This window comes from Camellia sinensis, chromosome 8 (genome assembly GCF_055761805.1).
Source record: "Camellia sinensis isolate YWXY chromosome 8, ASM5576180v1, whole genome shotgun sequence".
Taxonomy (NCBI): domain Eukaryota; kingdom Viridiplantae; phylum Streptophyta; class Magnoliopsida; order Ericales; family Theaceae; genus Camellia; species Camellia sinensis.
The window spans coordinates 35922110-35994198 of record NC_138968.1 but is presented as its reverse complement, the minus strand read 5'-3'; the positions used below and the strand labels follow the sequence as shown (position 1 = coordinate 35994198).

The window sequence follows — 72089 nt, the reverse complement described above, 5'->3', positions numbered from 1 at the left end:
TTTGACCCTTTTGAACCCCTCTTGAAAATGGCTTGTTCTCTCTCCTGTTTCAGAGTTTCCAAATTCGAACCACAGGATTGTGAAGAGGAGACCTGAGAGGCCACCTTTTTGTGGTGGCCGGCCACTAATTGAACTTGACCCTTTTGACCCCTAGCTGGCTGGCTAGGGGGGGTGGCCGGCCGGCCACCTGCAGAAAAAGCAAGGGGCCGGCCATGATCCTCTCAATGCACACTTTACAGCTGTGTAGCCCTTTCCCCCAGAAAATATCCCAATCCGGGGGATATTTTGTGGGGGAAAGCTTACCTCCTTTTTGCCCCACCTTTACACCCTCTTTTTGTCCATATAACCAGCTGGTGGCATCACATTTGGGGGTTGAAAATTTTGTTCTTCAAGCCTCAAGATCCATATCTCCCTTCATCCTTCTCATTTTCCTAAAAAACCTTAAGTCCTACATCTTATTTTCTTCATCACCACCAAGCTCTACCACCACCACTTCATTTCCAGCAACAAGGAGGGCTTCTCAAAGGCTAAAGGAGCTGCAAATTGGTCCAAGAAGCAACAAAAGACTTGTCTCCAAGGGTGAGTTACCATTTTCTCTTTTTTGAGCTTTTCTTTGCAATATTTCTTAGCCTCTCCTTCTTATACATTCAAGCTCCGGCCCTAACTGAAAGTGGCCCTCTTTTGAGTTCATTTTCACTTTTCGTTAAGGGCTCAACCCTGTTTGAGCCCTCCATGATGCACTTGCTTCATTGATCCTCTTATATGTCATAATCTTGCATGCTATTTTTGGCCCATGAGTAATCTGTTTTTGAGCATGATGTAATCTGTGAATATGCTTATTTTGGGCCCTTCTTCAACATTGTTGAAGGGCCCCTCACCATTTGATGCCTCCATGTTATACTTCCCTTTATATCCCTTATTTGGCCCCATTTTTGCATAAATTGGTAGCCCCCTTTGCTTTTGTTTTTGGCCATTTTACAGTTCTGGAAATAGTCTTATTTTGCCCTATACTCCATGTTTCATTAACATTTTTTTTCTGTTTGGTGATTATTTTGTATATTTCATGTTATAGCACCTTTTGAGCCTCAATCTTGTGCCTTTTTTTTAGCATGTTTGTATATTGATTCGAGGCTTGCCACATACTGTAAACATTCATAGTTTTGGTCCCTCTTCAATGTTGTAGAAGGAAATTTTTCAGTTTGAATTTTTCTTATATCACTTGCTTCATTACCCCTCTCTTGGCCCCTATTCTTGCATGCCATTTTTGCCATACCTATGCTTGCTGTTTAGCCATGTTTATAACTGTGAAAGTGCCTTTTTTGGGACTGCCTAGCTTCTGTCTTTGCATTACATGTCCATATTGTGCATGTTTGGCATAGCTATAGGCCATTTCGGGTGCCTAAATTCGCATTTCGGTACAATTCCATGCTTTTGGTGTCATTTCGCCTCATTTCGGGACTGTTTTCCCTCATATTTTAGTGCTGAAAATCCATTAGCATGTTTGCATATCATTTTCCATGCCATTGCATTGCGTATGCCATTGTCTCGGTTTGCGTGCCCGTGTGCACGCATTTCGAGGCACTTCATTTTTCATCCATCGGCATCCTATGTGAGTGTGGCTGAGGCTCACTCATGTTGGTATAAGCCCATATCATGTTTTCATGTCATTCGCATTGTGTACGCCATCGCCTCGGTTTGCGTGCCCGTGTGCACGCATTTCGAGGCACTTCATTTTTCATCCATCGGCATCCTATGTGAGTGTGGCTGAGGCTCTCTCATGTTGGTATAAGCCCATATCATGTTTTTATGTCATTATATCACATTCTGCCATTGCATCAGTTTGCGTGCCGGTGTGCACGCATTTCGAGGCACTTCATTTTCAACCATCGGCATCCTATGTGAGTGTGGCTGAGGCTCACTCATGTTGGTATAAGCCCATATCGCGTTTTCATGTCATTTGCATTGCATTCTGCCATTTCCTCGGTTTGCGTGCCCGTGTGCACGCATTTCGAGGCATCTCTTTTTTATAGCATTGTGTATGTTAGGATTGCATCTTAGTTGCATGTCATGCATATTGCATCGTGTTCGGGATAGGAGTTAGCCCGGGCACGGGAAACGAGGTGCATTTCGTACTCCGAGTGACGGAATGTGTCTCAATTTCCCAGTCATCGACACTCCGGATCATCCATGATGGAGTTAGGTTCTTGTTGTGTTTTCATGTGCATTCATCCTACATTGAATTATGCAATTCGACTCCTCGGCCATTATGCCTCGGTATGCGTGATTGGTGGCACGAGGATCGAGACATGCATATATCTGTGCAAATACATTGCTATGCCCCTTTCCTGCTCTCTGTTGCAGCAAAACGAAGAATCAACAACTTTTTGGGGCTTGGCACGCATTTCAAGAACAGGTGTAAACAGAGGCTAATTGGGGCATTCCGGTGGATTTCCGCGCAAGACAACCCGGACATGCATCATCCATCAGAAGCAAGGCAGTCCCTGGCTTGCACGCCAGTTTTATTTGCTTTCTTAGTTAATTCATTAATTAATTAGGAATTTGTATATTTTTTGGACTGTAATATTCGGACTGTAATATTCTTTTATTTGGGACTGTATTATTTATTCGGACCCTCTACGCGAGGGCACAACTGTAATAAGTGTGCGTGTGTGTGTTGTATGTCTTCCAACCCCACGTCTTTCTTCCCTTTTATTTACCTGCTTATGATGGTTAGATTAGGGCATGTTTAAATTAGCATACAGTATGACAGCATGTTTGCATCATTCATCTGTATTGCATGCACCGGGCTCGGCGCATCATACTAACTGCATCGTACTTTCAATTCCAAATTGAATACATGTTAGTTGTAGCATTTCATATGCCATGTTTAGAATAGCCGAGCCTGCTATAGTTGCATTTTGCATGTGTCGCATTAGGCATTTTTGTATATTTAGGATCATGCATGATTTCTAATGTAGTCTTTTTTTTTTGCTTGGAGTACCCGGTGAGCTTTATGCTTTAGCATCCTTGTATGCGTGTGAGTGAATGCCATGATAGCATGCTTACCATGAGGCAATATGCTTATGTGATATAACTGCCTGAATGCCTGTGGGTGAAGATTGGGTTGTTTAAATTGGAACAAATCATTGACTGTGAGTTTTAAGCCCACTAGATAGTGGCAAAACCATCTTTTCTAAGCCCACCTGAGGGTGGCAAAATCTGCATTTTAAGCCTACTTGCGAGTAGCAAACCATCTTTCAAAAATAAACATGAAATGTTTTGTTCCAATTCAGGCGACCCAGTCTATATTTGTATGCTGTGCGCATCACATAGTAACCTAGGCTAATAAACCGGAATAAGAACTCACAATATTTTCAAAAATTGATATCATGGTTAGTAGAGGCCGGTCTATGACCGGGCGAGCGGGGGTGCTCACGAAGTGACCTTCCCCAATCGTACCCAAGTTCCCGAGCCGAGGCAACTTTGGTGATGACGGACACGTGGCCTTTTGGCACCGAGTCAGGGTTTTCTAAATTTCCCAAAATAAAATATTTAGGTGGCGACTCTGTATCTGGCAAAGCAGTCCATGTTTGGCACTTCTTTCAAAAATCTGTTTTTTCTTAAAACGATTTGCCGGATTTGGACTCTTTGGTTCAGACTTAGAACCGTGACTAACGAAAGTCGAGTCCGAGCTGTAGCGAGGTCCCCCGCGGGCTTGTTACAGTATCTGGCGACTCCGCTGGGGATTTAGAGAACTTGACTCGAACTCTTGATATCTGTTTTTGACTACGCTTGTGTGTTTCTTTGCATTGCATTTGCATTGGTGCGCCTAGGACACCGTGTTTGCCATCTGCTATTCCTGAACGGTTTGCCGGAGGCTTGTCTTGTCAAGGCATGACCATAAGGCTGACCGGTTGTGGGCTCTGCCAGTATGGGAACACAAACCCCGATTTTACCGGGGCACCCTTTTTGACCATTCGACCTAGTGCATATTCGGATCTATAGTGACCATTCCGAACTAGGACAGGTTGCTTACCCGTTTATAGGTTGTTTGAAATCGCTGTATGCGTAGTGAAACCCTAGCTCCTGACAAAATAGGACAGGGAAACCCTACCCCTTCATAGGGGTGTTTTGGCTCTCACTTGTCTGCTATGTGCTTTAGAGTGCGTCTCTACAGGAATGCATGTATCAGTTTGCAAGTCTGGGCATCAGGCCTGCGGGCATTACTATCAGTATTTGGGAGTCAGCTTTACCTGTGGGTATCAGACTCAGATTTGGGGCAGAATTTTGGGGCAGAATTCAGTAGAGGGCACACTCATTCAACTATGCGCGTATCTGTTCAGATGGAATCAGGCTAAGATGCTGTCTGTTTTCTCTTTTGCAAGGTAGTCTGGGAACCATAGCTTCAGAAGGCTCCGATATCCCCGAGGTTCATCGAACTTGTGCTGATAGACTTTGTCAGGTCAGAGATTCAGTTCAAGGGCAATCAGTGTTCCTCCGCCAGAGGCAGGGTAAGAAGGTCTAGTTGGGCACAAATCACCGGTTCAGCAGTTACCAGATCAGTGGCCCTTATCCACCCCACCAATGAACAGTCAGGCTGAGGTCTCAGTTTCTCCTGCAAGGACAGATAACAGTCAGTCAGATGGAACAGCAGAACACGTCCGGGATGGAAGCCAGGATGCGCCAGATGCAAGAAAGTATGAAACTCATGCAGCAGGATGCTGCCCGTCAGGAGGAATTTTCCAAACAGCAGGCTGCGATCATGGCTCAACAGGCCGAGCTCATCATCAAGCTGCAACAGCAAAGCGACGCGTCCACTTCACAACAAGTTCCTCCCCCAACAGGAGTTCCAGCACCTGGGGAGACGCCAAATGTCCAGGAAGGTACGGACATTCCGGTAGGGCCGGCTCCGCCCCCAATTTTACCCCAACTATCCAAAACACCTACCAATCTACCGGACTCTCCCTCCGAGTTCGAGGTTGACCCCACAGCGTTGAAGTTGAGCAAGCTTGAAAAGTTGTTCAAGAAATCCCAGGGGGTAAAGTCCATCCCGGCCATTGAGGACGGGTACACCGACGCAGCTGTAACTCTGCCGGACAGGTTCAAGATGCCTCACATCGACCGTTTTGACGGGTCAGGAGATCCCATGGTCCACTTGAGCTTGTTTTCAGATGTTTTGCGCCCGATGGGTTTGACAAGATTACAGAAGCTCTCCTTTTTTGGTAGGACCCTGTCGGGTATTGCAGTCACCTGGTATGCCAAATTGGAGGATTCAGTGAAACAAAGCTGGGAGGAGATGGCCGAGGCCTTCGTCGCACAATATTCATATAATACCCAAATCGAGATTACGACCCGTGATCTTGAGACGATGAGGCAGGAGCCGAAGGAGAGCTTCTCAGAATTCGTGACCCGGTGGAGGGCGAAGGCCTCGATGATGACTCTAAGGCCTACTGATAAGGATCAAATTCGGATGATTGTGCGCAATCTCCAGCCCAAGCTGATGCAGAAAATGATTGTGATCCCCTTCCCTACCTTTTCAGATTTGTATGAGATGGGAGCACAGATCGAGGACGCTATGAAGCAGGGCCTTTTTGACCAGGAGAAGGAGTAGCCCAGGAGGGCGTTTTCCCGCAGTTCGAATGCGACCACCAGTGGTGATGCAGCTGCAAGATCTTCTGATGTGGGCATGGTGGCTACCACCGTATCAAAAACAGCTACCCCATTCACCGGTGCGTCCGGAAGTAGCTCACAAGGAACCAAATATCCACCCCGAGTCAAGAGGGTTTTCACCCCGCTTTATATGCCTTTGTCAAAAGCTCTAGAGGCCTTAATCCGAAAAGGACATCTGAAGCCATTGGAACAACGGCCTTTACCTGATCCTATCCCTGCAAAGCATGATCAGACTAAATACTGCGCCTACCATCAACAAACCGGTCATGACACCGACAGTTGCTTTCGTCTGCGCCATGATGTACAAGATCTGTTTGACAATAGGGTCATCCCCGCACCAGATCCTGCAAAGTCTATCGGCACTTGATCAGTGAACTTGGGGGATAATGTGATGTGATTGGAGGGATGAACCACCTGCGGGCGGCGCTCAGTTTACTCCAGATATGGTGGATGGCATGCACTGTTTTGAGCATTTGCGAATGCTAGCTTTTGTGCTTTCTGACCTGGGTATTGGGTCAGTCTTGTTGTTTTGTACTGAGTCAGTCTTTTCTTACTGAGTCAGTAGGGTCTGTCTTGTTGTATCGAGTCAGTCCTGTTGAACAGAAGTCGGATGATTCCGGGGGTGTTACCTCGGATATCATTATTTTGTTTTGCGTCTGTCTTTTCGCTTCCTTGTGAGTCTGTTTCTGCCTTGGAGCCAGTTGTACTAACAGATTTGAATGAAACAGCAGCGGTTTTTCATCCTTTGTGCTTACTTCTGCCGTGTGCCAATTGTGCCAGAAAGTTTGAATGAAACGACAGTACTTTTTGCCTACTCTTCTGCACCCCAAAATCATTGCATTGACCTAAGTTTTTCAAAACTTTTTGAACACTGCGGTGAAAACGAAGAGGAAGTAATTCCTCGGGATTTGTAAAACTTTGATCATTTGAGAGAAAGCCCTTAATGAATGAAATCATGCTTGTTAGCGTGAGTACTGAGAAGGACCCTGGCTTGATCCAGGCTGGTTTCACACTATCTTCAGCACGAGTGATTTGTCGCTTTCTTAAAAACTTTCAAAAACAAAATGTTTTGCGCGGTCCTGCGAAGACCTGTGTGGAATCACTCTTGAGATTGTGCAGCCTAGGATCGCTCTCAGCCTCGAGACTCAACCCCTTTGCTTCCAAACCTTGAACTTGAATTCAGAAGGTTCAACGGTCAACTATGATGTGAGGCCTGTGTGGCCGGATTTGAAGCAGCCCTCGAACAAGAGGCCAGGAAAGTCAGGTCAAGAAGATCAGATCTCATCAGAAGAAGCTTACAAAGCAAAACAGCAGCCATTCTCCTGGATTCAGATGACTTCAGGATCTCAAAACCATTTGACATGGACAAAGCTACACTTTTACCCTTGAGAGGCTCGCTGGGCCGAAAACTCGGAAGGGCAACCCAGGCAAAAGTTAGAGCAAGAGAAAATGTCACGACCCAAACCCGGCCCTATGGGTTTAGCACCGTAACCGGCCAGTAATCCGAGATTACCGAAGGCCTGCTTAACAGTAATACAGTAAAACAGAGTACAGGGCCTGGCGGAAGCCAATACAGTAATTAAACAATGTCCAATGAGCTGTGACAGTCTGTATGCCAAAAAGATTTTTCATGCAATCATACATATACAAACAGTGCAGTCTATACAAAATTTACAGTCACACAGTACAGGGACCTAATCCCTTGATAACAGTACAGTTAGCAACTGACAGTCTATACAGTGATCCAAACAGTATGGAGACAGACGGGGGAAACAAACAAAACACCCCAAAGCCATAGCATGGCAACTCGGAACCTCGCAGTGAGGCACAAAGGCTGGCTTGACAAAACTGGAGTCTAACCCACGCTCCTAGCTCCGATCTGGTGGCTGAGCACCTACATATATATATAAACAGTGAGCTAAAGCCCAGTGAATAACATAATGCGTAAAGGGGTTTAGAATGAATGTCCTTACGGTAATGAAAACAGTTCAATTCAATCAGTATTTCAGTTGTTCAGTACAGTAAACAGTCATATGTGGTACATCCATTAGCATAACAGTAACAGTAGGTCTTAAAAGACCGAACAGTAATGATGGCCATCAGTCAGTAAACAGTAGTGGCTCCACGAGGGAACCGACAGAGATCTCTGTAACAGTAACAGTAACAGTAAACAGTAGGTACTAAGGATGCCACAGTACAGTTCAGAAATAAAGGACATACATTCATTCAGTAATACCAGTTTAGTAAACAGTTCAGTTCAGTATTCAAAAGATATCAGTTGAACATATCTTTACACAATTGTTACTCACAGAGTTCGGGCTACAGTAAGCTAGAGCGTGTCTCCCCAGTCGCCAACCCTACACAGTTAACAGGTTGAACACACACTAAGCTACACAGTTGGGAAAGATAACAACTTAATCCCGAATGCCTTGGTGTGTTCTACATCTATATCCTCAACAAGATGCCTTAAACTAGGCCTAAGAATGCCTAGAACGGGATGAGGATGCAAAGATGCACATTTAAAAGCATTTTCAGAAAAACAGAGTCCCGCTCGAGCGCATGTTTCCCCGCTCGAGCGGACATGCAACAAAGGTACACGCTCGAGCGTAAACTTTTCCGCTCGAGCGTACTGTAAAAGTACTGGATGGGTGAAATCTCCGCTCGACGCCCGCTCGAGCTTGAGACATGACTCCGCTCGAGCGCCCAATCCTCCGCTCGAGCGGACTGCAAAACAGTGCAGAGAGATGCTGGTTGCTCGGATTCCACGCTCGAGCGTAACTTTCCCCGCTCGAGCGGAAGTGCGAAATCTGGAAAACCCAGATTGCACCTCCAAGCTCAAACTCAAGTTTAAATGCATCAAAGCCGATCCTCTTGGGCTCATTTTCTGGAAAACATTTATAAACACATAAAATAACGTGGCTCAAAGCTCAATTTGAGAAATCAAAGCCCAAGGGTGTTTAATTCAAACCCAATTTCAAACCAATTTCAAATCATTTTCAAGAACAATCTTCAAACATGACATGCATGATCTTAAATCATTTTTCAAAGCTTTAATGCTGTTTCAAAAGAGCTCAAGCCTTCAAAAACAGGATGAACTCATGGAGTATGACCAAAAGATGGACATGCATGTGAGGTATGATGAACTACAACCTCAAAACTTCAATATATGTACATGCATGCAACACTTAAGCTTCAATTCACCATTAATGACCCAAATCATGACTTAGCTCTACAATCTAACATGGACCATGCAACAATCAACTCAAAACATGAACAAGAAGACAATGGAGCTACCTTTAGTCTTGTAGTTCAAGAAGGGAGCTCAAATATGCAATCTCCTTAACAATTTCTTCAATTTCCAAACAATTCTACAAGCAAAATTGAGATGAAATCAACTCCTCAAGTCTCTCTCTCTCTAAGGTCGGCTAGAACAAGAAGAAATGGCTGATGAAATGTTTTGATGAAGCATACACAAGGCTTCAAATATGAGTAAACAAAGGCCCCACTAGGTGGCAAAAGTGTAATTACGTCAAACTCTTTAATTAGCTTATTTTAATCTAATTTAATCATACCCAATCAGTTTTCAGGTAAATACACCATAAAATCACATTAATTACGAGGGTCATGGAACATCAATCGGTTTCTAATTCGGTCGCCGATAAGGCCTTCAATTAGCAGTTTAAACATATAAGCATGAACAGATAATCATACAGTCAAACAGATAGAATGAAATTTAACTAACATATACTCAATCATTTCGGTTTCCAATTTCAGTCAGTCAGTTCAGTACTTTAATCAGTTCAATTATCAGTCATAATCAATTCAGTTTAACGGTAATCGATGGTTATCGGTAATCAATCAGTCATAAGTCGGTAAACAGTATGAGGGTTGTTACAGAAAAATACAAAAAAAGAGAAGCAAAAAAATGCAAAGAAAAGAACAAAAAAAAAATCAAAAAAGAAATGAAATGAAAAGAATTGAAAAGAAAAGAAAAACAAAGCTCGCAAGGTCAAAAACCCGCAACAGGCGCCTTGGCAAAAGTTAGAGCATAAAAAGGAGAGGTTAATACCCGAGTGTACCTTAACCCCGAACTACGTAAGGCTTGATTCCTATCTTTGGGATACGTAGGCAGCTTCATTCTGAAGTCCAGCCGTAAAATAATTCGATTATGTCCATGCGATGGTTCTGGTCATCTTTGTCTTTTCTGTATCCGGGAGTTCGGTTGCAATCATCGCTCTGAGGGCTGATTACAATACACTACGGTGCCATTCAAACAAGGGGCAACTTTCCGTTGCCATTCAATGCACCGCGTTGTCATTCAAACAATGGGCAACTTTCCGTTGCCATTCGATACGCTGCGGTGCCATCCAAACAAGGGGCAACTTTCCGTTGCCATCCGATACGCTACGGTGCCGTTCAAACAAGGGGCAACTTTCCGTTGCCATGCAGTTCCCCTCAAACAAGGGGCAATTTTCCATTGCTACGGATCCGAGGTTGTGCATCTCAAGAGTAGGTTCCGTGCTCATTGAGCAGTGGTCGTTTGCAAAAATAGTTTTTGAAAATTTTTATTGAGGTTGACTAACCTTCTCGAAAAGTATTCCATTTTCAAAACTGGACCATTTCTTGGACCTAAAAGAGGAAAATTTTCAGTGCTCATGGCCTGACTTGCATGATTCTAAATCAGAAAATTGAACAAAGCATGTTAATCTAACTCTCGTTTTGGTCAAAATTTTTTAGGAGAAAACTAAAACAAAAAAAAATGGTCAAAATGATGAACTAGGGGCACAATTGAGTCAGGCTTCCTGTCTTTCCCATTGTCAACATACTTGCCAAGAAAGGCACTCTACTTGCCAGAAAGGCACCGTATTCGCTAGAAAAGGGCACAACAAAGGGCAGAAAGCTCTCTCATCCTCCAAGCAGCGAGGCATCAAGCCGAGTGCAAAGCACGAATTTGGAATGGATCGAGATGCCCCATTCCCTCATCTGGCGCATCGACAGATGTCACCGAAGGAAATAGCCGCGAGCTGATTATGTTGGGTGTGAGCCCGCAACTTCCTGTTCATCCATCAACCACCCAGGGGAGGGATTGGAAAAATGAGAGATTGAAGAATAGAGAGATGTGCGATGAGAGAAAAAGTGAGAAAAGGGCTTTTTTAGAAAAACAGAGCTTGAGGGCCGAGTGATGAGAGAACCACAAATGAGAAAGGGTGGGGAACACTACCCGGTGAAACAGGCTCCCGGTGTACGTCTGTGTGTCGTGTCTTTTGTTTTGTGTCTCGATTCTTGTTTTTGAGTCGTTTCGAGTGTTACTCGATGTGTCTAGGTTGTGTGCCTTTTATTTCCGTGTTGAGTTGTCTTGCTGTGTTCAGTCGTAGGCTCGATACCCGGTCAAGAGCTCATTTATCAATTTCAAAATAAAATCATTTTGCGCTCCGAGTGCCGTGCCGTTCTCCACATCTGTGCAAAACAAGATTCATTCTTTCATAAAACCGCAGGGTTCAACCCAGGTCATGCGAGAACAGTAGAACTAGGACCTATTTGAAGCTATACGGTTCCGGACTGCAAAGCAAAAGCAAAAGAGGAAATGTGGAGCATCTCAGTTTGTTTCAACTTCAGTAAGTTCCGAGACTTCATTCCGTGTGTACCTCTTCAAGTTTTGCCAATGCTCCGAAGTATGAGTGTGCCTCTACCTCAAGCTCAAGATCAAGTCTGCATCAAGCCAAAATGGTAATCAGAAGTGCTCTCCCTGAGTACCATTCCCTGCCAGAGGCATCTTGGCTGTGTTCGCAATGAGTTCCTAGGAGACCAACTGTGACGGTGGAAACTAGAGTTCGAATGGCTGATGCCTAGAACGTAAAGGTTCGGGATTTCTGAGACTAAAGTCTGGTTTAAATACCCAGAGGCGTGTCCCCGGCTTGAAATCTGTATGGAAGCCCCATAGGTTGAGATAGCGTGTATGCACCTCAATTCTGGATACTGAACCAACCTAGTCTGTCACCCCGTTGGAGAATAGGGAAAGTTGTGAATATGATCAGGAAGAAAGGCAACATCCAAAGTGTTCTACATGAAGAACCCTTGTCAGTATTTCAGAACCTATGTACTATGAGTTGAAGGTAAGTGTTCGAAGAGCACAGGGGAAGATCCCTATCGGAGCAGAGCGGTTCACCGCCACTCACCTCATGAGGTGCTTTCTAAAACGCTGTTTTGTCTATTTATTGCTTTTCTTAAGCATCATGCATTGTATTGCATTGTACCTATCAAGTTTCTTTCTCATTCATACACGATATTGTATGTACGGTTCATTCAAAAAAGTTCCGTTTTAAGATCATTTATTTAGTGTATCAATCACACTTCATTCATTTAGTATATCTATCATACTTTGTTCACTTAGTGCATCTATCACACTTTGTGCTCACCTTTTTGTGTATCAATCACATGTTCGCTCTGTGTATCTATCACACATGCACACTGTATTCGCGGTGAGAATTCCATAATTTTCATACATCCTTTCTGCACGAGGTGTAGTTTGGCTCGAGTTTACTTGCTTGCCTAGCATTCGCTTAAAATGTTGCATTTATTTCGCATAATTGCTTCATTACAGCTCTCTTTGCATAATCATGAGTGATGTTTGGCTTCGCGTAGCATATAAGTCCACTCTTCAAATCGGCTTCGCTTAGCGTATAAGTCCAACTTTCAATTTGGCTTCGCGTAGCGTATAAGTCCACTCTTCAAATCGGCTTCGCTTAGCGTATAAGTCCAACTTTCAACTTGGCTTCACGTAGCGTATAAGTCCACTCTTCAAATCGGCTTCTCTTAGCGTATAAGTCCAACTTTCAACTTGGCTTCACGTAGCGTATAAGTCCACTCTTCAAATCGGCTTCGCTTAGCGTATAAGTCCAACTTTCAATTTGGCTTCGCGTAGCGTATAAGTCCACTCTTCAAATCGGCTTCGCTTAGCGTATAAGTCCAACTTTCAACTTGGCTTCGCGTAGCGTATAAGTCCACTCTTCAAATCGGCTTCGCTTAGCGTATAAGTCCAACTTTCAACTTGGCTTCGCATAGCGTATAAGTCCACTCTTCAAACCGGCTTCGCTTAGCGTATAAGTCCAACTTTCAACTTGGCTTCGCGTAGCGTATAAGTCCACTCGTCAAATCGGCTTCGCGTAGCGTATAAGTCCAACTTTCAACTTGGCTTCGCGTAGCGTATAAGTCCACTCTTCAACTTGGCTTCGTGTAGCGTATAAGTCCACTCTTCAAATCGGCTTCGCATAGCGTATAAGTCCAACTTTCAACTTGGCTTCGCGTAGCGTATAAGTCCACTCTTCAAATCGGCTTCGCGTAGCGTATAAGTCCAACTTTCAACTTGGCTTCGCGTAGCGTATAAGTCCACTCTTCAAATCGGCTTCGCATAGCGTATAAGTCCAACTTTCAACTTGGCTTCGCGTAGCGTATAAGTCCACTCTTCAAATCGGCTTCGCGTAGCGTATAAGTCTAACTTTCAAAACCGGCTTCGCGTGGCGTATAAGTCCAACTTTCAAAACCGGCCTTGCGTGGCGTATGAGTCCAATCTTCAAAATATTTCTGCATATCATTTGCATTTTGCCCCTGCCTGCGGGCATGCCTGCGGGCACATCTCTGTTTATCTTGTATGTTTGTCTAAGTCTTCGGCCTTGTCAAAAATGGGTCGTCTCTGGGCTTTGACATTCACTCCCGTCACTTATGACTTCCGAGTTCTGTCAAAGAGGGGCAACTGTAGACACCCCATTTTTGACCGACCTTGAGACTCAGACGTCACCAGTTGAGCACTTGGTGATATTGCATGTTGTGCTTGTTTAGAAGTCTCAGAATCGCGGCTGCGAGCCCTGCCTCCGGACTTCCGAACCCTCTTCTGTGCCTTGCCTCGGTTTGCGAACCAGACTCGATTTTCTCTGTTTCTTTTCCTGAGGGGAGGGATAGGTCCCGTAGACCATCTCTCAGTGGCCGTGGGCTACATTTTGTGGCCGCAGGTCATTTTGCCCATTTTGGAGTCCGGTTTCCGGTTTTTCGAGACTGTTGGCCGTGTGCCTTGGTTCGGGACCGCCTAACCATCTCCGTTTGCTCTAATTTTTGGCACGCATCTTATTTTCTCCCTTTCAAGGGACACTAGGGTCTGAGAAACCCACTTCGTGGCCGAACGCCACTTTCGGTGCTTAGCAGCTCATTTTCGGGATCCCGAACTGCGTGTTTTGGCCCCCAAACATTCATTTTGCAACGGTTTTCGTTCATTTTTAGCAGGTACCTCTGTTTTATCACTAAGTAGGTCACTGGAGGGTGGGAGGCCAGCAATTATCTTGGCAACCAGTTATATTCCATTTTCGCCCTCCGACGCCCGTTTTTCGCACTTCCGGGCCAATGTTGAACACCTTGGAGCCATTTTCTTCAAACCCAAACCACATATTTGTGATGTACACACATGGGAGGACCCTAAAAGTTCATGGCCGGCCACTAATTCCATTTGACCCTTTTGAACCCCTCCTTCCGGGCCAATGTTGAACAACCTGGGCCATTTTTCTTGAACTTTGAACCACATATTTGTGATGTACACACATGGGAGGACCCTAAAAGTTGGTGGCCGGCCATTAATTCCATTTGACCCTTTTAAGCCCCTCTTGAAAATGGCTTGTTCTCTCTCCTGTTTCAGAGTTTCCAAATTCGAACCACAGGGTTGTGAAGAGCAGACCTGGGAGGCCACCTTTTTGTGGTGGCCGGCCACCAATTGAACTTGACCCTTTTGACCCCTAGCTGGCCGGCTAGGGGGGGTGGCCGGCCGGCCACTTGCAGAAAAATCAAGGGGCCGGCCATGATCCTCTCAATGCACACTTTACAGCTGTGTAGCCCTTACCCCCAGAAAATATCCCAATCCGGGGGATATTTTGTGGGGGAAAACTTACCTCCTTTTTGCCCCACCTTTACACCCCCTTTTTGTCCATATAACCAGCTGGTGGCATCACATTTGGGGGTTGAAAAATTTGTTCTTCAAGCCTCAAGATCCATATCTCCCTCCATCCTTCTCATTTTCCTAAAAAACCTTAAGTCCTACATCTTATTTTCTTCATCACCACCAAGCTCTACCACCACCACTTCATTTCCAGAAACAAGGAGGGCTTCTCAAAGGCTAAAGGAGCTGTAAATTGGTCCAAGAAGCAACAAAAGACTTGTCTCCAAGGGTGAGTTACCATTTTCTCTTTTTTGAGCTTTTCTTTGCAATATTTCTTAGCCTCTCCTTCTTATACATTCAAGCTCCGGCCCTAACTGAAAGTTGCCCTCTTTTGAGCTCATTTTCACTTTTCGTTAAGGGCTCAACCCTGTTTGAGCCCTCCATGATGCACTTGCTTCATTGATCCTCTTATATGTCATAATCTTGCATGCTATTTTTGGCCCATGAGTAATCTGTTTTTGAGCATGATGTAATCTGTGAATATGCTTATTTTGGGCCCTTCTTCAACATTGTTGAAGGGCCCCTCACCATTTGATGCCTCCATGTTATACTTCCCTTTATATCCCTTATTTGGCCCCATTTTTGCATAAATTGGTAGCCCCCTTTGCTTTTGTTTTTGGCCATTTTACAGTTCTGGAAATAGTCTTATTTTGCCCTATACTCCATGTTTCATTAACATTTTTTTTCTGTTTGGTGATTATTTTGTATATTTCATGTTATAGCACCTTTTGAGCCTCAATCTTGTGCCTTTTTTTTAGCATGTTTGTATATTGATTCGAGGCTTGCCACATACTGTAAACATTCATAGTTTTGGTCCCTCTTCAATGTTGTAGAAGGAAATTTTTCAGTTTGAATTTTTCTTATATCACTTGCTTCATTACCCCTCTCTTGGCCCCTATTCTTGCATGCCATTTTTGCCATACCTATGCTTGCTGTTTAGCCATGTTTATAACTGTGAAAGTGCCTTTTTTGGGACTGCCTAGCTTCTGTCTTTGCATTACATGTCCATATTGTGCATGTTTGGCATAGCTATAGGCCATTTCGGGTGCCTAAATTCACATTTCGGGACAATTCCATGCTTTTGGTGTCATTTCGCCTCATTTCGGGACTGTTTTCCCTCATATTTTAGTGCTGAAAATCCATTAGCATGTTTGCATATCATTTTCCATGCCATTGCATTGCGTATGCCATTGTCTCGGTTTGCGTGCCCGTGTGCACGCATTTCGAGGCACTTCATTTTTCATCCATCGGCATCCTATGTGAGTGTGGCTGAGGCTCACTCATGTTGGTATAAGCCCATATCATGTTTTCATGTCATTCGCATTGTGTACGCCATCGCCTCGGTTTGCGTGCCCGTGTGCACGCATTTCGAGGCACTTCATTTTTCATCCATCGATATCCTATGTGAGTGTGGCTGAGGCTCTCTCATGTTGGTATAAGCCCATATCATGTTTTCATGTCATTATATCACATTCTGCCATTGCCTCGGTTTGCGTGCCGGTGTGCACGCATTTCGAGGCACTTCATTTTCAACCATCGGCATCCTATGTGAGTATGGCTGAGGCTCACTCTTGTTGGTATAAGCCCATATCACGTTTTCATGTCATTTGCATTGCATTCTGCCATTTCCTCGGTTTGCGTGCCCGTGTGCACGCATTTCGAGGCATCTCTTTTTTATAGCATTGTGTATGTTAGGATTGCATCTTAGTTGCATGTCATGCATATTGCATCGTGTTCGGGATAGGAGTTAGCCCGGGCACGGGAAACGAGGTGCATTTCGTACTCCGAGTGACGGAATGTGTCTCAATTTCCCAGTCACCGACACTCCGGATCATCCATGATGGAGTTAGGTTCTTGTTGTGTTTTCATGTGCATTCATCTTACATTGAATTGTGCAATTCGACTCCTCGGCCATCATGCCTCGGTATGCGTGATTGGTGGCACGAGGATCGAGAAATGCATATATCTGTGCAAATACATTGCTATGCCCCTTTCCTGCTCTCTGTTGCAGCAAAACGAAGAATCAACAACTTTTTGGGGCTTGGCACGCATTTCAAGAACAGGTGTAAACAGAGGCTAATTGGGGCATTCCGGTGGATTTCCGCGCAAGACAATCCGGACATGCATCATCCATCAGAAGCAAGGCAGTCCCTGGCTTGCACGCCAGTTTTATTTGCTTTCTTAGTTAATTCATTAATTAATTAGGAATTTGTATATTTTTTGGACTGTAATATTCTTTTATTTGGGACTGTATTATTTATTCGGACCCTCTGCGCGAGGGCACAACTGTAATAAGTGTGCGTGTGTGTGTTGTATGTCTTCCAACCCCACGTCTTTCTTCCCTTTTATTTACCTGCTTATGATGGTTAGATTAGGGCATGTTTAAATTAGCATACAGTATGACAGCATGTTTGCATCATTCATCTGTATTGCATGCACCGGGCTCGGCGCATCATACTAACTGCATCGTACTTTCAATTCCAAATTGAATACGTGTTAGTTGTAGCATTTCATATGCCATGTTTAGAATAGCCGAGCCTGCTATAGTTGCATTTTGCATGTGTCGCATTAGGCATTTTTGTATATTTAGGATCATGCATGATTTCTAATGTAGTCTCTTTTTTTGGCTTGGAGTACCCGGTGAGCTTTATGCTTTAGCATCCTTGCATGCGTATGAGTGAATGCCATGATAGCATGCTTACCATGAGGCAATATGCTTATGTGATATAACTGCCTGAATGCCTGTGGGTGAAGATTGGGTTGTTTAAATTGGAACAAATCATTGACTGTGAGTTTTAAGCCCACTAGATAGTGGCAAAACCATCTTTTCTAAGCCCACCTGAGGGTGGCAAAATCTGCATTTTAAGCCTACTTGCGAGTAGCAAACCATCTTTCAAAAATAAACATGAAATGTTTTGTTCCAATTCAGGCGACCCGGTCTAGATTTGTATGTTGTGCGCATCACATAGTAACCTAGGCTAATAAACCGGAATAAGAACTCACAATGTTTTCAAAAATTGATATCATGGTTAGTAGAGGCCGGTCTATGACCGGGCGAGCGGGGGTGCTCACGAAGTGACCTTCCCCAATCGTACCCAAGTTCCCGAGCCGAGGCAACTTTGGTGATGACGGACACGTGGCCTTTTGGCACCGAGTCAGGGTTTCCTAAATTTCCCAAAATAAAATATTTAGGTGGCGACTCTGTATTTGGCAAAGCAGTCCATGTTTGGCACTTCTTTCAAAAATCTGTTTTTTCTTAAAACGATTTGCCGGATTTGGACTCTTTGGTTCAGACTTAGAACCGTGACTAACGAAAGTCGAGTCCGAGCTGTAGCGAGGTCCCCCGCGGGCTTGTTACAGTGTCAAATATTTGTACTCATACCAGTATACTTGTATACTGACCCGTTTTGTCTCTTACCATCTCGGGTGCGTTCTATTTAAGCGCAACCGAGCTTCTTTGCAGGATTAGTTGGAACTACGGTGATGAACAGAAATAAATATAGTTGTTGGACATATCATTTGGACTTCTTTTGTTTTCTTGAGCTTAGGGTTAATATTAGTTTATGTATTATTATTTTTTTATGACCTTAATATTTTGATAATTTGGCATGGTTTGTAACTTTACATTATTTAAGTTGTTTTGACTATTTATTGTTACTTTAATGTTGGAGGTATTGGATGGTTATGAAATTATGGTGGATAGTTTGGTTGGCATTTTGTTAGGTTTTTCTTTATCCCTTGTAATCTTTTGAGCATGGAATTTATTTAAACCTTATGGAGACGAGAACGTTTAGATTTTGTTTCACCCGTAGGATTTGGATGATGGAATATTGATTGGGGTTTAGTCCTAATTTAATATTTAATTATCCAAATTTTAAGGTGTGACAGTTTGGTATCAGAGCTCTAGGTTACCATAGACTTGTGAGAGTTTAGGTGATCCTCGGATTGTGGAAACATGGGTTAGCTGGTTTGGTTTGGTGGTTGAGTTTATTCTAAGTATTTATGAACGAATTCTTTTTGTGTGTTTAACTTGAAAGTGGTGGCTGGAGGTATCTTTAATCTTTTTCAAGAACCCATTAGAGTACTTTTTGATACTGGTGCCTCTTATTCTTTCATATGTAGACAGTTTGTAGAAACAAAACACCATGTAACTACCTCCTTGTCTAGACCTATTCGTGTTGAGACCCCTTTAAGAGGGGCAGTTACTCTTTATGAGATGTGTAAAGATTTTGAGATTGACTTTGCAGGCAGAGTCCTGCATGCGGACCTAATTGTTTTAGAGTTTGAGGGGTTTGTAATTATTTTGGGTATGGATTGGCTGTGAAAACACTTTGTGACTCTAGATTGTGCTAGAAGAACTGTAAATATAGATATTCTCGGTATGCCACGGATTACCCACACTTCTAGCGATGGAGAAGAGTTGGTGATAACGAGTTTTCTGTGCTCGGTAGAAATCCCTAAGCAGGATGTTAGTGAGGTAGATGTGGTGCGTGAGTTTGAGGATGTATTTCAGCAGATACCTAGACCTCCACCTTGACAGGTAGTAAAATTTCGCATTGACCTACCGGGACCTGCACCAATTTCTAAGGTGGCATATAGAATGGCGCCTAAAGAGCTTGTGGAGATGAAGAAGCAACTGGAAGAAATGCTTCAGAGAGTGTACATACGTTCAAGTAACTCCCCGTGGAGAGCACCCGCGATCTTTGTTTCCAGGAAAAATGGCACTCTCCGCATGTGCATAGATTATAGAGAGCTGAACAAGGTAACTATCAAGAACAAGTATCTGCTACCTAGAATTGATCTCAGAACAGGTTACCATCAGATGGGTGTGTCAGAGGAAAATATACCGCTTATTGCTTTTCGAACCCGGTATGGGTTGTACGAATTTCTTATAATGCCTTTTGGTTTGACCAATGCTCCTGCCTATTTCATGGACTTAATGAACAGAATTTTTCAACCGTATCTAGATAAGTTTGTGATTATCTTCATAGATGATATCCTGGTGTATTCTAAGAATGAGGAAGAGCACAGAGAACACTTGAAAGTTGTGTTGCAGACTTTAAGGGAGCAGCAGTTATACGCTAAGTTCAGTAAGTGTCACTTTTGGGAGAAAGAAGTTCGGTTTTGGGACATGTTATGTCCAAACAAGAGATAACGGTAGATCCTGAGAAAGTTGTTGCAGTCAAAGAATGAAAGCAGCCCACGAACCCTACAGAGGTAAGAAGTTTTTTAGGACTAACCGGTTATTACAGGAGATTTATAGAGAACTTTTCCACTATCGTAGCACCCATGACCAAGTTGACTCGTAAGAATGTGAAGTTCGTATGGACAGATGATTGTGAGAGAGCTTTCCAGGGGGTAAAGTAGCGTTTGATTACAGCACCGGTGTTAACTATACTAGTACAAGGGAAAAAGTTAGTAGTGTTTACTAATACGAGTGAAATTGGGTTGGGATGTATGTTGATGCAACATCAGAAGGTTGTATCTTATACTTCTCGACAGTTAAAACCTCATGAGAGACAATACCCTACTCATGACTTAGAGCTAGCAGCAGTTGTTTTTGCATTGAAAGTGTGGAGACACTACTTGTTTGAGGACCGCTACAGATCACAAGAGTCTCAAATATCTTTTTTCTCAAAAAGAGTTAAACATGAGGCAATAAAGGTGGGTTGAATTCATCAACAGTTATGATTTCAAGATCCCCTACCACCCGGGAAAAGGAAATGTGGTCGCAGATGCACTTAGTCGACAACATGAGATTATAGCTTCTTTGATGATTTAGGAATGGAAGTCCTTGGAGTTAATTTCGATGCACGATGTTCAGCCAATAGAGAATGTCGAGAGGGCATACATTGGTAGTTTGACCGTACAGCCGATGTTACTGGGTAAAATTCGTCAGATGTAGAATTTAAATGGGTTCCTTATCAGCAAGCTCAATGACCTTGTAATGGATTTGATCGATGATTGTCCTACTGATTGGTCTGTGGACTCAGATGGGAGATTGCGATTCAGGGGTAGGTTGTGTGTACCTAACATTGTTGAATTAAGAAAAAAGATTATAGATGATGCCCGTAGGTCCCAATATACCATTCACCCTGGCAGGACTAAGATGTATCAAGACCTGAAGAGGACGTTTTGGTGGGAAGGTATGAAGAAGGACGTAGGAGAGTATGTTTCTCGATGTTATGTGTGCCAACAGGTTAAGGCAGAACACCAAGGATCATTTGGACTTTTGCAGCATCTTGAGATCTCTACTTGGAAATGGGAGTACATCTCTATGGACTTCGTGGATGGATTGTCGCGATCTAAATGAGGCAATGAATCTATTTAGGTGATAGTGGATCGACTCACCAAGTCTGCTTATTTTATTCCTATTAGTGTTCACCGAATTACGGATAAACTGGCTAGGCTATATATTTGGGAAGTGGTGCAACTTCATGGTGCACCAATTTCTATAGTTTCAGATTGTGATCTACTATTTATGGTAGAGTTTTGGGAGAGCTTTCAGCATACTTTAGGTACTAGATTAGATCTGAGCATGGCTTATCATCCTCAAACGGATGGGTAAACTAAGCGGGTAAATCAGATCTTGGAGGATGTGTTGAGAGCTTGTGTCATCGATCTTGGTGGTAGTTGGAAAGAACACTTGCCATTGGTGGAGTTTGCTTATAATAATAGCTATCACTCCAATATTGGGATTGCACCTTTTGAGGCTTTGTATGGAAGGCTATGTCGATCACCTGTTTGTTGGATAAAGGTAGGAGATGCGCCATTGTTAGGGCCAGAGTTGGTGAGAGAGACCACAGAGAAGGTAAAAATTATTCGAAAACATATTAAGATTGCATAAAGTCGTTAGAAGAGTTACGCTAATAGAAAACGTAAGGGATTGAGTCAAATGTTAGAGATTTTGTGTTTTTGAAGGTCTCACCGATGAAAGGTATCATGCGGTTCAGAAAGAAGAGAAAGTTGGCACCAAGATTTGTGAGACCATACGAGATCACTGAGAGGATTGGTAATGTTACTTACAAATTAATTCTACCACCTGCTTTAGCTATGATTCACACGTGTTCCATGTATCTTTATTGCGGAAGTGTGTGCAAGACCCTTCCCAAATAGTATCACCAGAAGTGTTGGAGATTAATGATGATCTCATGTATGTGGTGCGACCAGTTCCTATTCTAGATCGGAATGTAAAGCAGATGGTGAAAGTGCAACGGAGCGAGGATGAGAACGATATCACTTGGGAATTAGAAGAGAAAGTTTGGTGTATGCACTCGGAGTTTTTTGTTTAGTGCTCTTTCCTATCGAATCTCGAGACGAGATTCTTTTGAGGTATATATATTGTAGCGACCCTGATTTTTCGTAAGCCTTTATTTATTTATTTATTATTATTATTATTATTATTATTAGCATCTTATTTTATTTTTGGCTTTATTAATTGTTTTTTATTCTGTTTTAAATGTTATTGGTTGGCATGCTTTTTTTTGGATTGCCTTAGGGGGGCGTTTGGCAAGAAAAATTTTGGCCTTTTTTAGGTTAAAATTTACAAAAGGACAAAATATGTTAAAATAATTAATAAGATAAAATATCATATTAAATCCATAATTATTATTTTTTTTTCACAAATATTACATCTAATTATAAAAAATGTAATCACAGTTTACTAAAATAACTACTTTTCTAGATCTTGTTCATTGTGGAAATTACAATAAAACTGAATGAACAATATTTAGATACATCTAAATAAGATGCATTTAAAAAATTTTAAGAAAAATTGTTTAAAAGTTCAAAAATGTTCACTAAAAATCAAAAAAAATACAAAAAATAAAAAACTCAATTTTCAAAATGCTGAATTCAAAAAATTGAAACTAACACACTAATAATAAATATTTAATCACCAAATGATGCTTGAATAGGTATATTTTTAGTAAAATTGTTAGGCCTCGTTTGGAAACATGTTACCAACCTGTTCTATAAAGAACCCAGTCACCCCAGGAATCAATCCATCAATATTCCGGACTAGAGTTTCAAGATGCTCAAGACCCATTTATCTAATCAACATTGGATTCCATATAGATACAAATTAGCTTTAATTAAAGCCAAGAATAGGGTTGTATCCATCTCCTTTATGGTATCAGAGCCAAGTTGTATGTTGTATCCTGTTTCTAACTGTTTAGCTACTTCCATTCAATCGTCTTCCTTGTTTGTTTAATTAATCCTGTTTTCAGTTCATCTTAATCACCCAAGAGATCAGTCTGTTCTATCCACCTAGTTTAAGTCACCCACTTCTTCCCAGTCTTCTGTAAGTCCTTAGCTTTAGGCAGAGTCAGACCTTGGGGTTTATAGATAGGGTATGTATGAACACTAGGTATGTGGTAAAATTGACAAGAATAGGGTATGTATTAAGATATCTGTAAAACTGGTTAATTAATACCGAACAATGAATCGATTATTTAGAAGTAACTCATCAGTCAGTTCTAGGTCAACTGCCCTGCCTTCCATACCTAATCCAGGCATCATAATTAATGAAGAAGATGTTGAAATACAAAATGATCAGATTAATTCTGGATGGAATATTCCAAAACTTCCTATTAAAGAGATTTATAAAACTTCTTTTATAAATAATGTTTTTAAAGTTACTCTCCATGTTAAAACTATTGAACAAGTTTATGCTTTAGAAAAACCCAGGGAAACCTGTCAGTTATTTGATAAAAAATTAATCAAACGACATTTGGATCATGGTTACAATTTTATGCATATTGGTTTAATCCAAATTGGTGTCAATCCATTAACAATGATCGGACAAAATACTTCTGTTTTACTCTGTTTAAGAGATGCTCGTTTTCTTAATTACAATGCTAGTTTAATGGGAATGATGGAAACTGGTCTTAATAAAGGTCCAGTGCATTTTAACTGTTTTCCTGATTTTACTTTAAGCTTAAGAGATCCACATATTCTTAAAGCATTAACACTAAACATACAATTACATGGTGAATATACTGAAATGTTAGATTCTTCTCATAATATTGCTTTAATTTATCGTGTTCATTATAAATGTATGCAAACTAATTTAAATGTTCATGCTCTACATAAAAGTCCCAAGGACAAAACTTTATTAATCCAAAGTAGTAGTACTAATGAATCAAATATTAATATTCCTCACATGATTGAATGGAAAGATATTAATTTACCTGATCAATGGGTTACTGTCAATGAAAATTACAAACATAATCAACAACAATCTTCAATCCAAGACATTCAACATATCCAACAAAACCATGATGGATCCGTTAATATTAAATTCAATCGAAGTCAATCTTCTAGACATAGTACATCTAGTGTCCCTTCTGAAATATCAACTGAAGATGAAATATTTAACACTCCTCTATTTAGAAAAAACAGTCAAATCCATCTTGGTCCAACTAATCCAACTTCAACAAATAAATTAAAAGGAATTGATAATTCTACCACTTCCCAAATTAGTAAACCTGTTTATACTACTACCTCACATTTCCCTGACGAAGAAATAGCCTCAAATAATTCCCCAACTCAAACTGATTTCGAAGGATTAATACCACCTGTCAATCCTCAGCTAATGACAATTAAAAAAGATTTTACTCCTAATTTAGACAAATTACTTATTGAATTCAAATCTAAAGAAAATAGATCTAAAAGACATGCTTATAGTGCTAAATATGATTCTGCTCAACAATCTCGAATAACTCGAAAATGGTATGATTTTATGGTTCAATATGGTTTTGAATTATCTTTCTTTGATTATATGGATCAATATTACAAAAAGATTAATACAATCACAAAACACAAATGGAAAACTTCTCCAAATACCTCGGTTAGTTCTAATCATCCTCCCTTAGAAAATATAATCATTGATCACCAAGGCTCTGAAGTTCCAGCCTCTCCTTTCAAATTACCTGGCACTGACCCTGAAATCAAAAAAGTTATTGAACAAAACAATTATACTAATCAATGTCTCAAAACAATTGGTAAACAATTAGATAAGTTGGAAACTAATTTAGATGACCAATCTGCCAAATCAACTAAAACTTTGGATCAACCATTACTAAATCTACCTAGTCATCGTTCTAAACGAAATAGTCTAGTTACTACTGACCAATCTACTGTCAAAGCTATTGAACAATTATTTACCAAATTAACTCCTAATGATACTTCTACATCTAAAGATAAAGGTCTTACTGTTTTAAATCAACAACCTATATCCGATCAATCTGAAACTGACATTACTGATAATGAACTAAATCAATTAACTCAACAATTTCAACCTACTACTCTTAATAAAATTCACTATCCCAAAGTTAATCCTCAAACTACCAAAAACTGGTATTCTAAACCTACTCCTGTCGACCTCCAATTTGAAGACACTAATATTAGTAATCAATTTTCTGTTTCTGCTAAAAGACTTTATGAATGGAATATTGATGGTCTCAGTGAAGATCAAATCCTTCAAAAGTTAAATCATTTATCTATGGTCGCCAATAGTTATCTCAGTAATTATCCCCAATACACTCAACCTGAAATTGTTTCCTTACTTACCTCTGGTTTTACTGGTATGCTTAAATCTTGGTGGGATAAATACCTCACTGAAACAGACCGTGACTCTGTTATTTATGCCAATCAAACTGATGAAAATGGACTCCCTCTTTTTGATGAATCTATTGGATGTTGTCAACCTGATGGAATTAATCAATTAATATATACAATAGTTCGACATTTTATTGGTACCCCAACAAATATTTATTCTCGAATCCATGATCAATTAAGTAATCTTAACTGTCCAACCTTAAGTGATTTTAGATGGTATAAAGATGTCTTTACCTCTCGTGTCATGTTAAGAGAAGATTGTACTAAATCATTTTGGAAAGAAAAATTTATTAATGGATTACCTAGCTTATTTGCCCATAAAATTAGAGATGTTCTTAGTCAACCCACTGGTGTTATTGAATATGATAATCTCACATATGGTGATATAATTAGTACTATTCAAAAAGAAGGTTTAAAAATGTGTATTGACCTCAAACTTACTCAAAAAGCTAATAAAGATAAACATAAAGCTAAGTATGAATTAGGAAATTTCTGTGAACAATATGGTTTACCTCCTGTTGCACCCTCTCGTAGGAAGTCACACAAATATTCCAAACATAAATCCTCCCACAAACATTCCAATAAATATAAGTATAAGAAGAATTATTCACCTTCCAAATCCAACGATAAGTTTTATACTAAACCTAAAAAGAACTATTACAAATCCAAATCCCATCCAAAATCCAACTCAACTAAAGATGTTACCTGTTATAATTGTGGTCAAAAAGGACATTATTCAAATAAGTGTAAAGACAAACACAAATTAAAGGATAAAGTAAATCAACTTCAAATTGATGATAACTCCAAAAATCAGTTATATGAAATTTTCCAATTAAATCATTCTGATAATAATTCTTCCTCTTCTGATCCATCTAATACTTCATCCGACTACCATTCACCTAGTGATAATTCCGATAATGATATTACAATGGGTTGTAATGACGTTTGTTGTAAACCCGTTAAACAAATTACTGTCCTTACCAAAACTACTCAAGAAGAATCTGCTTTAATTGACCTAATTAGTAAATTAGATGATCCCAAGTTAAAACAAAAATATACTGATAAATTAAAATCCCTCTTAATTCATTCAGATTCCAAACCTAAATTTGATAAACCTATCATTAGTCTATCCAAAACTTTAGAAAGATTTAAAAATAAACAAAAAGACGTCACATTACAGGATTTACAACAAGAAATTAATCAGATTAAACAAACAATCAAAGACTTACAACATAAAGATAAAAAATTAGAAGATGAAATTATTACTTTAAAACTTGATAAAAGTTTAGACAATTTCCAAACCAATGAACATGAATCCCCACATGAATCTGAACATGAATCTGATCCTACTAATCCTGATAATTTAATATTCGACAACCGATCACACCACTCTCAATCCAACCATCCTGACGAAAAACGGTTAAGCCTAATCAACAAACTTTACATTCAAAAATGGTATTCTAAAATCAAAATAATTGTAAATGATTTTGAATTAGAATTAATTGCCTTAATTGATACTGGTGCTGATTTAAATTGTATCCAAGAAGGATTACTTCCTACTACATATTATGAAAAATGTCAAGAAAAATTAACTTCTGCTAATGGTACTAAAATGCATATCAAATATAAATTACCAAAAGTACATGTTTGCCAAGATAATATATGTTTTAACACCTCTTTTGTTTTAGTCACTAATATGACAGATAAAATTATTTTGGGTTCCCCATTTATATATTTACTATATCCCTTTACTACCTCTAGAACCGGAATTACTACACATGTTCTAGGCCAACCAGTTACATTTAAGTTTTTATCTCCTCCTGAATTATTATACTTAAATCAATTAAAAGATTGTTCTATTTCTCATCAAATTAACCGCCTTACTCGACATTTAAAATTCCTAAAAGAAGAAATCAATCACAAAAGAATTGATCAACAATTAACTAATCCAGTTCTTGTCTCTCAAATCCAGGATTTTCAATTAAAACTCGAATCAACTGTTTGCTCCACTTTACCTACTGCATTTTGGCATAGAAAAAAACATGTAGTTACCTTACCCTATATTAAAGATTTTCATGAATCCCAAATTCCTACTAAATCTCGACCTATCCAAATGAATCATGAATTACTTGAAATGTGTAAAACAGAAATTAAGGAATTATTGAAAAATCGTATAATTCGTCCAAGTAAATCACCTTGGTCCTGCCCTGCTTTTTATGTTAATAAAAATGCTGAATTAGAACGAGGTGTTCCTCGACTTGTTATTAATTACAAACCATTAAATTCTGTTTTAGAATGGATTCGGTATCCTATTCCTAATAAAAAAGATTTAATTAAACGCCTTAGTCAAGCTGTTATTTTCAGTAAATTTGATTTAAAAAGTGGTTTTTGGCAAATTCAAATTCACCCTAAAGATAGGTATAAAACTGCATTCAATACACCTTTTGGTCAATATGAATGGAATGTCATGCCATTTGGTTTAAAAAATGCCCCTAGTGAATTTCAACATATAATGAATGACATATTTAACCCATTTAGTCATTTTTCCATTGTCTACATTGATGACATATTAATTTTCTCGAAATCAATTAGTGAACATTGGAAACACTTAACTGCATTCTTTTACACAATTAAAAGTCATGGTCTTGTTATTTCTGCTCCTAAAATTAAATTATTTCAAACTAAAGTCAGATTTTTAGGATATGATATTCATCATAATACTATCCTACCTATTAGTCGATCCATTGAATTTGCTTCAAAATTCCCTGATGAAATCCTTGATAAAACTCAATTACAAAGGTTCTTAGGTTCCCTCAATTACATTGCTGAATTTTACAAAGACCTTAGGAAAACTTGTCAACCTTTATTTGATAGGTTAAAAGATAATCCTCCTCCTTGGTCTTCTGTTCATACTTCTATTGTTAAACAAGTCAAACAATATGTTAAGTCTCTTCCCTGTCTTGGTATTCCCACTGAAAATTCATTCAAAATTATTCAAACTGATGCCTCTGATATTGGTTATGGTGGCATTCTCCTTCAGCAACTTACTCCTCAATCCTCTGAACAAATTGTTCGTTATCATTCTGGTGTCTGGAATAAAGCACAATTTAATTATAGTACTATTAAAAAAGAAATTTTATCCACTGTTTTATGTATTCAAAAATTTCAAGATGATGTTTTAAATCAAAAATTCTTACTTCGTGTTGATTGCAAATCTGCTAAATTTATTTTAGAAAAAGATGTTGAAAATCTTGCTAGTAAACAGATTTTTGCCCGTTGGCAAGCTATTTTAAGTATTTTTGATTTTGATATTACCTATATCCCTGGTTGTCAAAATTCCCTCCCTGATTTTCTTACCCGGGAATTTTTACAGGGGGGTAAGAGATGACTGCACCATTTACTGCTTACCATAAATCCCGAATTACCTATTTCAAAACTCTCATTAAACAACTTACTCATCGCATTCGCCGCCTCAAATCAGCTAGACCCACTACCAAACGAGCCCAGTATATCAATTACCAACAGATTCAAGCTCGCCGCAATTTACTTGCTCACAACTACAATTGTTCACATCATCATCAAGATTATTTAGATCTTCTTTCTGGTTGCTAATCACTGTTTATTATTTCACAGATGTCTCGACCAAGGCCTCCTTCAAAGGCTTTGGCCTCCTCTTCCAATAAACCAAATCAACTCATTGTCCCTCCTCCTTTGGAGTCAGTTTCCCCCTCTTATTCACTTGACCTCGTTAACCGTTACCAGACCCTTGGTACTATTCAACGCCCTGATTATTCATCTGCATTGGCCTCTGATCCTTTTGTATCCAGCCAATCAGTTTCAGCTACTCCATTCCCAGTTAACCCTGTTAAATCATCTCGATCTGAATATACCAATTCACATGTTACCAACCTGTTCTATAAAGAACCCAGTCACCCCAGGAATCAATCCATCAATGACATTGCTAAATTCCATTTTGGCTCTGGATGCCATTTCACCCTTTCTCATCCAGAGAAAACCTTAGCCTACTACAAAGATATTCTAATCAATCACCATTCCATTTTGATTAAACCTATTCAAGACCGCACCTATGCCTATAAGGTCCTATACCATTCACTTTATATTCACAATATTGTTTCCATGGCTGAATGGGGAAATCCTAACCAGCTTCGTGATCTACCCGGTCATTCTATTCCATACAATTATCATGATTACATTGATGCTTGGTTCAAGATTTTCTTGTACCAAAATGAAACTTTTAGTCATTCCTGGTTCATCTCATTTGATCAAAAATTCAAATCTGAGTTACCAACTTGGTTTCTGAGATGGTGGTCTCACTATGGCGCCATTTCAACTATCCTTCCTGATGATCTCAAAAATATAATTCATTATTTCAACTCTGTTTACCCATTTTCTGCTCACCAGAAGCAATTTCCCTTATTACTCATATTCATTGCCAAATACAAGATTCCATGGATATTCAAATGGAATTATGGGATTGATGATAATATTATCATCCGCCAACACACAGTTAAATGGTGGGATAAATTCAATGTTCCCAGAATTCTTGAAATTGTTCCAGCAGAATTTCCACCTGATCAATTTGCTCCAACTCCTGCTCTTGCTCAAGCCCAGCAGAACCCAACTGCTGCAATCACTCAAGGAAGCCAGCCCAGTCTTCCTCCAGTCAACCTTGGTAGCCCCTCATCTAGTGGCTCCAAGCCCAAATCAACAAAATCAAAGTCCAAAGCTGTTGCTGCTCAACCAGCCCAATCCAAGTCCAAAGCACAGTCCAAAGTCAAGGCAAAGCCCATTCCACCTCCTGTTCAGCCCAAAGGTAAATCCAAAAGTAAAGCCCAATCATCCAAAGCAGACATGATCCAGTTAGCCCATCAACTATTGAATCAGGCTAAAGCCCAATCCACCGACTCAGACAATTCAGATGATTCAGCCCAGGTCCATTCCTCTGAAGAATTAACCAATCGATATTCCGGACCAGAGTTTCAAGATGCTCAAGACCCATTTATCTAATCAACATTGGATTCCATATAGATACAAATTAGCTTCAATCAATACTCTTTTGAGAAAAGCTGCCAATTTGTATTTATATTGATTCATAATTCACATGTTCCACCGAAAGTAATGAATAGTAAACTACTGTTCACTTTTACTGTTCATCGTCACTATTCAACCAATCAACTTTTGCTAAAGGCTGCTCAGTTGTGTAAACTCCACCGAAAGCATCCGACAGCATCTGCTTTTCACCTGCTCAGCCAGCTGCTTTCAGAATTCACATGCTCACTGATTTGCTTTTTATTTCTTTATATTGTAATCAATTGTAAGCATTCAGCATTCTTCAATTTTTCTTCTCCATCCTTGTTGTAAGAAAAACCAGAGTGTTTTGAGAGCCTTACCAGTTTTCTCATTGTACCTATTTAAGATCCTTGCAGTTGCTACTAATACAATTGTAAGTTATGTTTTAATGTTTTAAACTTTCAGTTAATTAAATGTATTTTAATTAAATGTTTGTTAATTAATTTAATTATTTTCCAGTGCTTAGTTCTTATCTGATGTGTTCAATTTTGATTTCGTAATCCATCTCCTTCATATATGCTGCTTCCATTCAATCGTCTTCCTTGTTTGTTTAATTAATCCTGTTTTCAGTTCATCTTAATCACCCAAGAGATCAGTCTGTTCTATCCACCTAGTTTAAGTCACCCACTTCTTCCCAGTCTTCTGTAAGTCCTTAGCTTTAGGCAGAGTCAGACCTTGGGGTTTATAGATAGGGTATGTATGAACACTAGGTATGTGGTAAAATTGACAAGAATAGGGTATGTATTAAGATATCTGTAAAACTGGTTAATTAATACCGAACAATGATACAACATACAACTTGGCTTTAATTAATTTAATGTGATAATTAATTAAATATAATTAATCTAAATATTTATATATTTATGTTTTTTATATATAAAAAAATGGTGTTTTATATATTGATATATATATATATATATCATATTTATGTATGTTATAATTATGTTGTATTATATAATAAAATAGAATTTAATAGTATATTAGGTTAGATGTGCCATTAGGAAGCAAAAAAGAGGATTGTGCCTGTGCCGCTAAGGTAATTCCTCCCCCATACTTGATTTCTGCCATGAAAGTTGTTAAATTGTTTAGGAAGGGATGTAGAGGTTACATATGTTGTGTTTTGACTGAAGTTTCTAATACTTCAAATGTGAAACCATTCCTGTTGCTTGTGAATTTCCCGATGTATTTCCAAATGACTTGCCTGGAGACTTAGTTAATAGGGAAATTGAGTTCACTATTGAAGTAGCACCGGGAACACAACCTATTTCCAAGACCCCTTACAGAATGTCAACCTCAGAACTCAAAGAATTAAAAACCCAACTTCAAGAACTGTTAGACAAGAAGTTCATCCGTTCGAGCACTTCACCTTGGGGTGCTCCAGTTTTATTCGTTAAGAAGAAAGATGGGTCCTTGAGATTATGTGTAGATTACCAAAAATTGAATAGAGTAACCATCAAGAATAAGTACCCATTGCCCCAGGTAGATGATTTATTCGACCAACTTCAGGGAGCCCAAGTGTTTTCTAAAATTGATCTTCGATCAATCTATCATCAGTTAAAAGTTAAAACAGAAGATATAGAGAAAACAGCATTTAGAACTAGATACGGGCATTATGAATTTTTAGTCATTGCCATTTGGGGTAACAAATGCACCAACGGCTTTTATGGACCTAATGAACAGGGTTTTCAAACAATACCTTGACGAAGTTATTGTTGCATTTATAGATGATATCTTAGTATATTCTAGAAACAGGAAAGAACATGAGAATCATTTGAGAACTACCTTGCATATTTTGAGAAAAAAAAAATTGTATGCAAAATTGTCCAAATGTGAATTCTAACTTGACAGTGTGGCATTTTTGGGGCATGTAATCAGGAAGGATGGTATCTTTGTTGATCCACAGAAAATTGAAGCTAACGTGGACTAGCCTAAACCGACAAATTTGACAGAAGTGAGAAGTTTTCTAGGACTTGCAGGGTACTACAGAAGATTTGTGAAAGACTTTTCAAAGCTTGCTATGCCATTGACCCAGTTAACCCAAAAAAATGTATCATTTGATTGGAACGATCACAGAGAGTCTGCCTTCTAAAGTTGAAGACCAGATTAATAACTGCACCAATTTTGACACTACCCAGTGTCACTGATGGGTTCTAGATTTATAGCGATGTTTCTTACATAGGCTTGGGTTATGTCTTAATGCAAAATAGAAAGGTAATTGCATATGCCTCACGGCAGCTCCATCCTCATGAAAGGAATTATCCAACCTATGACCTTGAACTCGCCGCAGTGGTTTTTGCTTTGAAGATTTGGCGACATTATCTGTATGGTGTTACTTGTGAAGTGTACACGGACCATAAAAGCCTTAAATATTTCTTTACCCAAAAAGAGCTGAGATGGTTAGAATTGATCAAGGACTATGATTTGCAAATCTTGTATCATCCAGGAAAGGCAAATACCGTTACAGATGCATTGAGCCGAAAATCTATTGCCAATTTGTCATGTTTGCTCACCGGTCAAAGAGAGTTGTTATGTGACCTGGCGAAGGATGAGATTGAAGTTGTGTTATGTGAACAGGGCAGAATTTTAGCCGCCATTTCTGCTCAACTTGCAATCATTGAAGAGATTAAATAAAAACAACACGAAGATGAGTTTCTAAGGAAATTGTTGATGAAATTGATTCAAAACTGAAACTGGGATTTGTGCTTGACAACGATGTGTTGAAATTCCAGAATCGCCTTTGTGTGTCAAACTGTTTTAACTTGAGGAAACGCATCATGACTGAAGCTTACAATTCGAAATTTTCTATGCATCTAGGAAATACAAAGATGTATCACGATTTGAAACAGAATTTCTGGTGGCGGGGGATAAAAAAGTGCATTGTAGATTTTGTGGCGAGATGCTTAGAGTGCCAACAAGTTAAAGCCAAACATCAACGACCCGCTGGTTTGCTACAGTCGCTTCCAATACCAGAATGGCAATGGGAACATATCACGATGGACTTCATTATGGGATTACCTCGCTCTCCTCGAGGTATGGATTCTATTTGGGTAATTGTTGATCGTTTAACGAAATCCGCACATTTCTTACCTATTAAATCACTGTATAATGCGGATAAGTTGGCTAACTTGTATGTTAATGAGATTGTGAGATTACATGGCGTGCCGATATCTATTATATTTGACAGAGATCCTAAGTTCACTTCAATATTCTGGCAGAGTCTACAGCAAGCTCTGGGAACTGAATTGAGGCTAAGCAGTGCTTATCACCCACATACAGATGGTCAATCAGAACGAACCATTCAAACGTTGGAAGACTTGTTACCGATGTGTGCTCTAGACTTTCAAGGCAGTTAGGAAACCTACTTACCGTTGGCCGAGTTTGTATATAATAACAGTTACCATTCAAGTATCTGTATGGCTCCTTATGAAGCTTTGTGTGGCAGAAAATGTCAATCTCCGATCTGTTGGGCTGAGGTAGGTGATAGACCGTTGTTGGGACCAAAACTTATGCAAGAAACAACTAAGAAAGTGAAACGGATTCAACAATGCCTAAGAACTACACAAAGTCGTCAAAAAGTTTATGCGGATGTCCGAAGAAGAGATAGGGAATACGAAGTTGGTGACCATGTGTTCATTAAAGTAACTCCAATAAAAGGCTAGACGCGATTTGGGGTAAAAGGCAAGTTGGCACCAAGATATGTTGGGCCATATTAAATTCTCGAGAAGATCAATTTAGTAACATACCGAGTAGTCTTACCTCCGGTGATGAAAAATATGCACAACGTTTTTCGTGTTTCAATGCTTCGAGATTATTTACGAGATCCGCTCCATGTGATAGAACCGACTCATGTGCTTCTGAAAGATGATTATATGTATGAAGAGAGACCGATACAGATTGTTAACCGAAGAATCAAGAGGTTGAGAAATAAGGAAATCCCATTGGTGAAAGTCAACTGGCAAAATCATGGAGGAACCTATGCAACTTAGGAGACAAAGGAAGATATGATGAAAAGATACCCTGAACTGTTTCCTTTGGACCCAGTATTCTTCCAAAGTGAAGGTAATTCGAGTTTAGAAGACCAAACTCTTTAAAGAGGGAAGACTGTAACAACCCCAACCCATGATTAACATTAATCTATGATTTAATATGCCTAATAAGTTATTAAGATCAGATTTTGAATTAATTGCATATGTATTGCATTATTTGTGTTTTTATCTGTTCATTGTAGACATATCTATTTGAATTTTTGTTCTGTTCTGTAAATCGAAGGCCTTGTCGGCATCCGATCGCAAAATTGACTTGAAATATGTGTTAGTTAGAATTTTCAGAATTTTGTAGTAGGTTCAATTGAAATTCGATTCGAAACCAAATAGTTAGAATAAATGATCTCACTTAGTTGTTGTTAACTTGACTTAATTAATTTTCCTAAGTAAGTCCACTTAAAGCCACTACCACAATTTTGTATACATTTTACGCTTCATTTCCTCATCCTTTGAGCTCAAAAACGTAGAGAGAGAGAGAGAGAGAGAGAGAGAGAGAGATGGTGAGAATTGTGATCAAACAAAAGAAATACTAGAGAGTGAAAGGAATTAGCTTTGGACTTAAAGGTTTGGTATGGGATTTTAATGAATTCACCATTTGGAGCTAGATTGGAGAACTAAGGTAAGAATTCAACCCTTTGGATGTGTATTTAAGATGGCTAATGTAAGAATTCAAAAGAATATAAAGATTCAAGTTATGATTGAAGCTAAGGAAGATGAATGTAGAAAGAATTCAACCATGCATGCATAATTCACTAAGATTTGTAAGTTGTTTCTCAAGAATTTCCACATGCATGTCCATATTTTGGTATTAGTCAAGGACTTCATTATGTTTATGACGTAAGTGTTCCATTTGATCATGTTTTGGGAGCTATGAACTCAAGTGAATACATGCATGTTATGTTCACCTCATGTTCTTACATTTCAAGTTGAATTTTGTGCAATTGACAAACTTTTGGGTTTTGATTGCATGAAATGATCTTTGATTCTCAATATTTTTCAAGTTTAGACAAGTTTTCTTGAGTTTTGGCCCAAAAGAACATGATTTGTGGTTTTGAATTTGGGTTTTGAAGTTTAAAGGCAGTTCTGGAAATTCCAGAATTCACACTGTTCGCTCGAGCGAGCAAAGTGTTGCTCAAGTGTAAAAATTGAGCTCCCAGAAGTTTTTCAAAATTTTACTAGTCGCTCGAGCGACTAAAGTGACGCTCGAGTGAGGACTCTCTTCACTCTGTCTTCCGCTAGAGCAACGGTCGAGCGGGAATTTCACGCAACTAGTACTTTTGCCAAGTTTGCAGATCGCTCGAGCGAAAGAAGTTATACTCGAGCGATCACTCACATTTTTCATGTCCACTTGAGCAAAGAAACCTACGCTGAAGCGAGGACCCTGTTTTCAGAAATTTAACCAAGTGTTTTCCAATGCATTTTGGCTTCTTCATTGCATCCTAGGCATTCCTAGGCCAAAATTAGGACACCCTAATAAGGTTAAGGAGAAGAAACACAAAGAGCAAGTGAAATGTGTTATGTACAAATCAAGTATGTGTTACAGTGTATGTATCTGTTATGATTGATGTAGGTCACGCGTCGAGAGCGATTGATCCATTGGTTTGCCACCAAGCTATCTGTACAACTATCTGTGAGTAATAACTTATTAAAGCTATGTTTGATATGAAATACTTTCTGAACTTTATGATATGATATGAACCGTTTTCGAATGATACAAAAGGCTATTATGTGATTACATGAATAATGATTCACTTCTTTGAAATGCTTACGCGGTGTCCTTAGCAGAGGCCCTCGCCCAGGGGACATAATACTGTGGCTTATGGTCATGAGGCCCTCGCCCAGGGGAAACAATATCGTGATTCATGTATGAGATATGTTACCCGGTACCGGAGGTTCCAATGTAGAACTTAATAAGCTTGACCAAAGAGATATGTGTAATGCTAATGGATACACCACTCAAGATATGAATATGATTATGATTCTGTTCCTGAAACAAATATGATTATACTTCCGTTCATTAAGCGATTTGAAGTTATATTTGTGCTGAGCATCATTCATTTAAACCCCTTTACTCCGTTATTATTCACTGGGCTCCCACTCACTATTTATATTATGTATGTAGATGACCAGGCGCCTGACTAGGCTCAAAGTTGATGGCCTGGAATTTCGTTTTGTTAGCTACCCTTTGCGCCTTCTGAGGAGGTTCCCAACTAAGTCAAGCCATGTGGCCATGTCCTTTTAAACGTTCAACACTTTGTCTTCTCTTGTTTAATGAACAGTTTTTTTTTGGTTATCTGTACATGAGGTGACGTATAATTACAGTATCTATGTTATGTCTTAAGTATGCTTATAAAGTTTAAAATTATTTTGTCACATGTATGTCTACACAGCTCAATGGACTATGTATATTTTTACATATTTGCTTCCGCAGCCACTAATTATATGTTATTCTGTTAAGAGGTCTTTGGTAATCCAAGGATTACTGGCCGGTTACGACACGAAACCTATAGGGGCGGGTTTAGGTCGTGACACCCGTTGTCACCCTCATTGCGAGCTAGAGCATTTGCACCACTCTCACAATCTCACGTATAACTTCCTTGCCGACAGCCGATGCTGCAACGGCAGGTGCTAAAGAAACCATTGTGCCCCTACCGACACTCCTACTACCCATCCATCCTCTATTCCCTCATGTAGACATCCTATAAAACCTAGAAACAAAACCAAGCTTAGTGCACAAGATAACAGCCTTCCTCAAGGCACACACTCACCGCCCTTACGTTACAAGACACACTTAGCCCCGAAACACACATTTATATTACATATAAACAACTAAACACCTAAACACATAATCGAATCAAGTCCATAAAGATAGTCACTCATCCCGGAACTCTCAAGAAATTCCTATAAGAAACCACGTTGATCAAGCGTGTTTCTAATAAGATCTCAAAGCAAGTTTGCCGGTTACAAGTACTATCCAAGAAACTTAATCTCTGTCACGACCCAAACCCGGCCCCATGGGTTTAGCACCGTAACCGGCCAGTAATCCGAGATTACCGAAGGCCTGCTTAACAGTAGTACAGTAAAACAGAGTACAAGGCCTAGCGGAAGCCAATACAGTAAATAAACAGTGTCCAATGAGCTGTGCCAGTCAGTATGCAAAAGACTTTTCATTCATATATACGTAAACAGTACAGAACGGTATGTACATATATTTACATGCATTCAGAATAGGGACTCCATCCCTTGTAGAGTAGTACAGTACAGTACTATCAGTCTATACAGTTCACAAAACAGATACAGAGACAGAAGGGGGAAATAAAAGACCCCTAAGCCATAGCATGGCAGGTTCGGAACCTCGCAGTGAGGCACAGTGGTTGGCTTGACAAAACTAGAGTTTACCCCCGACGCTTCTAGTCACGTTCTGGTGCCTGTACACCTACATATATACATATATGAGCAGTGAGCTAAAGCCTAGTGAATAACACAATGCGTAAAGGGGTTAAGAATGAATGTCCTTACAGTAATGAAAACAGTTCATTAAATCAGTATTTCAGTCGTTCAGTTAGTGCAGTCATATATGGTACATCCATTAGCATAACAGTACAGTAAACAGTAGGTCTTAAAAGACCGAGCAGTAAATGATGGCCATCAGTCAGTAACAATAGTGGTTCCAACGGGGGAACCGACAAAGATCTCTGTAACAGTAACAGTAAACAGAAGTTGCTAAGGATGCCACAATACAGTTCAGAATATAGGACATACATTTATTCAATTAACAGTACAGTTCAGAAAGCAGTATAGTTCAATTGTTCAGAAGATAATCATTTCGAACATATCTTTACACAGTTGTTACTCACAGAGTTCTGGGCTACAGTAAGCTACAGTAAGCTAGAGCGTCTCCTCAGAAAGCCAAACCTACACAGTTACAGATTGAACACACACTAAGCTACACAGTTGGGAAAAATAAAGCTTAAACCCTAATTTGCCTCGGTGTGTTCTACATCTATATCCTCAGTATGATGTCTTAAACTAGGCCTAAGGATGCCTAGAATGAGATGAGGATGCAAAGATGCACTTGAAAAAGCATTTCCAGACTTTTCAGAAAACAAGGGTCACGCTCGAGCGTATGTTAAACCGCTCGAGCGGACGTGCAGACAAAGGCTTCCGCTCGAGCGTAAACTTACCCGCTCAAGCGTTCTGCAAAACAGTCAAAAGTGCTGGATAGGCAAAAATCACGCTCGATCGGGCGCTCGACACCCGCTCGAGCATGAGACACAATATCCCGCTCGAGCGTCAATTATGCCGCTCGAGCGGACTTCAAAACAGAACAAAATGCTGGGAGCACGATTTCCACACTCAAGCGCCAGTCACCCCGCTCGAGCGTGAGTCCAAATTCTGGAAATTCCATATTTGAACCTCAAGCTCAAATTCAACTTTTAAACCACAAATTTCGATCCTCTTGGGCCAATTTTCTAGAAAACACATCAAAACTCATACTTTAACATAATTCAAAGCTCAATTTGTAGAATCAAGGCCCAAGGGTGTTTCAAATAAATCAAATTCAAACCAATTGCCATGAATATGAAGGACATGCAAACATGCATGAATTTAAACCGTTTCAATGCTCAAATACGAGCTCAAATGAGCCAATTCTTTCAAAAACAAGATGAAAACATGGACTTAACATAACCATAAGCATGCATGTGACAATCCTCCATGGAATCAACACAAAAATTCAACAATTCAAACATGCATGCATGAATTAAGCTATAAATCAACATTTTAGAACTAAATTATGACTTAGCTCCTCAATTAGGCATGAACCATGCATGAATCAACTTGAAGACACAATCAAGAGGATGAAATTCATACCTAGGTTCCTCAATTACAAGTCTAGAGGCTCAATTATGCACTTAAGCTTTCAATTCTTCAAGATTCGAGCCAAAACTCTCAAGGACAACTCAACTCTCTCTCTCTCTCACTCTCTATCTCTATGGTCGGTTGTGTGCAAGGAATGGGAGAAGAAATGTTTTGGTTAAGTGTAATGAGACTCAACTATAGTCTAGGTAGTGGGCCACTCATGTGGCAAAATGGTAATAACATCAAACTATGCAATTTCTCAATAATTAACCTAATTTAATCTAGTTTAATCATACCTAATCAGTTTTCAGGTAATTAAACCATAAAATCACATAGATCACGATGATCATAAAACACTAATCGGTTTCTGGTTCGGCCGCCGATAAAGCCTTCAATTAGCAATTTAAGCATAAAAACTGAACAGATAATTAAACAGTCAACAGATAGACATACAGTTAAACAGATATACTTAGTCAATTCAATTCCATATTTCAGTCAGTCAGTTCAGTATTTCAATCAGTTCAATTATCAATCTTAATCAGTTTCAGTTTAACGGTAATCAGTGGTTATTCGGTAAACAGTGACGAGGGTTATTACAATCTCATACTCACATAAAAGCAACATATAAGTCCTAACACTTATACTAACTATATGCAACGTCCTCACTGCACGTAGCAAACCCATTGTGGTAAAAATCACTTCCCAAGAGCCCAAGGTATTCAAACCCGGCTCGCTCTTATACCAAGTTGTAATGCCTTGCCTTTTATTACTCGGATTCCATTACCAAATCATTATTATAGATTCAATTTCAGAGAAAACATACGGAAACTCTTTATATTTACAAGAACGCATGAATAAATATTCTCTCATCCGAGTACAACATGAATGCAACAGGAGTAATAATTAAATAAATTGCCCGTAGGCTTACATCTTTTAAATTAAGAGAAAAGGTTTAACCTTTTTACATCAATTGCATTCCGCCCACAAATAAAAGGCCCCGTGGCCAACAAGTAAAGAAGATCCATGACTTTGAAACACTTCTCAACGTTCAACTAAAAAAGGATTAGCAATGTGGGATGAACATAAAGTCCAGTAGGGATCCCAACATGATCCTAAACAATAACAACTTACACATAGCTATGATCATGAATGCTTAGTCTCATACTATATAAATAATGTGACGGTTTATACATAAATATACATATATAAGAACTTTTCTCAAAATTATTCATTTCATTCAATAACGTAAGCAATTCACTTTTATTTCTTCATATTACCTTTTTCCAAAATTCATATGACAATAACAAATTCCTGAAAACAATTTCATCAAGCCCATTACGTTTTCTCCCACTTTCTGGACTTACACCTGATTTGCCTTTTCAAAACATGTTCACAAGCATTCGATGTCCTTCACATTATTCAAATTTCAATACAGCACTTACGTCCGTTTCCAACACATTCATATTTACACATGTATACCTTTAGTACAAAAGGAAACAACAAGCAACCAATAACTATCTACTCAACAAGTGAGGCAACTCGGTCTTCCAGAACCATAACTATCATAACCCATAATATACCCAGATACATTGAGACAATAGTGATGAATAAGTTTTGCTCTACCTGCCTTAAGCACGGTAAGCCAAGGATACACCTTTCCATAGCGAAATGCCAATTTACCAAACGCCGGCTAGAAAGTAATGGTACCTCTGCCAAGTTCTCTAGGCGCTAGTTGGAAGGTACTGGTACCTGTCATTCTAAGCGCAGCCAATTCTCCAGGCGCTAATTGGTAGGTAATGGTACCTCTTATTCTCAGTGCAGTATACGTTACCAATCATCACAACATGACAAAATACAACCAACAAGTGTAATGCATACACATAAACTATTCAGCACAACAATGTCATCCTCCACCGACGACCAAGGAAAAAACCTCTAGATGTATGTATTCAACACACGTATTATAATAATCCAACTCTCATGAGATTTTAAATCCAACAACAATAATAGTAAAATAAAATATTCATAATCCAACCTCAAGTTAATTTTGAAATTCACATAGTGTTATCATTTCATTCTTTCATTTCAAAACTCAATTCTCTTATTTTCCAAGTTAACATACTCCACCCTTTATCCCAATCCATACTTTTCATTTCACAAAATTAAATCCATGGATATCAAAGCCATAACCCAACTCAACTTAATATAATCAATCCAAAGTAACTCCAATGCTATAGTTAATTCTCTCTTTTAGCTATTAACACATTTACACAAATCATAATAACAATTTACAAACATTATTCAACTTTACCCCTTTTTAATTTACCAAGTCAAAACATTAAATTAGGACTTTTTCTTCTTTCAACATAAACAAGCTAGATTACTCTCTAATTAACTCAAACAACAATCAATTTAACAATCTCATTCCCAAATGACAAAGCCTAGATTCCCTTTTTCATGATTTTCAAATAAATCCATAATGGATATGATTTTTATGCAATAAAATCTACCACATATCTATCTATAGATGAGGTATTGAAAATGAGCAAAGAAAGCCCTACCTCAAGATTCGAAGCTCAAGATTTGAAGCTAAAGATGAAGACCCAACTTGAAACTCCAATGAAATCGCAAAACAATCGATAGAAGTCTTGATCTATGCTTGCTCTTCAACATTTTTGAAAGATTTGGGGTGAATCTAGGGTAAATAAAAGAGAAATCAAGAGTTTAGAAAGTTAGGGTTTCGAGTTTGAAGAATGAGAGGAGAAGAGAGGCAGAAAAAAATAGAGTTTTAGGACCAAAAAGTCACTTTATAATGTCTGTTAGCGACGTGGTCACTCTAGCGAAGAAAGCTTTACTCGAGCGTACAAAAAAAGCTTCCAGAATCTCTGAAAATCGTGCAGTTCACTCGAGCGAGCATGCTTCTAGCACAGAAATGCAAAATTCAGGTATAACTCTCTCATCTAAACTCCGTTTAGGGTCGTTCGCGAAGAAAGCTTGACTCAAGCGTACAAAAGAAGTTCCAGAATCTCTGAAAATCGTGCAGTTCGCTCGAGCGAGCATGCTTCTAGCACAGAAACACAAAATTCAGGTATAACTCTCTCGTCTAAACTCCGTTTAGGGTCGTTCTTGTGTCCAAATTGAAGCCCCAGAAGTAAGATTTACAATAATTCTAGCCTCACATCAAGATTCAAAGCATGGAGAGAGAAAATGATGAAAGAGTGAAAACTACTCAATAATAATTATTCAAATTTAGAGTTTCTGATTCAATCTCACCCAACCATTATGGTAACACCTCAACCAAGGCTCAAATAACAACTAAGAAGGTTCTCAATGAAAGTAATCAAAGAGTCAAATATAGTTCCATTATAATAGGAAGCACAGAGTGCTACAGTTGAGTTAACTGAGAGAAAATTTCATACAAAATTGAAAAAAAAAAAAAAAAACTTAAAATGAGAAAATCAAATTAAAAAATTATAAAATTTATTAAAAAAAAATTAAGTTTTGAAATAATAAAATAATTATAAATGTCACATCAGCATTGTCCTTTTTTTTTTTAGATTAGGGAGAAAATTTTCATTGCAAAACTGATAAAAGATTGGATCAATCTGGTATAGCATCACAAGATTCCAAAAAGAAATAAATAAGCTCCTTAAAATGAATGATCCAAGTCTCTATAAAGGAGGAGAAAAAACCCAGCAAGAGAGGGAACAAACCTAGGGATGGCAATTTGAACCCGGCCTGATGGGGACCTGATCCCTTGACCCCGATTAGAGAGGATTGTCCTCGAAAATTACCCCCCATAAGGCAGGGGTTGGTATTGAATATTGAATCCCTAACGGTTTTCAGGCCGGGAACGGGGATAAGTTCCCCCGGCCTCACCCCGAATTATCCCCGCATAATTCTCTGAATATTCCCCATATATATATGTTTGAGTCTGCCTCTCTCACTCACATTCATTTCATTTCTCTTAGCCTCTCTCTCTATCTCTCTATCTCTCTCTCTCTCTCTCTCTCTCTCTCTCTCTCTCTCTCTCTCTCTCTCTCTCTCTCTCACGGCGTTGGCAGCAATCTCCCTCCTCTCATCATCGCCGATTGCCGTCGTCCCTCCATCGTCACTGTCCCTCCTCCCCATCGCCGCTGTCCGCTGTCCCTCCTCCTCATCACCGCTATCCTCCTCCCCATCGTCATTGTCCCTCCTCTCCATCGTCAACATCCCTCCATCGCCACTGTCCCTCCTCTCCATCGTCGGCATCCCTCCATCGTCACTGTTCGTCCTCTCCATCACCGCGGTCGCTCCTCCCATCATCGTCAGAGTTATGTCATCTTTCCGTCGCCGCCGATTGTCGTCGTCTCTCTCTCTCTCTGAATGTGTTATATTTTTTATTTTTTATATTTCAACTCAGATCTGGGATCTGGGACGAGAAGTGTGATCCCCGGCCTCTCCTCGACCCATTGCCATTCCTAAACAAACCTCCACACAACATTGTTCACTTAAGCTAGGAGAAGTTACCTAGCGTTGTTGGGCCACGGTCAAGTGATGCCCAGAAGAGACGTGATTGGTGGAGAGGGTGAACCCACAATTTTGTGTTGGGTGAGGCATAATGTTTGGTAACTAGTAAATAATATTGTCATGTGGTACACTTGAAACATTTAATAATTTTTTTTTGCACTTAACAAATTGACACTTTTCAATTTCTTCCACTTTTTACGAAAGTAAAACAATTATATAAAAAAAAATTGAAAATAGAACTTTATCAATTAAAAATAATGAAGCAAAACTTAGAGATTGTTTAGAATGATTTTAAAAAGTGTACTTTTTAAATTTTTTAAAAAGATGTATAGAAAAATAAAAAGGAAAATGTTTGGTACCTCAAAATTTTGTGACTCAAATGGCTCAAATCCCTCAAAGCGACGTCGTTTTACACTCATTTACAGTCAAAACGACGTCGTTTTGAGGGATTTGAGCCATTTGAGCCACAAAATTTTGAACTACCTAGCATTGTTGAAATAAAAAAATCATTTAACCCAAAAAAATAAATAAATGTTCTTTTATAATGCACCCCATACAATCCCTTAACGAAACAGCAACATTAGAAATAAGATTTTAAATAATTATCACTTTCTATGTTTAATGTAAAAAAAAAAAAAAAAAAAAAAACAAGGGATCGATCAGTCAACTGCGGCTCAAATCATTCGCTTATCTTCCCTTCTCGTTTCCTTTCCTTTCTTCCTTCCTACCTACCCTTCCCATCCTTTCCCTTCCATTCGGGGGCTGGCTGGCTTAAAAAAAACGTAGCTAATTTTTTTTTTCTCATTCAATTAAAAAAATTATTTCAAACACTTCACTTTTTTCATCTTATAAAAAAATTAAAAAATAGTCAATGATTAAATAAAATAATTATAAAAATAAAATTTGTGCCATAAACAAAAAAATATTTTTGAACTATTAATTTTTTTAAAAGACTTTTTTAAGGCAACACTTTACAACTAACTAAATAAAATTAATACAAATAAGTATTAAATGAAATGATTATAAAAATAAAAAATTATGCCATGCACCCAAAAAAAAAAATTGAGCTACTGATATTATTATTATTTTTTAAAATATTTTTTAGACAACATATTACAGTAACAAAAATAAAAAATATTTACAATTAAATATTAAATTAAATTATTATAAAAACAAAAAAAATCACTATATATATTTTTGAGAGGTTGACCAATAAGTCCCATATTTTGGACTTGTAATCTATATAGTCTCATATGTTTTTTTTTGTGATCCATTCAGTCCTTTTGAATGTGTAATAACTCATTTTTCTGTCATATTAGAGTGTCATATTTAAAAAAAGTACACTAAGGAGTTTTTTAATGTCACATCATACCTTTCACGTTGGAGTGTCTCCTATCACATTTAAAAAAAGTATACTAACGAATTTTTAATTTTTTTTAGAGTGTTACATCATACCCGCCACGTTGAATTGTCTCATGTCACATTTAAAAAAGTACACTAAAAAGTTTTTATTTTTTTTTGAAGTGTTACATCATACCCGCCACATTAAAGTGTCACATTTGAGAAAAGCATACTAAAGAATTTTTAATTTTTTTAGAGTGTCACATCATACCTGCCACGTTAGAGTGTCTCATATCACATTTGAAAAAAAGTACACTAAAGATTTTATATTTTTTTTAAAATATCACATCATACCTGTCATATTGTCATATTTAGAAAAAATATACTAAAAAGTTTTTTTTTTATTTTTTTTAGAATGTCACATCATACCTGCCACGTTATCACATTTGAAAAAAGTAAACAGAGAAATTTTTAGATTTTTTAGAGTAAAAGTTTTGGAGTGTCATATCTTACCTACCACGTTATCACATTTAAAAAAAATACACTAAAAAGTTTTTAAAAAAAATTTTGAAGTGTCACATTGTTAAAGTGTCACATTAATACTTGTCACATTATAGTATCACATCATACCTGTCACGTTAATAAAAATGTATAGTTGTCTATCAAAACACTACCAAAATAAAAAATAGGACTACATGAAAAGAAGCTCTCCACTAATAAGACTAAATAAATCAATACAAAAAATTGAGACTAATTAGAGTATTTGTTTGTGAGATACGATTTATTAGTAAATATTTCTATATATTTTTATTTTACATGGTAATGTAATGAAATAATTAAAAAAAAAAATTATCAAGAAAAAAAATTATATAAAATTTTTTCTTTAGGTTTGGATCATTTTTTATTATTATTATTTTCATTTTAGATTTGCGGATTTGAATTACTTGAGTATTTGTTTGTTTGTTTTTTTTTTTTTTTTGAAAGAAAACTATTTAAAATATTATAAAAGGTATGTAACAGTGTGTAATAGGCCATTATGATTGTACGGGGAGCAAATATTCCGGCAAGCCCGTATTCCTTTCTTCCGAGCTCCGTCGATGTCCGATCACCTGCGAGCAAGTAATGGTGAGCTACCCGGCGGTGTGTGGCCGGAAAAACCCTCCGACGATCAAGTTAGCACACACCTTGGGATGGATAGAGAGAAGGGAGAGAGTGTTTGAGTGTAAGAAGTCCTTACAGAGATGTTCGTGTGTCGCGTATGGGGGGCGCAGACATGCTTATATACCTTCTGAGCCCCATATCCACTCCCAGTCATCTCCTAACACGTGGCTCTACTATCCCATCTGTCAGCATAAACCATGTCATTCATCACCTTACCTCAACTGCCTGTCATCACAGCTGGAGCTCGGCAGCCGAGCTGCCCTATCCGTTGTTGTGCCATGCTGTGCTCCATACCCTAGCACTTCACTGGCCAAGACTGAGGAGGACCGGGCTAGGCGGCATCTCGGCAAAGCCTAACCCGAGGTGCCTCCTGGGGTCGGCCTTTCTGCCGGTCAGACAACTTCCTCGGATGTCCGCGCCTTCCCGGGCGCCGGTCACTCGGCCTATCTGGCTTCGGCCATCCTCGGACTGAGCATCATGGTCCGACCGAGCACTGCCTTGCCGAGCAGTTTCTGTCCGATCCGGGGTGGCACACAGCCCGAACTAGGGGTGAGCATGGTCCGGATTGGATCGGATTGGGATAAAACCAGGACCAATCCGTTATTTACGGTTCCTGAAAAATTAGAACCAATCCAATCCGTTTAAATCATGGAACCAATCCGAACCAATCCATTTAAATACAGATTGGATCGGTTTAAGACCACGGATTCACATAATTAAATAACAAAAATATATATATATAACACTTGAATTTCATAAAAATATAAACATAACGCTATATTAGTTCCATAATAGCAATATGTTTTTCTATAATAACGACATACTGTTCTATAATTTAAACAACCATAAGAAAACTGGTTTCACCATAAGTATTTAGACCATTGCAAATTAAAACTTAAAACTGACAAACAAAAGTAATAAAAGAAGATATTATACGGTTTTAGGTTTGAGTTTAGATTTTATATAGAATAAGAGAAGATACTATGGGGGAGGTTGTATAATAAAAATATAGACTATTTGTATACGGTCCGGATCGGTTCCAATCCGGAACCGTGGGATTCAATCCGGAACCAATCCGTGAACTACGGATTTTTAATTCTTCAATCCGGAACCGAACCGCGGATTCAAAAAACCAATCCAAACCTATCGGATTGGACTGGACTGGATCGGATTACGGATTTCACGGATTCCTTGCTCAGCCCTAGCCCGAACTCTGCCCGGCCCAAGTTCTGGCAGCCCTTCTCTGGGCGAACAGTCGATCATCTCGGCCCAATGCACTGCTGGGCTTTCAACCTGCTCGGTCGATATCTCGGCCCAACTCCAGATCATAAATCACCCTCACGATGATCATTACGGTCATTACGTAATACCGAAACGGTCATTACACATGAATTTCCCTCACATCACAAAAATGAGTGTTACAAGTAATGCCTACCATCACAATCGCTATGTAACACCACTTTTTAAAATCCTATCTTGATTAATTCCCTTCCAATCCGATCAAAAATAAGTCATTAACGTCAAAAATTAAAAAAAAAAATCATAAAAAATTACTTTCTTACGCCTAACCTTAAAATTAAATCTTAAATAATTGTACAGAAAACACACTCACCAACCACTCAGATAACCCCGATAGATCCCAAGCAAAACTATAATTGAGAAGAAAGGTAGTTGTCATGTGGCTTGTTCTTCGACCCAGAAAAGACTTCAGCCAAACGAAGAACCATGATGGTATTCGAGCAAAGCATTCCCACTTCCAAAGGACTGAAAACTTGTGAGTGTATGTACTTGAGAAGCTCTAGTCAATCAATTAGCAAGGAGTACAATGTGGTTTTTTTTAGATTGAGCAAGGAGAATAATGTTAATGTTGAGTTTGAGTTTTATCGTTATTAAATAATTTTTTTTATTATAAAAAATAAAATTTAAGACTTTGCAAAATGAAAAATTATTTTTTATCGATTTATGAAAATGACAAGTTAAATGATCAATTGATTAAAAATTTTAGATTTATTTTTCACTTCCGTCTAATATAAGAGGATCTAAAAAGTAAAAAACTAAATACTAAAAATAAGTTTTAAAAAAGCAACTTTTGATTTTCTTTTCTTTTCTTTAGCAGACTTTTTCAATTTTTTTTCTTTTATTTTTTTAATTATGTCTAATCTAGTAACACTTAAAAGTATAAAGTTTTTTAATTTTATAAAAATCATTGAAAGGAAAAAAGGGAAATATCAAAAAAAGAAATGAAAAGTTCAAAAAATAATTACAAACTCATAAAAATATAAATAATTTATGCATTAAATTGTGCAAATGAGTTTTGTATTTTCATGAATTTATAAAAAGAATGTTCTCATTTTTTTTTGATATTTTTAAATAAAAAAATACTAATAAAACAATTGTCAAATTCCACCACAAAATGATAGGCTCTGTTTGGCAAAGTTTTTGAAGTTTAATTCTGTCCCTTAGTTGGAGTGTGTTATTTGGTTATAATTTTAAAAAAATAATTCTACATCTACTTTTTAAAACACTCACTTTTTAATATCATATGTCATATTATTCAATTTAAACTTTTTTTAAAACTCATAATCAAATAAATTTTCAACACTCAAATCATAATTTTAAAACTCACAAATTTAAAATACAAATTTATTCTTATATCATAATCCTAACGTTCTACCAACGCAACCATAATTTTTTTTTGTCAACAATTCTATCCAAACCGACCCACATATGAACATCCCAAGAGCTAGCAAAGTTGAAAATATGGGGGTGTGTGCGTACATATGACTTTTGCATGGCACCAATAATTTCACTACATTACAAAAATGACATCAAGTTTTTTTTTTTTTCCCTACTTTTTCTACTTTTTTTTTTCTTTTTCTTTTTTTTTTTCTTGGGATAAGTAGCTGGAAGTTGGGTGGCGAATCCAATTGGCCTTTGGAACAGATTTTTTTAAGTAATTTTTTAATTTTTTGATTAAAATATGATGTAAAAAAAATTAATATATTTAGAATAATTTTTTAACTTTTTATAAAACGATATACAAAAAGTAAAGATAAAATAAAATCTTTGACTTTTTTATACGAATTATTGATTTTTTAATTTTTTTAATAACTTTTTAACTTTCTCACTAAAAAAATCACCTACTAAACGAGGCAATGTCAACTGCTGGAATAGAAAATTAACTAAATAAATAAATAATAAAACTCAAAAACTAGCACTTGTTTGTTAATATTTATATGTTGATGAATGCTCATGTGAAAGCATTTAGAAGGGGAGTTACTATTTTTTTCCTCTTATTTTTGGGATTCTAAATACAATGAATAGTCAATCAAAAAATATATGTATATAAACACACAATAAATCGATTGGTCTTGCATGATAAATATGCCAGAATTCATTAATGTAAAAACATTTGAACAAGAAGATTAGACAATGTTTTAAATAGGAAGTCATTAATGGATGACTATTAGGCGAAAAATGACTCATCTATTACAGGATTATTAAATTATAATCAAGTAAGGGCGGCTACATCAATTTTGTATCAAATTTCGATTTAAAAATTAGTGCCTTTTTAGATAAACTAAGCATGGACTTCTTATCACGCGTCTATTTTAGGGTAAATTATATTTTGCTCCCTTATACTGTGTTTGGTTGGGAGATTTGGGGAGGGATTTGGAAAGAGAAATGAAAAAGGTAGGTGAAATGTGAATAAAATATGTATATATTTCACATAGTTTCACACACATTTTCTCTTTCCCTTTCCAAATCCCTCTCCAAATTCCCCAACCAAACACACCATTAAAGTTTTACCTATTTCTCATTTCAGTCTTTAAGTTTGATTTTTCTCACCTTGACTCTTTATGTTTATAATCTTTCCTACTTTAGTCCTTCATATTTGCAATCCTTCTCATTTTGGCCTTTTAAGTTTGATTTTTCTCACTTTGGCCCTTCATATTTATAATCCTTCTTACTTTGACCCTTCATGTTTGCAATCCTTCTCACTTCACTCCTAAACTAACTTCCATCCAAAAAAGTAACAGAATTTGTCACACCACAAACATATCAGCTCCATATGTGACTAAAAAATTCACTAAATATGCAAAAAAGAAAAAATTATATTTTTTTAGTCTTTAGTGGACTTTTTTTTCAAATTTATTCATAAACATTATTACATTATTACATTATAAATGCATCTAGATTAGATGCAGCTAAAAAAATAAAAACAAATTTAATTGAAAAAAGAAAAAAGTTCACCAAAGACGAAAAAAACGATAGTAAATTTTTCATTTCAGAATTGACAATACAGGTGTTTGAGTCAATATATATATATATATATATTTTTTTTGTCTTTAGTAAACTTTTTTTTTATTTTTTTAGTTTAATTTGTTTTTATTTTTTTAAGTTGCATCTAATCTAGATGCATCTATAATGTAATAATGTTTATAAATAAATTTGAAAAAAAAGTTCAATTTTAAAAAAAAAAATTTCCAATTTTTTTGTTTTTTATTTTTTATTTTTTGCATCTTTAGTGAATTTTTTACATCACACATGGAGCTAATGTGTTAATGATGTGACAGATTCTGTTATTTTTTTTTTATGAAAGTTAGTTTAGGAATAAAGTGAGAAAGATTGCAAATATAAAGGGTCAAAGTGGGATGGATTACAAATATGAAGGGTTAAAGTGAGAAAAATTACACTTAAAGGGCCAAAGTAAAAAATGGGCGAAACTTTAGGAGACAAAGTGTAATTTACCCCTACTTTTATTACCGTACGGAAAAGCCTATGGTGTGCTTTAAGGGGGATGCATACCATATGCATTTTATCATAAATTAGCGTAATGTTATCATAAAATTTCATAATATCAATTATAAAATGCGTAATCTCACCATAAATTAATGTAACAAAATATTTAAAATTTTGTAGTTAATGTTATAAAAATTTATGACTTGATTATGATGTTTTTTATTACGTTAATTTGTGACGATATTACACATTTTATAATTAATATTACGAAATTTGTGATAGGGAGTACGCACCATAAGCTTTCCCATTACGTAATTCTACTTAACTAAATTTTTAGATTTTGTTTAGAGATTAAAATTGTGAAAAATAAAAAAATATACAAAAAAAAAAATAAAATCTAATTTTTATCACTTTCCTTTTTTATTTTTACTTAAAAAATTTACGATCTAAATACAGCCTTAAAATATCCATTTATGTAGTAAGGTCCAATAATAATATGCCCTATTGCAAATTCTACTAGATTTCTTAGTTGCATATTCGCAGAGGGTATTTTTGTCAATTTGCTAGTCCAAACGCCCATATTGTCCAAAATACTAAACAAGAAAATTAAGGGTATTTTCGTAATTGAACATTAGCTCAAATTGCCTTCAAATGAATCCAGCTTGCTGGTTCTTCACTGCTCAAAGCCTCGAGCTTTTTTGTGTTCGTTACGCAACTCAACCCAAAAACAACCAGAGCCATAGAGAGAACCGAGAAATTGCGTCTTTCTAGATAGAGAAACAATCGATCTGGTAAGCTCTTCAATGCTTGTTTCGAATGTCTCTCTCACCTGAGTTATTTCTTTGCATTTTTAAATTTGTTTTTTTGACCATTTCGCTTTCTTGTTTTCTCACTAGTTTTCATTTCTTATCTTTTTTTAAATCCATGAGTTGTGATACCATTGACCGTTCTGAAAATGGAGAGATTTTTATTTAATCAAATGGTAAATGGGTATTTGTTTAATTCCAATTTATGAGTCAAAACAATTGTGGGTTCTGCTTTCTGACACCATAAATTTGCTTTAAGAACCTGTTTTCAGTTTATCAAAGCTGATGCGATGAGAAGAAGCAGAATCGTTTCATGTCAAAAGCTTTAAATTGCTCTGCTTTTCTTGTGTTTTTAGTGTTGGTTTGTGTTCATGTATGAATTAATTTCCAGTTTCCTTTCTGGGTTTTATCTGATTATATATATATATATATATATATATATGTATATATGTCATGGAAAGTTGGTTGATTTGTTTTTTATGTTTTCAGTCAAAAGGAAACTAAACTAGAGGATTTTCCAGGAAAAATTAATAGAATTTTTCTTGACCATGCTTAAAGTAGTTGCTGTCATTTCCTTCCCCATTAATTATTAACTAACTGCAATCGGTGTGATCTGTTCTTAGGAATTGGTCTGGAATTATTGATAATCTTTGTTGTAGAGTTGAAATTGTTATTTAAATTAATTAAATTGAACTTGTCCCACACTCAATTCCAATGAATATATATATTTCTTATTGATTAATGACTAATTAATAATTAGTAAATATCTTGTTTGAATGAGTACAATCTAAGCTTAAAATCAGTGGTTTCTTTTCTATCACATCTCATTGTCATTCCCAATTTTTTTTTTGCTCCTTTCTATTCTCTTCAGGTTGTTCTCTCTTGGATCTACAATTGAAAATTTAACACTTTCTTCTTTTGTTTCTGCTTCAGAGTTCAAATCCATAGATGGGTTCAATCTTAGAAGGAAGACAAGAGGGAAATTGTAGCAAACCCCTTGGAATTCGATTCATAGAGTACATAAAGAAATCCACTCTCTCTTTCAATGCCCACCAAGCCATTGTCCTCATAGTCACATTCTTAGCATACACAAGCTACCACGCCGCTCGAAAAACCACAAGCATTGTGAAAAGTGCTCTTGATCCCGAATCCTCAGATTTTAGCACGAACCTTTTCCCATTGGAAACAGCTAATTTTCACAAACCGATTGAAAGGGAAACAAATTCATGGGTTCTTGGAAGTGGTTGGGCCCCTTTCAATGGATCAGACGGGACCGCCTTGCTTGGCGATCTCGATGTGGCTTTCCTTTCAGTTTATGCTTTTGGAATGTACTTTTCCGGGCATTTGGGTGATCGAAACAACCTGCGAATTTTTTTGACAGTAGGTATGGTGGGAACCGGTTTGTTCACTTCGCTCTTTGGAGTGGGGTATTGGGCTAATATCCATGTTTTTTACTACTTTTTGATCGTCCAAATGCTTGCCGGTTTGTTCCAATCAACCGGGTGGCCTTCTGTGGTGGCAGTTGTTGGAAATTGGTTTGGGAAGAAGAAGAGAGGGCTTATTATGGGTATTTGGAACGCTCACACATCGGTTGGGAACATAACCGGTTCTTTGGTTGCTTCAGCTTTATTGAAATATGGGTGGGGATGGTCCATAGTTGTGCCCGGTCTCATGATTGCTTTCTTTGGCATGGTGGTTTTGCTGTTTTTGCCAGTTAGTCCAGAGTCTGTCGGAGCTAATGCAGATGATGACGATGTGGTCTCTCCCAAAAAAACAGGGGATGGAGTGACAGAACCACTGTTGGAATCAGAGACAATTGAGAGGGAGAAAGCCGTGGGGTTCATTGAAGCGTGGAAGATTCCTGGCGTTGCTCCTTTCGCTCTTTGCCTCTTTTTCGCCAAATTGGTTGCTTATACATTTTTGTATTGGCTTCCATTCTACATTAGCCACACAAGTACACTACTCATCCCCCATTTTGGCATTGTGTCTCTTCAATTATACACATTAGTTCATTTTATAAATGATTAATGCTCTGTTTGTTTGTTTTGGCAGAAAACTACTTTCAAAAAATATTTTTCACAGAAAATGCTTTGTTAAGTTTGGTTGCGACCTTGAAACTAATGTGCTAATGGTTATATTAGTGATGGTTTGGTGGTGTTGTTCGGGTGATAGAGGTATTAGTGGCTGAACAAGCAAAATAGGGTGGTGTTGGTGGGGTGGTAGAGGTGGTGGTGATGGGGGGTAGCATTGGTAGGTACATCAGTTCGGAAACTTCATTTTTTCACCTTTCAAATGTAAAAAACATTTTGCATCCAAACAAACTTCTTTTTTTTTTTTTATTTCATTTTGCTTCACTGCAGAAAACACAAAAAAAAAGAAGAAAAGAGTTTTCGCCAAAACAAATCAGCTTTCATTTTCGTGAGCTTGTTGAATATATTTACGACTTATGAAATGTGTCCTCATTTCCTTTTGTTGTGTTCATCACAATGCAGCCGTTGATGGGAAGTACTTATCGAGTGAGGCAGCCGGAAACTTATCCACCTTATTTGACGTCGGAGGTGTGGTTGGAGGAATCCTAGCCGGCCACATTTCTGACCGCCTAGATGCCCGAGCCATAACCGCCGCAAGCTTCATGTACTGTACAATCCCGGCTCTCTTCTTGTACAGAATCTATGGAAGCATTTCTCTTCCTGTGAACATCATTCTTTTGCTAATCGCTGGCATGTTTGTGAACGGTCCTTACGCTCTCATAACAACAGCAGTTTCAACCGATTTGGGGACACACAGCTCACTTAAAGGCAATTCACGTGCGCTTGCGACTGTGACGGCAATAATAGATGGAACGGGCTCAATTGGAGCTGCGATTGGACCGTTGCTAACAGGTTACATTTCTGAAACGAGCTGGAATGCGGTTTTCACTATGTTGATGGCGGCAGCTCTAGTGGCTGGCCTGCTTCTGACTCAGCTTGTGGTGGCGGAGGTGGCTGCGAAGATTGAGCTGTCGAGGTCACACGGTGCAGTTGCACTTGAAGTGTGATTTCTTTCAGGCAAGTAAAAGGGGTTCGTTAACATGTGTGTGACGATCCAGAGACTGTGTTTGGATCTTGGATTTGGAAAGGGATTTGATTTCAAGCATGGTTCGCCAATTTGGGTCTTTTGGTGATTGCCTCAGGATTGAAGATCTGTTTGGTCTATACAGATATACATATTTGTCATGTACAATTTTTTTTATCCTTCATGATATGTAAATCTTTTGTTACTTGAATCAGATGGAACATCCAGAAAGGATAGCTCATTTGGAGATTGGTCATTGTTTCTGGTGTCTTCAAGTTTGAGAGAATTGTTGGGAAATGGTTTGTGTGTTTGCCCAATTCTGGGTTTGATTATAATTGGGATGGAACAGATGTTATACATTGATTCTTCATAAATAACCTTCCAAGATGAGGGTTTTTTTAATTTTATTTTATGAGTAGTCCTTCAAGGTGTGGTCACTTTAGACCTAACCGGTAAACACCAGATACTTGCAAGTTGCAATCATCCGCAGGCACACAGGTATTTGGTAAGCAGGGGTGTTGTAAAACGAACCAAATTACTCGAATTTCACTCATGTTCTATTCATTACGTTAAGCATATTTTAGTTTAGAATATGAATAACCTATGATCTAGGTCAAGATTTTAAGAATTTTTATATTTTTAGTTTTAATATTTTTGATATATTATTTATTAATTTTATTATATTAGAATTAGATTTTGATTATGATTTTAAATAGTTTAAAATTTTAGTTTCATATTCTTTTAGGTTTCTTAATTTGTGTTGATTTAAGCTTTCTAGTTTATTTTAAAATTACTTTTCCTACAAGCGTTAGGTTTAATTTTTTATAAATAGCTATGTAAGCCTCATAGTAAAGACAATTTTTATTCATTCAATCAATAATATTAAGATTTTTTTTTTCCTTGTGAATTCAAGGTTCTATTTTTCTCGTGGATTCGAGAGTTCCTTTCGTCTACTATAACGATATCTAGTCCCCGTGTATTCTGCTGCGTCAAGTGGTATCAGAGCAAGGTTTCTCCTGGCTCGATGTCATTCATCAAAAGAGGAAACACAAGCTCTATTGACGATGATCGTAGAGAAAGATCTAATAGGATTCGAGTCAAGGGACTTGCCCAAGGCCAATCTGTTAGTCACAACGTTAATAAGAACCACGTTATGGGATTTGCCCAAGGCCAACCTATTAACCACAATGTCTTGAGACGATCTTCTTGTTATCAATACGATAGTGAGGACAAATCTGAAAATGAGTTATTTGGGAATTATAGTAAATACCAGTCGGTAAGACGACAACGAAGATTCAGTGATTTGTTCAATAGCAATAATTGCATCAATCATGACTTTTCAGATTATCAAATACTACTTGAAATTTCCTATTTTAATGCTTCTTGTCATGCCGAGGATTTTATTTATTGGTTTCGAAAAGTTGACAAATTCCTTGAGTGTATGGAAATCTCTGAAGAAAAGCAAGTCAAATATGTCGCACGTAAGTTACAAGGTTATGTTTTTACATGGTGGAAACAATTGCAGTATGATCGAAGGCGACAATACAAACAACCTATTAGAACGTGGCATAAGATGAAGTAGTTGATGAGTTCTAGATTCCTTCAATCAAATCATGGGCAAATGTTGTATCAACAATATCAAAGAAAGCTTGAATCGAAACAATTGTTCCAAGGTAATTCTGATTCACAATATTCGTCGCAACTCAATAAGTATTATGCAATTGTGGGTACAGGTTATTCGAGAAACATGATTATAGCTCTGCCAAGTTTGGGTCAATCAAGTCTTGTAGGTCAACCAATTTGTCACACTCCACCACACATTGAGAAGAAAAGATTTTGAGCATCTCAATGTTTAAAAATTTTGAAGACCCAAATAGATATTCAATTGAAGTAGAAAATCAAGTTGATTTCAACAACGGTGAGAACATTGAAATTGATGAAAGAGAGGTCATTGAAATTACTTTGATCAAGAAATTTGAAGAAGACAATGAAGAGGTGAAGCAAGAGAAAAACGTTGAAGTTAGCCAAGAGCTTCTAGTGACGGAACTATCATCTCTTGATTATTATGATGATTATGAGATCGCAAAAGAAGGAGATCTAGTTGAACTCAATGAAAAAGAAGAAATAAAAGATGAGGTAATAAAGTTGATATGTGCATCAGAGAAGTTGATTGATGATGCAATTGATATTCGAAAGATGATAATTGAATGTCCAACTGAATCCAAGACAGAGCAAAGTCTAGAGAGTAGCAAACATCAACATAAAATACCCTTCATTGATTTTCTTGGTGTTGAGAAATTTAATTTGATTTTCAATACTTGTTTAATTAATCTTGTCAACCAGTTGAAGCATATAGAAGAGAATTTTCATAAAGAAAGCTTTTCTACATACAACTTTTGGAAAAGGGGCTAGCAACTGAAATATTCAAAATATCTTTTTATTTGGCAAGGAAGATGGCAGATCTCTAATATGAACTCGAGAACAAGTTCTTTCAAAGAAGAGGTGTTTGATGTAGGATAAGATTTTAAGAATTTTTATATTTTTAGTTTTAATATTTTTGATATATTATTTATTAACTTTATTATTTTAGAATTAGATTTTGATTAGGATTTTAAATAGTTTAGAATTTGAGTTTCCTATTCTCTTAGGTTTTCTAATTTGTGTTGATTTAAGTTTTCTAATTTATTTTAGAATTACTTTCCTACAAACATTAGATTTAGTTTATTATAAATAGCTATGTAAGCCTCATAGCAAAGACAACTTTTATTCATTCAATCAATAATATTAAGATATTTTCTCTTCCTTGTGAATTCAATATTCTATTATTCTCGTAAATTCGAGAGCCCCTTTCGTCTACTATAACGATATCTAGTCCCGTGTATTCCGCTGCATCAACTTAACACTCAACTCAATAAGTTCATATGTAGTTACGCATTATAAAAATTCATGCTACTCAAGTTTTGCTTGTTACCAGCTCAATTTGTTTGAGATTGACTCAAAAAGTAAGCAAATTAAAGTTGAACTTGTTAAATTTTCAAACCAAGCTCGAAGACAAGCCTATTTTTGTTTGAAAGAAATTCTCTTCGTGTTTAAGCCGATGCCATGCCTTACATTCTAATTACTATCAAAGTCAACTCGACTTAACTCATTTACCGTCTTTTACATCATTTGTGTCAACAACAATGATAAAAAACTCTAATTTTAGAGTTCTAACAAGCCTGGTGGAGAGGTTATGTGGAACAGAGATGACAGAACCACATCAACAGAAATCAATGTGAATGGAGTGTTACAATGAGAATGCGATGCCGAGGCACAGGTGAATTGGGACCCAAGAAGAGTGGAAAACAAAATCAAAGATTATAAATGGGAAGCAACCAAACTTTCACTTTCTTGAAAGAGAAAACTTAATGAAGCCCCTCACTCATTGACACCTGTAAAATGAAGGTGAAACCAGTGAATTCTGTCCAAACAAACATGCGGTTGAGAAAATGAAATGAAAAGAAACCAAATGAAATGAAAGTGACTGGTCATTAAAAAAAGGTAACAAGAAAAGAAATGCAGAGAACGTCCTTTTGCATTAATAGTTCCTAAATCAGGATTCGTTTGGAAAGCGATCCATTTAGTTAAAAAATTAAAAAATTAAAAAATTATTAAAAAAATTAAAAAATTAATAATACATACCAAAAAGTTAAAGATTTTCTTTTCTCTCTATTTTTTGCACATCTTTTTATAAAAAGTCAAAAAGTCATCCCAAACATACTAATTTTTTTTAACTCATATTTTAACCAAATAACCAAAAAATTACTAAATTAACTTGTTCCCAAGCAAGGCCTCATGGTTAATTTCCACCATGTGTGCTTGCTCACTAATAAATAACCAACAAATTAACAATAAGGCATTAAAAAAATAAAAGTAATATTAGATATTATGAAAGAAAATACGAAAAGTTTCATAAAAATTCTTAACTCTTAAATTAGTCGTTATATGTTATATAATCACATACACTAGATCATCTCCAATGATTATTCAAGTCTTTCATCAAATTTGAATTTGATAAAAAAAAAATGAGTTCTTTTCTTACTCTAACGGTTGCATCAAATAGGTATCAAATTGATTATTTCACTTTTTTTTCATCGAACTGAGGACAAATGTGTCTTTCATCAAATTATTGTTCATTGTCATTACCGGATGTCCCCCAGATATTCTCCCAAATGAACCACCTCAAGGTAAAAATTTGTGAAAAAATTGTATTACCCGATCGACCGCTCGGTCGTCCGCCCAGTTAACCACCTCAAGGCAAAAAAAAGAAAATTACATTGGCCGAATATCTGCCCGGTCAACCGGTGTTCTGACGAAACTCCAAAGTCCTCCATTGGAGCACTTGATATCAAAATAAGCCTTTACTCAAATTTGATGAAAAAATTGATACACCGATGAAGATGCTCTAATACTTTATTTCAGAAAATAAGTTAAAAGCTAACTTTTTGACCTTTTTTTAAAAAAAACATTTAAAAAAATAGAGAGGTGTTATGATCCAAAACAAGTTAAAAGTCAAAAAATTATTTTTAACCTTTTGTCAAAAGATGATTGATATGTTGTAACTTAATGTATGTGATCACATAATATATAATAACTAATCCATGGGTGAAAAATCTTTATGATATTTCTTTTATGGTACCTACTATTACTCAAAAAATAATGTACGATCTAAATTCATTTTAAATATAACTTTAATAAACAAGAATTTAATTTGAATCATATATTTTTATTAAAAAATAAATTCTCAATATATTTTTTAGATAACTAAACTTGCTATGTTTTTTTAGAGGCAACAAGGTGGTGGGGAGTGAATTTAACTAAATTCATGTTGTGCTCAGATTTTTTATTTGTTGATGAAAAAAAAAAACACCGAAGTTATATGTCATGTTTTAAAAACTAAATTTTTTTTTGATGTTTCTTAAAAGGGTTCTATTTTTAATAAAAACTTGGACACAGATTTTTTTTTTTTTTGTAAGATAAAAATAGAAAATAAAAACACAATCAAACAAGTCATTATTATTATTATTATAAATTCAAAATCTAAACATGTTGACATGAGGTCTACACCAAGATTATATTTAGTTCATGTATTTGGATAAGAATTTAGAAAGACAAAGAAAAATATAAAATGTAAGTAAAATATTATTATATTCAGATTTTACTTACTTTTTTTTTTTCTTTTCAAATTCTTAAACCAAACACATTTCAAGTGTTTGGTTATTGAGAAATTTAAAGTAATAATAATAATTTAACTAAATGCTGTCAACTTTCTCTATGAAAACGAAATGAGTTGATAATAACCCTAATTTAAAATATGTCGCAATGGCTGCTAATAGACAATCCACACTTTGAAACCAACTAATAGTTATGTGATTAGGTGTAAGCCACAAGATTTTCAAATTCAAAATCCAATTATGGGATCACATTGGAGATCTGGTGGTGTCTATTGATTAGATTCAATATGATTGGTATTGAAGTAAAATTTGTCATTGAACCGGTAATATCGATTTTATTATTTTGAATCGATTTTATTATTTTGAATATCAATATAGATCGTTTCTCCTATCAAGTCGTACCGAATCAAACTGAACCAATTAAAACAATTCGGTTCAGTGCGGTTTAATCAGTTTAGAACTTGTCAAAATCAAGTCACTTTTTAATATAATCACTAATCTACATAAAAAAATGAATTAATTATTTGTCCACCACTTCAAACAGATCAAATTCATCTATTTAATAAATACTTTTCAATTCCTAAATTAACAAAAATACAAACAAAAAAAATTAAAAAATACCAAGACTTTAAGAATAATGAATTGGAGTTAAAACTATAAAAGGAGTATACAATTTTTTTTTTTTTTTGATAAATAATAAGAGTTTACAAAAGATTATAGATATGATAACGTTAATAATTTATTATACGTATTAATATCATTATATTATTAGATTATATATATTATAAATACAAACATGTTAAAGTGATCGGTTTTAGTTTAATTTGGTACACAACGTGCTTGAACCAATATCCAATCAAAAATCAAAAAAAAAATCAAATTAAAAATCACATATATCAATTCTTATTAAAAAAAAGACCAAATATAACCAACTCGATCCAATTCAATCGATTTTTCTTACCTCTTGGGCCACTAGATTAGCAATTGGAATCAAAATTGACAATTGGAACTTAAGTCACTAAACTTTAATCACATTGACCCCCTTTTTTATTTTTTTTATTTTTTATTTTAATAAATTACATATGCACTTCTTGAGATTTGCTCCCTATAGTGTGAAAACTTATAAATACCTATCAAAAAAATTTATTTAACAGAATTAACTGAAAAATAAAATTCTTAATTACTCTCCTATACAATAATAAAATTATATAAATTATGAATTAAAATAAATCTATGACATTATTAAAAATTATTAATTAACTTGACGATTTATTAATAAAATGAGTCTTTCGTTATGAAATTAAAATTTTCAAAAGGCGAGATATAATTTCTGAAATTACATGACGTATATTTGTAATTTATTCTTTTTTTAGACTATTAATCCAACAATAATTAGAAAGTCACCAATCACCAAACCAAGCCCAACAACTACTAATTGCATACACTTTATACAGCCCCATAATGAGAGAGAAATAAACACCACTACATCTCTATGAGATTTCAACTTGAAATTTCACACCACAAACGGTGTTTACATAACCACTAGGCCAAAGTCCCTTGTTTACATTGCATTAGGAAATTACACTTTCACCTTGACACCATTGCAAATATTTATGCAGTTCCTCCAAATTCTACAGACTCAATAATGTTAGGATGAGTATATTTTTCTATTATATAGTCCCTCTAAGAAGCTAGCTGCGGAGGGTCACCTCCACATAGCTAGTTAGCAGCTGAGGTCTCGTTCGTTAACGGAATTAACCAGACAAATCGCTCCACCAACTAAGAACGAGGGACTATGGCCCTTCAGGCCACGGAAGTTTGAGGCAATAACAGGTCTGTGATGCCCTTAGATGTTCTGGGCCGCACGCGCGCTACACTGATGTATTCAACGAGTCTATAGCCTTGGCCGACAGGCCGGAATGCCATGCCACGGCCTCGGCCCGCATGGCTTCCCAAGGCTATTATATGATGTGATATATTCATAGTTGTTAGCATAGTGTGTTTCACATCATATGTCTAATATTTGAAATATATAAATGTGCTACATCAAGTGGAAATTCAATACGATACGAAATGTGATCATTCTAATATTATTATTCTTAAAAAAACGCATTATATTTGATTTGCTAACAGCTTAGAGTGCTTTCTTACAAGTCTTTTGAACTCTCTTATCAAAGCTAAATTTGGCAAAAATTGTAAACAACTCATCTCCAATTATCTGTCAAATTCTATATTGTGCAAAATCATGATTTCAATCACATAATGAAGCAGTAAAATAGAAGATCAAGCACTCATAGAAAATACAAGATATACGCAGTTTGATGAGTTGCCTATGTCCACAGAAAAAAATAAAAATAAAAATTCCCTACACACAATAAGGATTACAAGAACAACTTGGAATCTTTCTTTTTCTGTAGCCCTCTGCCTCTGTAAAAGACCCTTTACATTAAGTGTACTATAAATACAAGACACTTTACAATATTATAGCATTATAAAAAAATTAACAACATTCCTTTACCTACATCTCATGATTTAGGGAGAAATTATTAAGTCTGACTTATAAAACACAATGTGTGTTTTCAATTGTACAAGAACATTTGACTACTTTACTTTCTATTTTTAAGATAATATGATCACCGTTTGTCATTATATTATTGAATGAACACAATACCACTTACCATACTTCTCGGGTTTTCATTTAACATTTGTAATCATTTGAGGATAAGATAATTATCGAATTATAACATTTCATAAAAATTTGGTTATAGTAATACACTTTTTACATCAATCACTAAAGATACTTCTATAAGCTGGGTCCAATCTAATCAATGTCAACCTTTTGTTTCAATAAAATTGTTTTGTTGTTCAAAAAATAAAATCTAATCGATGTCAAGCTCAACATAACCTACCACAATCTTCTGCTCCAATCCAGACCATTAATTAGCAAGTTGCAACATTGTCCTTTTGGAGGCATAAGGGGTCAGTAATCCAATTAATCCACTTCCCCACATGTTAATGTACATTCTAGTGACATAATTGATTGCAGATATCAACCCTAACAACCTAACCAATATGAGAAAAGGACTATAAAAATAAATAAATAAACAAACAAAAGACAGAGAGAGAGAGAGAGAGAGAGAGAGAGAGAGAGAGAGAGAGAACCTTCTGTAACTATGGACTTGGAATGGACTTGAATGTGGAAAGCCACAGAACCTTCTGTAACTATCATCATCACAATAACAAAATATCAAACCCAGGTCCATCATCACTACTCTCTGGGCTCCAAGGTTTGCATATTGCAATTTGCATTACGATTCTTCTATTTCTCTCAGTATACAAGGCAAGTATATGAGACATTTATCTGAGACCCGTGCTCAATATTCTCTAATTTTATATGAAGATCAAAGAAAAAAATGCTCACATTTATTAAGGTTTAACCTAATATTTCTTAACTTCTCAAATGAATAAGAGATATAAATTCCATATTTTCTTTAAATTCCATTAATTGGAAGTATATTTCTAAAGAATTTACAATATTTTATCTCAAAATATTATATAACACGTAATATACATATATATGAGTATTCTCATACATACTTATAAGCAACTTATTTGATGCATATTCCAATATACAAAGATTCAGGATTAAGAAAATCTAACACCCAAACAAGCATCCACACTAGATGATGTTTATGGAGCTGATACGGGATCTCCTTCAAGCCAAGGCCCCAAGCTAGACATCTTGTCCAAAAAACCTTTAAAAAAAATTTTGGGATTGTGTTCTTTCTGGATAGGTGATTATGCCCTTCAATGTTCTTAAAGATTTAAGAGTTGCTGCTCTTTCACCATTTATGCCACGAGTCAGTGCTTAAGGCTCCAACCAGGTCAAAACTATGGCTGTTCTGCTCTCACATATGGAGAAAGGCATATGTATGAATTAGAACATGACAGACTTCCACATTTCTTTCTATCAGACCAACTCAGTGTAGATCCTAGCCACTAGAAGGAATTCCAGCAGAAGTCAAATATAAGATTATCTTCTTTGGGAGCAAATGGATAAGATCTTACAAGAGATACCCGTACCCGGAGGAGGGAACCTGATTATAGGTGGAGTGGAGATTTTAATGGCCATGCAGGCATAGATAAATTAGGCTATGAAAGGGTGCATGGTGGATACAGTTTTGGTGACAAAAATGAGGCTGAAAAGAGTATCTTAAATTTTGCGTTGGCTTCTGACCTAATGGTGGCCAATACTATGTATAAGAAGAGGAAGGAACATTTGATAACTTTTAAGAGTGGGTCAGTCAAGAGCCAAATAGATTACTTCTTCGTGAGAAAAGTAGCGTGCCTAAAATGCAATGATTGTAAGGTGATTCCTGGAGAGTGCCTAACCTCTCAACATATGATTTTGGTACTAGATTTATGTTTTAGAGGGCAATACCAAGCTAGGAAGGATGGTGGGCGTCGTACGACGAGATGGTGGGACCTAAAAGGGAATAAATTATAAATATTTAAAAATAGAATAGCTAAAGAAGGAATTTGGGACTTGAAAGATGATGCTAACACTATGTGGAACTCGATGGCTAATTGTATGAGGAGAATCTCAAAGGAAGTTGTTGGAGAGTCGACAGGAACGGGACCCAGCTCTAGGGAAACTTGGTGGTGGAGGGAAGAGGTTCAAGCGGTAGTTAAGGCCAAAAAAGAGTGCTTTAAAGAGTGACAAAATGATAGAACTGAGGAAAACCGTAAGAGTTATAGATTGGCTAATAAGTAGGTCAAGAAAGTAGTGAGAGAGACTAAGTTGAAAGCTTATGATGACCTATACACTAAACTAGATGGTAAGGAGGAAGAGAAGAAGGTATACAAACTTGCTAAGATACGGGAGAAGAAAATAAGAGATTTTAATCAGGTTAAGTGCATCAAGAGTGAGGATTCTAAGGTATTGGCGAGGGATGAAGAGATTAAGGAAAGATGGAAGAACTATTTTGAAAAACTATTAAATGGGGAACATGGAGGTATGGCAATAGGGGAAGAAATAGCCAGTAATACGATAAACCAAGACTATAGGTTCTATCGCAGGATTAAGAACTTTGAAGTGGAGATTGCACTTAAGAAAATAAAATCAAATAAAGTTTTAAGACCAGATGATTTCCTTATTAAAGCTTGGAAATATTTGGCTAAAAAAAGGGTTGCTTGGTTGACTAGGCTGTTTAGCAAAATTTTGTTGAATAGGAACATGCCAAATGAGTGGAGGAAGAATATTTTAGTACCAATCTATAAGAATAAATGAGATGTCTAGAATTGCAACAACTATAGAGGAATCAAGCTAATGTGTCATATAATGAAAGTGTGGGAGAGGGTGATAGAACGCCGATTGCAAGATATAACAGAGGTATTAGAGAATCAATTTGGATTTATGCCTGGGTAGATCAACAATGGAAGCGATCTATCTTTTGAGGATAGTAATAGAAAAGTATAGAGAAAAGAAAAAAGGCATTCATATGGTGTTTATTGACCTTAAGAACGAATATGATAGAGTGCCCCAGGATATAATATGGTAGATGTTACGAAGAAAGGGGTGACAAAAGGTTACATTGATGTGATTAGGAATATGTATGAAGGGGTAGAGACCACTATTAGATCACTTGCTGGAGAGACAAATGAATTTCCTATCACTATAGGGTTACACCAAGGATCTACCTTAAGTCCTTATTTTTTTGCTTTAGTTATGGATGAGTTGACGAGAAATATCCAGGATGACGTGCCATGGTATATGCTTTTTGCAGACGATATAGTTCTAGTAGATGAGACAAGAGAAAGAGTTAATACAAAATTGGAGATTTGGAGAAAAGCTTTTGAATCTAAAAGATTCCGGATAAGCAGAACTAAGCCAGAGTACATGAAGTGTAAATTTAGTAACAGTAACAATGAAACTAGAGGAGAAATAAAGATTGGGAACCAAGAACTGCATAAGAGTGAACATTTTCGTTATTTAGGGTCAATTATCACAACAGCTGGGGAGATTGATACGGATATGGCCCATAGGATTAAGGCGGGATGGTGTAAGTGGAAAAGTGTGTCTAGGGTACTGTGCGATAAACGAATACCCACTAGACATAAAGGTAAGTTCTATAGAACGGCTATTAGACCAGCGATGTTGCATGGGACGGAGTGTTGGGCAACCAAGAAACAACATGTAGATAAGATGAGTATGGCTGAAATGAGAATGTAAGGTGGATGTGTGACAAGACTAGACAAGACAGAATTAGGAATGGGTGTATTCAGGAATGGATAGGAGTAGCACCGATAAAAGATAAGTTGAGAGAGAATCGATTGAGATGGTTTGGTCATATTCAAAGGAGACCAACAGTGGCAGCAGTGAAGAGATGCGATACTGTTACGGTAGATGAAAATGTTAGGGGACCGAGTAAGCCTAGATTAACGTTGGTTAGCGTTGTAAATAGAAATATTGATCTACTTAATTTGACTAACGAAATGGCCTTTGATAGGGCCACGTGGAGAAGAAGAATTCATGTAGCCGACCCCATTTGATGGGACTTAAGGCTTGGTTTAGTTTGATTATCTTCTTTTTTTTCATTGAAGCGAACTCAACAAGCAGCGCACTGTATTAACCTAGAAGTACCCAGAGAGGATTACCTTATTTTGATAGAGGATCATTTGTTTATATTTTCAATGTTAACTTTGTCTTGGGTATCTTTTTTCATTTTCTTCTACCTCTCATATTGCATTATTAAAAAGATTTAAAAATTTTGAAATATAGATAACTTTCTTTCCCACAACAAACTAAATTGCTGGAATCCAGGTTGCATTTCGATTATTAACCTGATCTAGCAGATTTCATTGAAACAAGGAGAATCAAATTACCTGGCCCTCTAGCCCAACCCAACCATGAAAACATTTTAAGTACGGATTAGATTGAACAAAATTACCTATTTCAACAGAAATTTGGAAAGGGTTGGAGAAAATGCCATCATACGACTAAATATTATTCCACAATGCAGCAGTCACAATCAAAAATTCACCATTGACCACTAAAATCTTCCTCAAACACTTGCTCCTGCAAAGGTACGAGGACCTTGGAAATACCAATGCTGGAGGCAAGATAATAAACTCTGCTGTTGAATAGAAACAGTTTGACTTGTTATGCTCACATTGTTTGGGTTACAAATCATTTTAAAGGGGAATAACAGCCAAAGTAGTAGGAATATTGGCCTGGGTACCTCTCATATAGTACATATGGAAAGAGTAGAATAACAGGAAATTCAAAAGACGAAAAAGGGTGGTAGGAGTCTTAAAGGAAAATAATTGGGATCTTTGAGTGCATCATGCATGCAAGCTTCAAAAAGCTTACAAGTGATGGTGATAACAGAGCTCGAGCAATTTTAGAGTGCAGGGACATGGTTAGATTGGGGGATGTATTCAAACACTTGGATTGAAAGGATTTAGCCTCTGTCTCATTAAGTTTTAAGAACTTGTTTTTAATTTTAATTTTAATTTTAATTTTAATTTTTTTTTTTTAAAAACTTCGAAACTAGTTTTAGAAATTTTTTCAGAAAACTGATTCTGAAAACTCAACAAAACAGAGCTTTAATTTGTTTAGATTGTAGGATAGATTTACTCCAAATAGAGTCCCACAGAGTTTTCGCTTCTTTTGTGCAATGTCAATAAGGGCTTTCCTTTAACAATTGCACATATTGCTGATTTCTTTTAAAGGCTACCCAACATGATACCACTACCCCTCCAAAATGTTCATACCACTCCAAAGACTACGTTGCTCATCACTGAAAATGTTACCAACCAATCACACCTCCTGCTCTACTCAATTCTTGCTCTCTCTATCATGCCCATCCCTTCACTTCACATCCAGTAAATAGCATGAAATCCTGAATTCTTTGCTCAAGGTAATTTCTTCACCACTTCTATCCCTGCTAGCCAAAGAGCATGAATTGTATAAAAAATAAGAAAAGGAGGAAAGATTAGCCAAGAGCTTTCAGTAAGGATGACTTTTCCTGATGGAAAGAGGTAGGTCATCTTTCATCTATGCTATCCCCCTTACATGCCTACCCTATACTTGGGTTCCAAACAAGATAAGGTCTTCTAGGTTACTCCCAATTAGGGTTCAATTAAAATAGCTGGAAAGGTCTTTCACTCTCCAAAAAGCTGATCTTCAATCAGACGCATCTTTCAAGCACCTTAGCCATCCTAATGCTTCATTTCATAGAAGAAATGCAAAATAAAAGGAGGGAAATATGGAGGGCTAGAAAAGGCAAGGGAGGGATAGGATATTGTCTTCCCTTACCATTTGTTTGATTGAGAGAGAAAGAAAATAAAAGAAATCATGTTAATTTATTTTACCATTATAACCTTACACATCAACCAGATGTGTTATTTCATGGCAAAAATGTATAAGTGAAAATTTCCCTCCCCCTTTCTTTTTGATCAACAAATCCAACCTCCACTTTCCTTCTTCCTTTTCATCCATTTTTCGGGGCATTAATCATGGTAGGCTTAAAGCAATTTACCACTCCTCCACTTCTCCTTGTGTTTCACCTTTCCTTCCAACCAAACAAAGAAAACCATCTCCCCTCTCATTTTCTTCCACACTCTGCTTTCTACCAGCCTTCCCTACCGGCCAAACAGACTATACGAACCCTCTAATGGCATTAAGAGGATTCACAAGAGAAAGCACGTCGAAGCTTATGGAACTGCTTATGGCTATTTTGGGAGTCTACGCCAGTTGCTTCTTCTGAGGTGAAAATGTCCTAAATAAGGTGAAAAACATATACACATTACTGGGAAACTGAAAAAAACTATGCCTTGATAATAATTTCAATTACCCATAGAGCACACTCGTACACCCAAATTAGGCAGCATTGTTATATAACATGGCACCAAAATTGAGTTATGTATTATCTTTGCAATTATATTTTTAACGATAATTTCAGCAGGAAATCCCTTCATCTTTCAATCCCATGCGACAATAAACTTATGCATATACATCTATACACAGAAACCATAAATATCCACATATCTATATGTACTAAGCAATTGAAATCAACTAACCATCAATTTCGTTGAATTCTTAAGTTTCCAATACAAAGCTCTCAATTGCATAGTATTGTTTTGTATATGAAAAAGTGGAAGAAAAAAAATGATGGGATGAGTAAGAAACCTGTAAACCAACAAAGTGTTAATCATCGCCTTTCTTGGGCTTGCGGTACTTCTCTTCGATGTGTTTAGCCATGAAAATGGCAGTGTTAGCAAGCTTGCGAATGTTGGGTACATTGTAGTTCTGAGCTATGTATATTCCGCACACTGTTCCAACCATGAATGAGAAATTGCTCTTTATTATCCCCATCTCATCACTCTCTGCTTCGATCGTCTTCGTCTAGGGCTCCAATCTCTGCTCAAGAATCGTTAGGGTTTCCACTGCTCGCTCTCTCTCTCTCTGCCTTCGGGGATTCCTTGGAGTTGAAAAAGGTTTTGGTCCTGGAAGGGTCTGGAACACTGGTTTAATTGAAGACGGAATTTGGGCAGCTAACCAGCCTCTCGAGTCGAGTTGAGTGGAGCCGATTAGTAGCTTTTAAACGGTTTGTTTCCTCGGATATTTTATGTACTTTATTCGTGTAAAAAATTATATTTTAAGAAATTGTTTGAGATTTTTTAAATAAGTATATTTTTTGATTTTTTATAAAATATGAGTTAAGTTTGAAATGATGTGATAGAGAGGTGATATGACTTAAATAAGATGATGTAACTTAAATAGGGTAATAATTTTTTTGACTTTTTTAGAAAAGGTCAAACCTAGCCTTACTAAGGATAAATTATAAATACATTTTTTAAGGTTTGATTAAAATACGAATTGTTCTCTGTAGTTTTAAAAATTATATTTTACCTTCTGAGATTTCTAATTTCATAATAAATTGTATTTTTTATTAATAAATCATTATATCAATTAACAGTTTTTAATGATATTAAAAATATATTTTAATTAATAATTTAAATAAGTTTATTATTATATAAGAAAACTATTATGAATTTTATTTTTTTAATTAATTCTATTAAATAACAAAAGGATATTTGTAATTTTTCAAATTATAGAGGACAATCTGTACTTTAAGCAAATCTCATAAGGTTTATTTATAATTTACCCATTTAATAATTATGATTTATTTAATTTATTACATTTTTAATCATACAATTTTGTATTTTTCAAAATAAATCATAAATATTTTTAGTTAAAAACATGATAAATTAAGTGAATTATAATTATCAGATCGAGATATTTTTATAGCGCCATTGTATTTGAACCAAAAAATTACATTAGTACGTCCAATTCAAATTTTAAAATTTTAATTCATATTATACTCTAATATAAATTTACTAATAAAAACAACACGTATTAAACTTTAAAATAAAATATTATTTTTTTTCATAATACATCATGATCAATTAGACGTATTCTTTCTATTCAAATCTCTTCATTTTCTTCCTTTTCTTTTCTTCTTCTTTTTCATTTCAAAATTTTAATCCATCCCACCAAAACTCACAATTATCATCTACATCATTATCTTTTTATTATTAAAATTGAACAAAATCAAATAATATATGAGAGTAATAATCAAAAACAATTTTTTAAAGCAACCCATCAAAAAGGATGTTAATATTCACATAAATATCAAAATACTATTATTGATTTAAGTGTTTTTTTATATATATATATAAAAGCGAATATGCAACTATTTTTTCGTCATTATTGTTCGCACTTTTAGAACCGGACAAGTTCACTTTATTCGATTCTGAAAGTCTGAACACGAAGCTTCGTTTGGTTTTAGATTTTTGGCAAAAAAACACAAAAAGGCAAAATTAGCTACATAAGTCAATAAGACAAAATGTCACATCCAAATCATAATCATTATACTTTTTCTCTCACAAAAATCAAAAAAAACCAAAAAAATCAAACCAAATGTGACTAAAAAAATCAGGCTAAAAAAGTCTCAATACAAAAGGTCAACTAAAAAAGCTAATGCCAAACGAAGACAAAGTTTCACCCTCTCATTCTCTTTCGTTGTCCTCCTTCGCCAGTACCACATTTGTTCATGTCGGGTTCTCTGGTTATGTTTCCTGTATATACGTAAACAAAAGAAAAAATTTTCAAAAAGTTTTTCAAAACTAATTTGAATTTTTCAATTTATTTTATTAGGGTGTACCTTAAAATGAAAATTTATGAGAAAAAATAGGATGTACTAAGAATAAATTGTAATTCTAAATAATTTAATAGGGTGTGTTGAAAATTGAACTCACTTAAATTTTTTTGGGTGTAAATATAATTTTTTTTTTTTTTTGTGGATAATATACACAAAGTGTCAGACACAGTAAACGATTTAGATTATTGAAATGGAACTCGTTGTGAGTTTTACGACCCAAACAAGCCTCTCCAATCCAAAATCTAGACGAGAGGCATCCTTTTCTCTTCTTTTTTTTGTAAAAACTTTATTTATCCTAACAAAATTATAGTAGGGGAATTTGGTTAAAGCCCTTTATAATAAAATTTTAATACATTAAGCACAAATACAAAAGAATTTCCTTAAAATAATATTACAAAAATATTAAACTTTAAAATAATATAAATTTTGATTTAGGTGTTCTTTTTTAAAAAAATTAATATTTTTATAACACTCTTGTCAAGATCTATCAAATAAGATCTATGTTAACTATAAAATTATTTTTTTAAAAAAATAATTTAGCTTGTTTGGTTATAGTTTTTAGAAAATAATTTTCAGAAAATTCTACTATTTTATTTTTCATATTTTAATGTTTTCAATGGATTTTTTTAAATATTTTAAGCAAATTTTTTATTTTTAGACACACTTAACATAAATACAATTAAAGAGTATAATATTTGTGAAAAAATCTTTAAAAATACTCGAAAAACCAAAAAATGAAGAAAAAAAAAAACAGCACATTTTTTTGTATTTTT

At 36.5% G+C, this 72089-nt stretch overlaps 1 protein-coding gene and 1 non-coding gene across 2 annotated transcripts; one reads left to right on the top strand and one right to left on the bottom strand.

The window, feature by feature from the left end:
• Nucleotides 1–51641: 51641 nt before the first annotated feature.
• LOC114260975 (putative glycerol-3-phosphate transporter 1) lies at nucleotides 51642–55277 on the top strand. Its single transcript, XM_028201180.2, has 3 exons — nucleotides 51642–51806; nucleotides 52755–53775; nucleotides 54314–55277. The coding sequence occupies exons 2-3, from the start codon at nucleotides 52770–52772 to the stop codon at nucleotides 54856–54858; spliced, it is 1551 nt and encodes a 516-aa protein (XP_028056981.2). The 5' UTR covers nucleotides 51642–51806; nucleotides 52755–52769; the 3' UTR covers nucleotides 54859–55277.
• A 6135-nt stretch (nucleotides 55278–61412) lies between these two features.
• Nucleotides 61413–69660, bottom strand: LOC114260974 (uncharacterized). Its single transcript, XR_014337545.1, has 2 exons — nucleotides 69282–69660; nucleotides 61413–61719 (listed from the first exon to the last, which is right to left on the bottom strand). It is a non-coding gene; the product is annotated as an uncharacterized LOC114260974 (transcript).
• Nucleotides 69661–72089: the final 2429 nt, after the last annotated feature.

What these genes read in the sequence shown, in the direction of transcription:
- LOC114260975 (XM_028201180.2), top strand. Translation starts at nt 52,770, where the DNA reads ATGGGTTCAATCTTAGAAGGAAGACAAGAGGGAAATTGTAGCAAACCC. An exon ending in ATTCTACATTAGCCACACAA is followed by an intron (nt 53,776 to 54,313) that starts GTACACTACTCA and finishes ATCACAATGCAG; the next exon opens with CCGTTGATGGGAAGTACTTA.